General features: G+C 38.2%; 2 protein-coding genes across 2 annotated transcripts; both read left to right on the top strand.

Moving 5' to 3' along the window:
- The first annotated feature begins 1,173 nt into the window (after positions 1–1,173).
- On the top strand, positions 1,174–9,104 carry LOC134160999 (transmembrane emp24 domain-containing protein 11-like). The gene is made up of 5 exons (XM_062613496.1): positions 1,174–2,240; positions 3,057–3,157; positions 3,944–4,069; positions 5,804–5,950; positions 8,765–9,104. Exons 1-5 carry the CDS (start codon positions 2,111–2,113, stop codon positions 8,912–8,914), a joined length of 654 nt encoding a protein of 217 aa, XP_062469480.1. The 5' UTR covers positions 1,174–2,110; the 3' UTR covers positions 8,915–9,104.
- Positions 9,105–11,971: 2,867 nt separating this feature from the next.
- On the top strand, positions 11,972–30,837 carry RNF212 (ring finger protein 212). Its single transcript, XM_062613495.1, has 12 exons — positions 11,972–12,315; positions 14,044–14,105; positions 18,120–18,194; positions 20,934–20,990; positions 22,937–22,995; positions 24,096–24,160; positions 24,250–24,319; positions 25,112–25,157; positions 26,328–26,391; positions 28,084–28,156; positions 28,917–29,113; positions 30,519–30,837. The coding sequence occupies exons 1-12, from the start codon at positions 12,204–12,206 to the stop codon at positions 30,533–30,535; spliced, it is 897 nt and encodes a 298-aa protein (XP_062469479.1). The 5' UTR covers positions 11,972–12,203; the 3' UTR covers positions 30,536–30,837.
- The last annotated feature ends 26,500 nt before the right edge of the window (positions 30,838–57,337 follow it).

The raw sequence follows: 57,337 nt of genomic DNA, 5'->3' as shown, positions 1-57,337 counted from the left end.
GACTATCCATGACAATATTTAGCGTGCTCAGAAAATAAACCTAGCACTTGATACAGCAATTCTGAAGTCAGCTGAATCCTGTTTAATGGGATGTTGCATGCAGAAGTTGTGCCTGTCTAGCAAAAGTACATAAGTAATGTGTCTATCCCAAGTGATCTGGGCAGAGTAAAGGGTAAAGTGTTGTCCCCTTGTATATCTTGTGTTCTGCCATTGGAAAATGGAATTTTGGTAACTTCAAGTAGTCAATGAAGAGCTAAAAGGATGATTGCTTAAGTAGCTCACAAACTGCAGATAAATATTTACTTCTTTCAGGTGTAGCAGGGGATGAGAATATATGCAGGTGCATGCCAGTTAAGATCTTCCATGGTGGAGGGTGAGAGTCCAATTATATGACAAGAATCTATGGAATAAAATGATTTCTGATGGTTAAATGCTAAAGCAGTAACAGAATCCTAATATCACCCCTTAGACTCCTGAAGATTCAATGGCCATAAGATACAATTTGTATCCCCTATCCTTAACCATATGGAGTCAAAGAGAAGAAATGCTTAAGGAATCACTTCTCCTTGCCTCATAATCCCTTTATCAGTACAGGGTGTTGCATTTTTCTGCAGGTGAACTAATTCTTGTGCTAGAACTTCTGTGAAGTTACTTCAAGATGTGAAATGAGCTGAACTAATGATGGTTGTAAGCCTGTGCTTACAGAATTGGATAGGAAGCCCAACATAGTTTTATTTATAGGTGTAACCAAATAACACAAAATGCAAATGGGACATTTTAAAAGGCAATTGAAAGAAGGTGTTAGATAATATGAGAAAAGGACTACTCATGATCCTTTGGTGTACGCATTGTATTAAGCGTGCAACTTCTGCAGCTGAGCATTTGACAGCTATATAAAAACATAAAATCCAAATTCTATCTTTTCAAGCAAAATAAATGCTGATAAACTTCCAGAAATGAAGGGTGTTTTCCTTAGCTACATGCATATATAGCATGTGTGTGTGCAGTAGAGGAAGCTTATACACGATAATCTGAAGTCAGGATGACAGAACTCTGAAGTAAACTGAGAGGTTCTTGAAGATACATTCAAGGACATCATCGAACAATTTCATTATCAAATCTCAGATGCTGTTGAGGAACATGGCAGTGCATTCAGCAGGAGTGTAGCAAGATTCTGAAGGGGGAAAATGAGCTTGAAAATGAATTCTTCTTACTGGGAGTGATCCCATAGGTGGATCCTTCCTTGCTGGTAAATGACCGCATATCCTCTCACATTGAAACCACTCTTTCAGACACGTTTATCTCAGTTTATAGGACAAGGAACACCTGAATTGTAAGTTACGTCACCATCTGACATATAGATTGGTCTATATTAGCACAGAGATTAAAAAGAAAGGCCTCAATCATCAATTTACACTATAATTTTCTTTGGAGAATTTATTAAGCAGTGTCTGCAAAAAAGATATTCTTATGTAGGAAAATCTTATTCAGAAAGTGTTAATTTTATTGTTTTCTTCCTGCTGTATCCTATTCATTAGTGTTTCAGATTCTTTCATTGCTTGAGTTTGTTTGACTTTCTTCTTCATATTTCTTTCAGCCCTTTTATGTATTCCCTGGTGGTTTTGTACAGATGTACATGTATGCTCAATGGTTTAGGCTGCAAATTACAAGACTTAATAAAAGAAGAGTGAAGCCCTGGAATAGTCATCCAGAATAAACAGGAAAGATAAATTAACAAGTTCATTTTAGTTGAAAATTGAGTAGTTTATAGGAAGAGATAGCCAATGTGGTTGCTTACAATAACCAAGGGAACTGATCTCAAGTACCTGAAAGGTCCTTTCCACTTTCATGTTCTTCTATGTGTATAATAGAAAGTTTTAATCTAGATGCTGGGAAAGGAGAGAGACTTTGCAAATTATCTTTTTCATGTTATCTCATTCTGCAGAACATACTGTAGTTATTTATAAATGTGTAACCACCAGCTGCCTTTTCTCACAGGTTTTTTTTCCTCTCAAAAATACACTGATAAGCAGCAAACAGAGGACAACCACAAAACTGCATTTGTAAATAGTTGCTTTCAAAAGCAGTACAACTGGGATATATAAAAAACATGAAAAGCCACTTAATAGGATTTCTTATGAACTTCTGGATTTCATTTTCACTTGCTTTTTATTTTCACAGTGGAGAAAGAGAAGAGAAATGTATAATTGAAGATATTCCCAGGGACACATTGGTAATTGGTAGGTATCTGCCAGTGCTATATGATGTTCTAACCTATGCAATAATAAAGATAGCTTGTAATTTAACAGGAAATTCTGTGATTGATGAATATGATAAAGCTATGGGGATAAAAAAAAGGCACACTGAAAATAATTCCCCACAGCAGACGCTAGTCATAATAACTTCACATATCTTGTGTGTCTATCACACAAACAAATGCAGGTTTCTAGAGTGCTTTACTGACTAGACAAAGAAAAAGAATGTCTTCTAACTCTACAGCAGTGGAATTGATGCTTCAGTGTCTGCTTTTATACAGTCTGACTGATTTCCTCGTTTATACTAGAATTTCTGTATGTTTTTCCACATATGAGTGGGAGATTTACTTTTTTGATTAATGCTGGTGTGGAAAAAAGCAGTTCATGATGTACAAAAGTTCCATTTCACATGGGATAGAACAAGCGCATTAAATTACTGATAAATACGTAAGACCATCTTAAAAATGGAATTTGAATACAGCATACTTATGCTTTTAGAGGTCTTACAGTGCCTTCTGTATACTCTCTTGCCAGAGCATCAGTAGAAGTAATCAGAAAGTATTACTTGTTAATCGACCATTTTTGTAATATTGTAGAACATTTCCTTGTGTAGTAAAAATTTATTGCCTTTCACACGGCTGCAAAGTGCCCCCTGAGTGTTTTTAATCAAAAGCATATGATATATATCTACTACTTTATTGTTAATCATTTATCTTTATATTTTTGCTGAAAAAGCAATAAATATGTTTAATATTAAACTCTGTTTTTATTTAACAGACTTTTGCCTCTGTTTTTATTCAGGGAATTACAAAGTGCAACGTTGGGATGTACAGATCCAAGATTTTCTTGAATCTGCTCCTGGTTTAGGAATGATTGTGACTGTTAAATCTCCTTCTGCTGAGGTAAATATGCTTTATGAATGTTTCTGTATGATTTATGAGTTCACTTTTGGAACTAGCAGGCAACACTATATAAAAATAATAGACAATAGACACTTTTGAGGGAATAGTAGATCTTCAGTCTACCAGCTATTTTGGTATTTTGATGCTGAAAGTTATAAACACCTCTTGATTTCTATCAAGGTAAATAGAAGTAGAAATGTTTGATAATGATGTGGGTGGACAATTTTTGCATTAAGACTGGCTTTGGGAAACCGTCATTAAATATGTGACAACTGAGAAAACAGGGTAAATTACAAAACCCTGAAAATTCATTAATGAAGTAAGGTGGTACAGAATGTACTTAAACAGCAGAAAGGAAAGCTGATAATAAACCACACTGCAAAACTCAAGATTAACATGAGGCTGCATGTAGTTATCCTGCATAGCAACTGCCTGCATTGCTATGAGTTCCCAAGCTTTTTCAACAATGGACAACTTAGATCTGTGTCTAGAGTAAGTCTTAGTTTTCAAATGTTAAGTGCTTTAGGGAGTCTTGGCTTTTGTACCTTGTAGAAATCTATAACATATCGATGTTCATTGTGAGCTGAAATTGTTGATTTTTCTCTAAATCTATTCTGAAATTCATTCTAAATTCTATTCTAAATTTATTCTGAAATTAAAATAAATTTAATGATGTCAGGAGGTTTAATTGAAAACATTTTGCATCCAATTCACAGTACTGGTTTTTGATTGTTTTCTTGACATTTATTATGTACATACCCAACATATATAACATCTAAATTACAGGTACAATTGTCAAAACTGTACGGGCCTCAAGGAACATTTTCTTTTACATCCTACCTTTCTGGGGAGCATTTTATCTGTTTACAGTCTAACTCCACAAGATTTGTGGCACTCGCAGGAAGTAAACTGGTAGGTGATTCCTAAGATATTGATTAGAAACTAAATTAGAAGTTGGTCTAACTTCTAGCAGATAATTTAATGTTTCCTAGTAATTAAAAGACAAACCTAGAATCATGAAGATGTAGAGATAAAAAGACTCTGTTCTGCTATTTAAGAAGTGAAGATGAATGAGGAAAGGCTAATAACTGTAAAGTGGTTTAATGTTTGTACAGTACTTTGAATGTGAAAGATTCTGATTAATAAGAACTATTTGGTTCAAAATATAAGTATGTAAGATTGAGGCAGGCCAAATTTCATCCTAGATGCATGCTTTAGGAATGTGTAGATGACACAAAACCAAGAAGAGTTAACAGTACTGAAGTGGGACTATTACACTGGAATTAGCAGGTGTTCTTATAGGCTGATTTACGGAAATGAATGGAAATTTAATCCTACGCATTGAAAAAGCATTTAGGTTCTAATAATAAAAGAATTTGCAAAGCTCATCAACTAGAGAGACTAAGGGGGATGAAGCATTGGTTGGTCATAGTTAACTACAAGCCATGCATGTTATTCTGAGGATACACAAGATTTTTATCTTGTATAGGTGGAGCTGTATTAAAATAATTGTACATGATTCATGCCTCATGTACAGTTCTGGTCGTTTATTTAAAAGAAGTGAACAGATGTAAGGGAGGAGAACATTAACAGCACAGATATCAAATGGTTTGTTCAGCATAAGGGCATAGAAGTAAAAAAGAAGAACCAGATGCAGTGGTGCTTATCAGAACTGCTTCAAGGTTAAACAAAGGCTACTGTGAGGTTGTGAGATGGATTTCTGGATATTATCATAGAATAGTTAGGGTTGGAAAGGACCTTAAGATCATCAAGTTCCAACCCATATCGAGTTGGCTAACTCTAAGAGAGCTGAGTTCTTCATTTGCAGTTGATTTGTGAGTAGATCAAAATTCTATCGTGGCAATACCAAGCTCTAAGATTTCTGCAGATCATCTGTTTTGCTAAAATGTTTTTATTTTGTCTTAGGTACAAATTGGCTTCTAGGAGAAATTTCTCCTATTTTAGTAAAATTTTTCATTCATGCCAAGCTAAATTGCATAATATTGTGAGCTCCGTTCTCCTCTTTTCTTTCTGTGGGTCTGTTGCTTGGCAGGTTTGGGGCATTTTTCTATAAATTGTAAAATAGTTAACAGGTTATTGGAACGTTTTTCATACCAGATAAACTGTGTGTGAGAAAGAAAAAAAAAAAAAAACTTTATGGATGGTTCTGCTTTAACACCAATGCTACATGCAAATAATGATTCGGCTGGTCTCCAGTCTTATATTCCTGTTAGTGCAGAAAATCTAGAATTGTATCTATAAAAAACTTCCTGCACTACTCCTGAAGAATGTAATTTCTGTATTAGGATGGAATGTGAAACACAAAGAGCACTCCTAATGCTGCTTATTTATTTAACTAGATTGACAAAGAAGAGAAAACATTTTCTTGGTTGTTGAATCAATACTAGCATAAAATAATGCCTTAAAATTAGTGATGACTGTAAATTTATATAATTAATTTAAAAATAAAATTAAGAAACACTTTAAATACCACACCTGATTCTAATTTTAGGAAGGATTTCTGTAAGCAGTTAAAACTGGTTTCCTGTCATGAGCTTAAAGGGAAATTATCCATTGTTTCTTTTTTTCTAAGGAATTTTGAAAGTACACAAGACACAGTAATGAGAACATCTTTTCTGTTCACAGCGTATCCATTTGGACATTAGAGTTGGAGAACATTTTTTGGATGAATCTGTTGTTCAAGCAAAAGACAAAGTGAATGAACTTAACATTATACTAGAACATCTAATTGAGGAAATTAATCACGTATCCAAAGAGCAAAACTATGAAAGAGTATGTATGTTCCCTATTGGAAATGTTAAAAATATTGTACATAGTCTTATTGATTTACAAAGTATTATGAAGTTTATTATTTAATTACAGTGTTATTTTTAACTAACTCATAAAAATCTAGAGGTGTTTAACCAAAATAGCCTACATCGCCTTGCAAAGTATTTCTAAGCTGTAACATAAAAACTAGTCACTGTGAACTCATGCTTATAGCAGCAGGTGTTATTTTCAAGCAGGAATTGCCAAATATGTTTTTCTTAGTGAGAGTCAGTAACAGGATCTGAACAGGTGGCAGGTATTGTTGCTGGTGATGTTGCCAGCTGTTGTTTCCATGCTGGTCCATGTGCATAAGCTTTATTGGAGTGGGCACAAATGACTGAGTGTATACATTTATACATCTCCATGCAGTTAGAAATAAAGCTTTACTTGAAACAAGTGTACATTTATTAGAATCATAGAATCATAGAATAGTTAGGGTTGGAAAGGACCTTAAGATCATCAAGTTCCAACCCCCTCTGCTGCCATGGGCAGGGACACCTCACACTAAACCATCTCACCCAAGGCTTCCTCCAACCTGGCCTTGAACACTGCCAGGGATGGAGCATTCATAACCTCCCTGGGCAACCCATTCCAGTGTGTCGCCACCCTAACAGGAAAGAATTTCCTCCTCTCCAATCTAAACTTCCCCTGTTGAAGTTTGGACCCGTTACCCCTTGTCCTATCACCACAGTCCTAATGAAGAGTCCCTCCCCAGCATCCCTATAGGCCCCCTTCAGATACTGGAATGCTGCTATGAGGTCTCCAAGCAAGGCTCTGTCCAACCTGGCCTTGAACACTGCCAGGGATGGAGAATTCACAACCTCCCTGGACAACCTATTCCAGTGCCTCACCACCCTAACAGGAAAGAATTTCCTTCTTATATCCAAACTAAACTTCCCCTGTTTAAGTTTTAACCTGTTACCCCTTGTCCTGTCACTACAGTCTCTAATGAAGAGTCCCTCCCCAGCATCTCTATAGGACCCCTTCAGATACTGGAAGGCTGCTATGAGGTCTCCAAGCAGCCTTCTCTTCTCCAGCTGAACAGCCCCAACTTCCTCAGCCTGTCTTCATATGGGAGGTGCTCCAGGCCCCTGATCATCCTTGTGGCATCCTCTGGACTTGTTCCAACAGTTCCATGTCCTTTTTTATGCTGAGGACACCAGAACTGCACACAATACTCCAGGTGAGGTCTCACAAGAGCAGAGTAGAGGGGCAGAATCACCTCCTTCGACCTGCTGGTCACAATCCTTTTGATGCAGCCCAGGATATGGGTGGCTTTCTGAGCTGCAAGCGCACACTGCTGGCTCATGTTCATTTTCACTTTCCTATAGGTATGCAGGCTGTCAGACTGTGTTTGAAGTACATCAACTAATTACCTAAAGAAAGAAATTTGGCTGCAAAAAGGTTCTTGACTGCAATATGGAAGTGTCAGTAAATCTAAAAAGGCTTAAACTGCGCTAACGGAACACATTTAGCACAGTGTGTCTTCTGTGAAGAAGGGAAAGCTCTGTTTGCCTTTCTGCTTCAGGATACAATGTCTGCTTCTCATTTTTTTTTATTTCAAAGATATGGCCGCACGCAAAGAGTTGTGGTCAATGGCTCAATGTCCGGCTGGAGACCAGTAACGAGTGGCGTCCCTCAGGGATCGGTGTTGGGACCGGTCTTGTTCAACATATTTGTCGCTGACATGGACAGTGGGATTGAGTGCACCCTCAGCAAGTTTGCCGATGACACCAAGCTGTGTGGTTCGGTTGATACCCTGGAGGGAAGGAATGCCATCCAGAGGGACCTTGACACACTTGTGAGGTGGGCTGATGCCAACCTCATGAAGTTTAACCATGCCAAGTGCAAGGTCCTACAGCTGGGTCGGAGCAATCCCAGGCACAGCTACAGGTTGGGCAGAGAAGAGATTCAGAGCAGCCCTGCAGAGAAGGACTTGGAGGTGTTGGTTGATGAGAAAATGAACATGAGCCGGCTTCGGTGTGCGCTTGCAGCCCAGAAAGCCAACCGTATCCTGGGCTGCATCAAAAGGAGCGTGACCAGCAGGTCGAAGGAGGTGATCCTGCGCTCTACTCTGCTTTCGTGATACCTCACCTGGAGTATTGTGTGCAGTTCTGGTGTCCCCAACATAAAAAGGACATATAACTGTTGGAACAAATCCAGAGAAGGGCCACGAGGATGATCAGGGGACTGGAGCACCTCCCGTATGAAGACAGGCTGGGGAAGTTGGGGCTGTTCAGCTGGAGAAGAGAAGGCTGCTTGGAGACCTCATAGCAGCCTTCCAGTATCTGAAGGGGGCCTATAGAGACGCTGGGGAGGGACTCTTCATTAGAGACTGTAGTGAGAGGACAAGGGGTAACAGGTTAAAACTTAAACAGGGGAAGTTTAGGTTGGATATAAGAAGGAAATTCTTTCCTGTTAGGGTGGTGAGGCACTGGAATAGGTTGTCCAGGGAGGTTGTGAATTCTCCACCCCTGGCAGTGTTCAAGGCCAGGTTGTACAGAGCCTTGGGTGATATGATTTAGCATAAGTTGTCCCTGCCCATGGCAGGGGGTTTGGAACTGGATGATCTTAAGGTCCTTTCCAACCCTAACTATTCTATGATTCTATGATTCTATACCCACCCTCTGGATAAGAACAAACTTTCATTTTTATCAACATGAAAAAAGTGTTTGTTCACTACTGTGCAGAAGAGGGTTGCCTGTCTAGTTACCTGCACAGCAGCATGAAACATACAGATGCCAAAAGGTAACTATTATGCTTTTCTTTTTTTTTTAGGAGCGTGAAGAAAAATTTCGGAAGACAAGTGAAGGAACCAACAGTAATATTGTTTGGTGGGCTATTGTACAAACACTGATCCTCATCTCCATTGGAATCTGGCAAATCAAATCACTCAGAGATTTCTTTATCTCTAAGAAGCTTGTTTAAGTCTTATAAAGTAAATGCCCAGGTTCAAAAACTGCACGCCATGTAACACAATGTATAAAAAAACCTCCTATGAGAAAATTGGTTGTATATAACTTTCAAGCTTCTCTAACTCTGCTTTCTCCATTTATATTACAACCACTGACATCCCCTTACATTTTATTCCTTGAATCCCATGCTTTATCACTTCCCCCCCCCCCCCCCCGAGGTAAAGTTAAATGTAAAAGAACTCAGTGACTAAGGCAGTGACTTAAGTTCAAAGCAGGATTGTTATATCTAAAACAAAAATAAATAAAAGAAACCCAAACTTAATATTTTGAGTTTTTCTACTTGCTAAGTAATCTTATGCGATACTACCATAAACAGTTCAGCATTTCAGACTGACTGAGGTTCAGACAGTAGGCAGAGAAACAACTGTGTTCCCTGCTGTGCTTAATTTGCTGTCAGTGTCTTGAAGTCCACCTAGCTGTAACACCTACCTTTTCCTCAAATATAATTGTGAATGTTTTCTTCTAAAATATTCAAAGTTTTCAGTGACAGGGGAGCCCACCCTTAAGATTATGACCAGCAGCTGCAGCAATTACCACGGAAGAGAGAGACCCACACAAACACTTCGGAATTTCACTTCCTTTTTACTTTCAGATAAACCCTAAACATTAGGCTATAGAGTTGAGATCAGACCTTGCCCACAGTTGTTTATGTAAGTTATGGTATTTATGAAGTAAAGTCAAATCATAGATTTCTTAATAAACACTGAATTTGTGACTATATTTTTTATTTTATTACTATACTGAATTCCTCAGTCTGTTTCTGTGTTGGAGAATTATTTCTATTTTAATTATTCAGCAATCATATGATGACTGTCTAAGGAGCTTTCCAGTTTTTGACTTAATCATGTATTTACATTTCACTTACTGCAACTTTGTTGACTATTTCTTTAGGCCTTAATTTAGATAGTTTATGTACAACTAGCAGAACAAGCTACAGTATCATGTAATTAAAAGTCAAAAGCTATGGTTAATAACTCAGATAAAACACCAGAAGTGTAAGAAGGAGCTAGAGGTGGTTATAACATCACCCACCTCAGCACTTGATTAAAATATAATTAACTTGAAAAAGTTTCTTGATAGCGCTGTGATAGTAGAATATTGTGGTTTGGCATCCTACTTCTCTTTCCAGACCCTTCACTAATTTAAAAGGTAGTAAAAGCTGAGATATCTCTAGACCAATTATTGTTTCAAAGGCACTGCTTTTTTTTTCTGTTTTCTACCTTCTCACCTTTTGTTTTCATTAGCAAGGAAATGACATTGCCCTTTAAGTTCACTTACATTTCCATCATGAGAATTAAAGTGCATCTGTGTGTATGTGAGAATCCATAAAGCTGATAAGAAGTAGAGACAAAAGACAATGCTCTACGGACCGCATCAATCAAAATTAAATCTCATAAAGCTACTCACTGAGGTGTGTCCTAGATTTAAGAATTCTAAGACTTTAGAGTTGTCACTTGAAATGCCCTTGAAATAAGTGTTATTAAATTGAAATAAGTGTTATTAAATTCACTTTTGTAGAGCACTCACACAGAATATGTCTTGTAATAACATCTTTGCTGCTGGGAAAGATGGAAAGATGTGTTAAAACTATATGGTATATGAAGACAATAAAGAAAGCTTAATAAAGGTTTGCTACAAGGTTGTGGTTCAGAATTTAGCTGATATTTAGTATAACTACATAGAATCATAGTATAGTTAGGGTTGGAAAGGACCTTAAGATCATCCAGTTCCAACCCCCTGCCATGGGCAGGGACACCTCACACTAAACCATGTCACCCAAGGCTCTGTCCAACCTGGCCTTGAACACCGCCAGGGATGAAACATTCACAATTTCCCTGGGCAGCCCATTCCAGTGCATCGCCACCCTTACAGTAAAGAACATCTAACTACATCCCAATGACAAACTTTTCTCACTTAAAATGCACTTAAGCTTTAAATCAAAAGGACAGGCACCATGTCAGAATCTATAAAGGAGCTGATTATGTTCCTCTATATTAATTAAGTCTATACTCAAACAAGACTGAGACTTGGAGCCTCGACTATAGCTTGAAAGCACTGCATTTTTTATCTACAATAATAATTAAATATCTTTGCTTTGATGAAATGCTTTCAGTCTCCTTCAAGATTTTTAATTAACTCTATAAAGTAGGAGCTGATTCATAGCTGTTTTGGGAAGCACTTTGGGGTCAGTATTCTTTATGCACTTAAAAGCCGAAGGTTGCTCCTGTGCAGTCTGTGTCTGTTGTACCCAGAGCTACAGCCTGCACTGCAAGTAGATCTGTAAGGGAATTTTCCCATAAAATTTTCATCAAGGGAAATTAGCAAGCCCTGGGGTTTTTTACAGTCTAAGAAATTAATCTCAAACCTCCTTGTTTTGCTCTTTTTCCTCACTCAAAGAAGCAACAAGAAACCTGTGACAGTAGATTAATAATAGTCACAGTGCCCGGAGAAGGCTGTGTGGAGACCCCAGAGCAGCTTCCAGTATCTGAAGGGGGCCTACAAAGGATGCTGAAGAGGGACTCTTCATCAGGGACTGTAGCAATAGGACAAGAGGTGATGGGTTCAAGCTTAAAACAGATTTAGGTTACATAAAAGAAAGAAGTTCTTTACTGTGAGGGTGCTGAGGCGCTGGCACAGGGTGCCCAGAGAAGCTGTGGCTGCCCCATCCCTGGCAGTGTTCAAGGCCAGGTTGGACACAGGGGCTTGGAGCAAGCTGCTCTAGTGGAAGGTGTCCCTGCCCGTGGCATGTGGGTGGAACTGGATGAGTTTAAGGTTGTTTCCAACCCCAGCCTGTGCTCCTATGATTCCTGTGTTTAAGAGAGTGAAAAAGCACTGCTGTTTTCCACACACCTGCTGTCCTGTCAGCAGCCCCTGCTGCATAGGTGCCCCTGTGAGGAGGACAGAGCTCATGGGGAAGCCCCTGCCCAGAGCCCTGAATGCTGGTTGACCTCAGGTGCTCACGTTTGGGGAAGAGAAGGGGAAATCTCTCAGAGAGGATTCCCTGCATGGGCACTCTCTCTGGTTTGGTAGTGAAGGGCCAGAGAGCCTCATTTATGGGGGTGTGAGGGTCAAACCCTGCTGACAGCAGGCACCTGTGCGGTGGGAGGGGCACCACCACCCCTCACTTCAGTGCCTGGAGGAGCCTCGGGAGGAGGAACATGGTGGCCGGAGGCCTGTAGGCCTTACCCCAGCACCTGCCTCAGCTGCCGGCTCCCTGCCGTGCCCTCCTGCCCCTGCACCCCATGTCTGTCGCCGTGTTCTGCAATGTCTGCTTCTGTGAGCCCCGCAAGCCCACCCCACAGTTCAGCCTCACGAGCTGTGGGCATGTTATCTGTGAGATCTGCCTCCAGAAAGGTAATGGCTACTGCAGGCAGGGCGGCTTGGCCCTCTGCTTCAGCTGCTGGTGTGTACACGTTTACTTTGACCATTAGCATTCCTGAATCACTGTGGAAAACAGACAGGCCTGGGCATTTCTGTTTGTCAATTGAATGTTACTGATAAACATTTGCAGTTCTTGTCACTGATTTTCTTTCAAAGGTAAAAACCAGCTGTGTCTGCTCTAGAGGGATTTGACTGGAGCGATGAAGCTTTTAGACACAGAAAACTGGAGGCTTTAATAAAAGTTGAGTCTGAGTGCTAATGATGCATGATTGTACTGTAAAAAAAAAACAAAATATGGCATTCTGTTCAGTCTCATTTTGGAAAGAAAATGATTTTTCATTACTGAAAGAGCAATTTGCAAAGCAGGATTTGTTTAGGGCAGGTTTTGTTAAGGGTCTCAAGTCATTGTATATCTCAGCATTGTCACTGATACAGTTTCAGTGTTTCAGTGACACAAACAGAACATTTTCAGCAGTGTTAAGAGGATTAGAAATGATGTTTTGAAACTCTTGTGTGCTGTACGCAATTCCTGGGCCATATTCTGGGACTCCTGTGATGTGTTTAGATGAAGAGCTATGGAAAAGATAGCAGAATAAAGGAGTTGCTTTTCAAAACAAAAAAGTAGCAGACAAATAGCAATATTCTTCCCTTGTGGCCATGCTAAACACTCTGGGGTTTATTTTTAATAGCACACAGGATAAAATCACTCTGTATTTCAGAAAACTTTCAGACTGAAAATTTTCATAGGGTTACTGTTAAGGAGAGAAAATCATAGAATCATAGAATAGTTAGGGTTGGAAAGTACATAAGATCATCTAGTTCCAATCCCCCTGCCATGGGCATGGACACCTCATACTAAAATGCATATCATATCATAAAATATGCATATCATAAAATGCACTCTCTAAATGCAACTTTCAGGATCCTAGAACGTGAACACCAGCTTTTCTTTCTGCTTTTTATATTGTTTAACAGGAAAAGATCCCTGAGATATATTTTCTTTTGCTCTGAATTCAATAATATTGATAATATCACATTTTAAATGTATTTACTCTTTAAAGATGCTTATAAACATTGATCCTTAGAATTCTTAGAAAAGAAGCAGCTGGTATAATTATCAATTATAATTATTGTAGTAATATGCATTTGCTAGGAATATCTGTTAATATGTTTGCAAATAATCAAAGAGGCATTTTAAAAAATTATAAAGTTTTAAAAAGTTATTTGATGATTTTTTTTTGCTGGAAAATTTCACCATGTAAAATTATTAATTCTTAGAAATTAAGTTTTCGTGTAGTTTGTTGAGAGAGCCAGACTGGGTCCCAATCTAAAGCCACATATCTGGTTGCATTATTAGTGCATTTAAGCATGCATTTAATTAGGAGACAAGTAGTCCTTTTTAAATCAACAAAACTGAAAGTCACCTGCATTCACTGATACTAATTATATTCATAAAAGCATTTACATGAATGCTTCTTTGCAAGAGTAAGACCTGGTGACATTCACGCACACTGTTCAGATGCAACAGTGTGTAGTGGTTATGGAGGTAAATTCTTTATTCAGGCTTATTTGTATTTTTTGTATAACTTCCAGATTCCTTCCACAGTCTCCAAAGGAAAGTTTAGGCATCACATTCTATTAAAAATGTATTCAATATCGATTCAGTTTGATGTATATTTTAAATTTGCCTTTACCTTGCAGGCAAAAAAGATGAATGTTTGATCTGTAGAACTCCTTGTCGTACATTAGTCCTTTCAAAACAGGTAAATGAAGCTTTAGTAGTCTGTTACATTAATGCGTAGTTTGCTTAACAGCTAAATTATTTGCGTTACAAAATACTTCCCTTTTTTTGCCCACTGTGACACAAATGTTTACTGATAATAGATTGGTAGAGTTAAGATACTTATGCACTATAAAGCTTTTAGTTTTATGGATTTCTTCAAATAAAAGCCTACAGAGACTTTTCAGGTTTTCAGATTTTGCTGCATAGTAAATCACTCCAACCTTTTTCAGAAATATGACTAGCTACAGTGTAACAATGGTGACTACTTTAAAAATTAGGAAAAATATTTATTGACCCTGGCATTTGTGCATCAGAGGAAGTGGACTGTAATGAATTATTTCTAGTAATAGGCTGAATTGAAAATCTGTATGGTGGTGCTTCAATGTTCTCAAGTGTATTGGGATTTTTTTCTTGTTTTCTCTTAATCTTAACTTTTTTCCTCATGGCCATGTGATTAAGAGAGGATCTGAAATATTGTTGGGAATTCTTGTTATTCACTAGAGAATGAATATCTTTTAATTCCTTTTCGTGAGTATCATCAGAAAGATTGAATTTTCCTATTTCTCTCAGGAACTATCTTCTCTTTGCTAATTTCATAAATGGATTGGGAAAAAAAAAAATCTATTTTCCTAGACTAATGCCTACCTAAGAGACAGGCTTGCCTTACAGTGATAGAAGAAAAATACCAAGAGTATTCAATATAGCTAGCACATAATGTTCTACAAGGCAGTCGTATATAAAATTGAGGAAAATTTGGGCATGATTTCTCTAGATATGTTTAAAACTGAGCTGTTGTATATCTAAACATTGCAATCTTTAACTCCACATACTATAATTTAACTATACAAAGTGTATATACAAAGTAAAAAGCTGTTACACTGTATTTCATTGTTATAGACACAGAATCTTGCAGAACTGAAACAGGATGAAGAAGACAGTGCTAACAAACATAAAAAATTACAGCAAACCAGCAGAATGCAAACATAATACAAAGGAACAATGCACATTAATCAAATTTAAAAAAAGAAGCCCCTCATAAAACTCCTAAAGGAGGTATTTTATTAAGCTTTCAAAATCAGCCTAACTGGGCTGCAAGTTTTGTTATGAATTTCAGTCACAATAATTTAGGTTGTCAGGGACGTTGTCCAACACCTTGCTCAAAACAAAGCTAGTTTTCAAGTTGGATCAGGCTTAAGTTGCAGCATTTTAACAGATCTTGATAATTTACTTCAAAATTACTGAAGAAATTAAAAAATGTAATGATTGGGAAACTAACAAAAATATTAGATGTTTCATTAGAACCTGCTACTGCTCTGGAGGACTGGAAGGAAGCAAATTACCATATTCTTTAAAAAAGACATTAATGATGATTACTTAGCCTTGATTAAGAACAGATAAAATGATTGGAATGATAATTAAAGGTGCATATAAAAAAGTCATGACTCTATAATTCGTCAGCCCAAGTGGAAATATACCTGGTAAGGTTTATGAGCTTGATGCAATGGAAGAATTCCTAATGAGTAGGAGGTCCTATAAATGTATTAAAACTCCTCATTAAATTGTATATTGGGCCAATCAACATCTACACATTAAATATTCTCATCTTTATCGTAATGCATGCTTGTCACCTTTACATCTTCCTTCTATGTCTCATGATCCACACTTGCTTTTTCCCAGAGGATGGTTAAGTGTTGTGATAAATCAGAATCTCACTGTTCATTACTTCAGAATATCATATTAACATCTGCTACTCCTCTGTGCAACAGATAAAATATAAATAACGTTCAACAAACCTTTATCTTAAAGATCTTTTTTTACATCAGCAATGAAGCTCCTTCACTTTTATAATTTTTTTAAGACAGGAAAGGTACTTAAACTAAGGTCATTGCTTTGTTAGGACCCTGAATAGGTTTCTAGAGTTTGCCTCCTCATGAAGGTATTTTAAAGGTGCGAAATGTATTTTTATGAATATGATGAACTTGTATTGTCTTGTTGGTATTTTCTTCACTGAAATACTGTAGATAAATTAGACTCTACTGTGGGTCTATCTGCTTTTCTCTTTCTCTGTCTGCCAATACACCCTGTGGAAATTTTTGAATGCTTTGGCTAATGTCAACCAAATTCAAAAGGGCAGAGGAAGTCTCAAATGCAATTAATTTCCTCCTGTGAGTTCTATAAAAATTAGTAGCTGGGGAAAGCAAGGAAAAGCAGTTTAATTCCCCCAGTGAGAGCAATGCAAGTACAGCTCATCGATAACCAGAACTGCATTTGACAGCCACACGCACAGTTCTACATTAACCAAAGTGCATGCTATCTTTACTGAGATGAATTGTTACACAGGACATCAAGGTGGCTGATGTCAGAATATAAAGAACAAATGATATAAATCTGTTGCCAATGCAGCTTATTAATGTAGTTCCTCACACAATTATTTTTCATACATATGAGAAACAGTTTCTTCTTATCATTGTAAACATGTAAGTATAAAATTTAGGCACTCATTAAAAATCGGTGTGGGAAATGCAGCTGTTATTTAGTCTTTCATGCTTGACTTTTTTCTATACTATTTTTGGAGTAGGTAAAAAAACTGTCTCTCTATATGTTTGTGTATTTCCAAGTGGAGCAAAGCCTAATTCTTTTTTATTTCAATGGGATATTTTTAATTTGATTGCACTGCTCTATTTTCTTAGTACCACAGGAAACTGTTGCTTCATTCACAGGTGGCTCACTTCTTATTTCTTTCAAAAATTGACCTTTCTTTAAATTTTTTCAGTTTTCAAAAGTTTTGGAGATTCTTTAGTACTTCTGGGATTAATTTACATTTTGCCTGCAAAGATTTCAGGTTTTTATTACCGGATTTTGAAAGGTTGTTTCTCATATGAAGGATGTCTTTTTTTTCTGGGAAAATCTTCTTTTATCATCTAAGTATGCTGGGACTTTTCTTTTTTTGCTTTTTATTCAAATAGATTAGTTGTAAACCTACCTTCTATCATACAGTCACAATATGTCAAAAAGGACCTTTAGATGTAGGGATTTTTTTGTTTTTTTTTGTTTTTTTGCTAGATTCCTTGTTTTTAAAAGCTGTTCACTGTTACTGTAGAAGATAACTGAAATGGGAGCACTGTTAGTTCTTACTAATGTACTATTTTAATTTAGTACTATAACTAGTGTAAACATTTTGAGATTGTATTTTGTTTATTTTTCTTATGAGTAAATTAAGAATACATGTATTCTGGACTGAAGCAACACTTCACTAGGTTACCTATGTTGGTTTGTAGATTTGGATAGCTGTCCAAATGTCACTATCATTCTGAAATTTACTTAATATTTTGTAGCATTTATTTCTCACCATGAATAATGAATATATCACTATTACAAAGATAGCTTATGTACAGAGCACTTACTCTGCATTTTCTAAAAACACAAATGGCCATTTGTGAGGCCCCATCATGAACTCTGATTGAAAGACTCAGTCATAAAATACTTGGAAAATTCAGCTGTCGTTTTAGGGCTTTTCTCTTATATTAGGATGGACAGGCAGGAGAGAGAAAGAGCCTCCAGTCAGTATGGGAACTATTCTGAGCAAGGACTTTGAAACAAAACTGATTGTAAAGTACATCCATGTGGCTGGGGATGGTGAGAGCCAAAAAGCCCAGAAAGGGACTCGCAGAAACCTGTCTGTCTGAAGGCAATGTGTCTTCCAGGGGACCACAACATCTGGCCTGAATGTCCTCTGGAAATTGTTATTGTCTTAGTTACAATAAATACATATGCGTGTAATATATTCAAACAAAGGCAGAAAACCTTCCAGATGGTTAGTAAGAGTATTAAATAAAACTTGGCTTTTTTTTCAGTTTCTGTATCAGCTTACTCTTGATCTGTCTTTTTTTATTTATATACATCTATCAATTTAAGGAACACTTCTCAAAATGATTTATTTAATATAAATTGCAAATATAGGTGCTAACCTTAATATACTTTCTTTTCTTGATAGACAAGTCCTGATATTCAATCACTGTTCATGGGAATAGATACGTTATGCAAGAAATATTCAAAAGAAATAACACAGGTGAATATGCCTTAAAACTTTTTAACTCTATAAAATAATGAGCAACCTCTAATGATTTTTATATCAATGGGAAAAAGATACAAGTGAATGCTTGAAAGTGAATATATGTCCATTATTATCTTTATTTTCTTAATTCCACAGCTTCAAAGCTCTTAAGAAATCATAAATTATTCATCATGGTTACTGCTTATGTTTTCAAGCTCTCTCTGAGGACCACTAGTCTGGTTATTTTAATGGTGTAAAATCACTTTCAATGCCATGCAATGACAAATTAGATCTGCCAGAACCTTAAACATGCCTAGATAGTGTGTCCTAATTGTAGCAATAAAAAGTTACACAGAAAAAAACCTGAGCTAGCTAAAGTCCTGAGCTGAATGCTCCCTCTCTCTCTCATCAAACCAGGTCTGCTTTTTCAAAGAGAAGCAATAAATGATTCCAAGGTAACTTTCCTTCCTTCTTTTCGTGAACTCCAGGCAAGATCCCTTCCTTCAAGCTGAGTATCCAGTCCAGAACTTTAGCAGCTGTCTGGGTTAAACGAATACATATAAACTCCCATTGACTACTTGTTTTCTTCATCTCTTCATCTTGGCTTTTGGGCTTGCCTTTGTCCCTCATTACTGAGCATTTCAGTGTCAGTTTCAAGTACTCCAGGTTGAATTGCAGAACATTCTCCCTGAACTCCCCTGCAACCTTCATTGTGTATTCTTATCTCCCTTGGGCTGGTACTTGTTTGATCTTGTGGCGAGCTTCCTGATCCAGCAGAAAAGTAACCCAGGGAACATCACCGGCTTTCTTTGGTGGTGATTATGGGTTCACGTTTGCTCTGCTCCGTGCTTCAGAAACTTCTCCAAAGCTGAGCATGGTTCCTTTCCTCAGCACTTCTCCTCCTAAGATGCATAGGTGAATAACGAAAAGAGGAAGCCTTTCTCTGTCCTTCCATATACACTTTTTAACAGCATATATGATGATCAGCAGTTATTCTGAACAAATCCAGACAGCTATACCACCAATCCGTCACAGGTGAATGCAAACTTCTGTAATGTGTCAAAGACAGAAAAAGAGGACACAATCACAAAAGACTAAGGTGGGTTTTCTGTAGCCTGAGATAACCTGTCGGAAACATACTGAAGCATAATTAAGGCCTTAAGGTATGTTTAGAACTTCTACCAGCATAAAAAGACATGAGAGCAGCTTATAGTCTGTGAGGGCAAAGGTTTATCTAATCTAATATCTAATTTCATATGTAGTCAGAGCAGCAGGTGCTTAGGAAAGCATGTGAGAGCAAGACTGGCGTGTATGTCTTCAGAACAGCCTCCTAGCTTTCAGTGGTTTGTGGCACAGGGATTTCTCAAGGTGGGCTTAGTGCCTTTGCATTCAAAAGCTTTTGGTGAATAATTTTCCTCATTTAATTGTCAGGTTGTTTTTCTGAATATTTAGCATCTATCACATACTGTAGAATGGAAGTCCACAGTTTATACACTGTCTGGTGAAGATTTCTTTTTTCAGGTTTTAACCTGCTACATGGTAGTTTAATTTGATACTCTGAAATCCCATTTTAGAAGAAAAAGTAGCTGTTTCCCTGCACTTCATCTGTGCTAGTCATTGGTTTTGATCTGCTAATGCAGCCCTTCTTTGACTGTCTTTTTACAGCCATGAAGACTTTTATTCTATGTGGTCATTCTTTTAATGCAGATCTTACATACCTTTGGCTAATCTGAACTGTTTCTAGACCTACTATATCCTTCCTGGTGTTAAGAAGACTCAGGATAGAATAACAAACATTTTTCTTATTTAAGGGGAATAATGATGCTCCCTATTCTATTCCTTTTGTAACCACTTCTAATTTGCTTTTTTGATAGATACTGAGCACCAAATTGAAGTTTTCACAGATTTCTCCTTTGTAGACCCAAGACTTCCTTTCTGAGTGGTGGGAGGCAGCTCAGGGCTATTACTTTTTGAGTAGCCATTTCTTCCATCAGTTCTTCTGAAGAAATTTCTGATCCTTTGTTGAGTATCCAGTTGGAACCTCTCAGGCTTTTCTGCAGTGAAATAAAAATAGATACCATTTCAATTAGGTACTCCACTATGGGTTTATCTTCTCAGAGTGTGTCTTCTTGGTTGTCTCTATCCTACACATTTTCTGTCAGATTTCTTACATGTGAGAAGAAAGATTTACTAGTAAGTTACTACCTATTGTAATTTCCTCAAGCTCTTGTCTTGCCTACCTTGTATTTTTTCACTTTTAATCTGTTGTGGTTTATGATCCTCATTTGGACCCAAGAAGTGCTTACACACCACCAGACAGTGTGCCTAACAATTATTTTTTAATTAACAAGGTACTTTTACAAGGCAAGTTATAATTGTCAGTAAGACACATTACTTTTTATGTTGCCATTAATTTTATGAGTTTGCTTAACACTAATGAATAAGAAACACCACAGCTTAACAGGCTTTCCAATGTCTTTACCTTGTTATTGAACATAGTGCTAAAATATTAAAGTCAGTGAAATAAATCTACCAACTCTGGGGTAGGTCATACTAGTTTAAATAAACTTTATGAGACTTTTGTGGTGATAACAACTTAGAATGTTTTGTTGGAGAGGATTTAAATAGATGTTAAATACTTATTCAAATATAGAAATCTGTGAATACCGTGAAATAGTTCTTCTCCATAACTTTTTTGCTGAGTCTGCATGAATGTCGTTAGGTGAAGCTTGATATAACTGTATTTATATTTAGATTTCAGAGTTTCAAGAGAAACATCGTAAACATTTATTAGCATACCACAGACAAAAGGTAACTGTTAACTGCTATTTTTTTTTGTTTGTTTGTTTGTTTCTTGTGTTTGCCTTGTTGTTATGGTTTATTTTTAGAAAATAAAATTCACCTTTTATTGGAATGCTTAGAATAATTTATGATTTGTAAGTGTTTTAAAGCTGCATTGTGTCAGGGTCAGAAGAGGCTGGTTGTCTTAAACACCCTATGTGAGCTATGGCTCGTACCAGTGAGGTTGTTTTGGTGGAGAAATATTTTGACAGTGGAGCTGAGGTGAACGAGGAAAAGAAGAGTTCCCCTGTGCAATGATATACCTGCCTGTGGGTTTCAGCTAGCAATGCTACCTCTTTCAGGGCTACTGGGAGGGAATCTGAAGGAGCTGGGGAAGGCTAGATCACAGCTGGCAGAGTCACACAGGATGAGAGAGTGGGAGTAGATGCTCACACTCAGGGCTATAATCTCCTTCTGAGTCTTCCTGCCACTGTTTTTGAGATGAAGGGGGGAAGAGGATGGAACAAGAATGATTTACAATATAAATAGTTTGGTGAATGGCAATGACCCCTGGAGAGCTGAAGATGCACAAATCTACCCTTTTGACACAGGTGCTTCATCCTGTCAGTCTCCGCTCTGCAGGTCTTGGCCTTTGAGAGAGATGGAGTACTGCCTAAGGAAATTCACAACTGGGTTCTCATGCTAGGCTAACTTCTTTCTGGTCCCCTTTTTTATTTCTAGTATGCCATTGTTGTCACTGTCAACCATCAGCTGTCATGACCTTGATAAAAACTTCCTTGTTGCTGTTTCTGTGAGTTGTACAGATACTGGGGTGCAGAGGATGGTGTGTGATGTGGGTGTTGATGCCCATAGTCCTGGCAAGTCTAGGCTGTATGTTATGATAGGACTCAAAGATACTGGTAACCAAGTAGTTATTCACCTTCTTTAAAGCATTTTGGCCTTAAAATGATCCGGTAACAGGGTAAAGTACATTCTTCCTGATATCCATACTGTTCACTTTCTTAATCAAACCTAGCTTTCATTAGGAAACAGAAGAAAGAATACCAAAGATCAGATCTTACATAAATTAGATTTTGTCTTTAATCTGTTCTGCAGAGTTTCACATCTACAAAAAGAAACGCGTAATATCTCCCACCAAAAATATTATTTTATAAAGGTATAGCAGGTGATGCTATTAAAGAATTCTAATAATACTGAAAGGAGAAGCCTGAAAAGTTAACAAGAAAATTCATAATTTGTCTTCAAATCAAAATATGAGACGTGTGAAGTAATGAAGGACTAAGGTCACACAGTGGCAATTGATGATAAAATACGGATGCAGTATTGAGGCTATTGAGTAAAGTTTTACATCCTTCATAAAATATAATCTATGATCATGTAATGAAAGACTGTAAAAAATACACATACTAGGGAGATGACCTAATGTTCTTGACCTTAATATTCTTCAATTTTGCAAGCTCATAACATTCTTTAATAGAGATATTTTTGGTGGTGTCTGTAACGTAATAGGAAATACTCTTCTCATAAGCTTATTTCAAAGAGATATTGAAAAGAACTGAATAAGTTTTGAGTACGAAATGAGAAATACAGGATTTAGTACTTTGTACAGTTATTGGTATCTTTTATATCGGATATGAAAAAGAGGAAGGAAAAAAAAAAGCAAACTATTTTTAAGCACTTTTCCTAGTATTTATTTACCCAATATTACCAGCACATTTAACAAAAGGTAATCAAACTAAGTCAGTAACTGCCCCAAAGAAACATATCTTTTTCACACTGTTTAATGGATCATTATAACAGCTGTAGTCTTGCCCTCAATAAATCTGCAATAGCAATGGAGTCTAAGATTAAAACCAATAGAAAACAGCCTTTCAACACTTTCGAATACTAATTGTATAAAAATGAAGTTTGTATCACATAAACAGATTTTGTTTAAATCTATGATTATCTCACAGACAGTAAAGTTGGAAGAATCTCTCCAGAAAGTAACACAACAAATTCAGCAGCTACAACGGTAAGGGGTTTAATGCAGCAAAAGTAAATGAAGAACAGTCTTTGTAATCAGAAATCAGGAAGTTTGATTGATAAAGCCATATAAAAGTTAAGCTTGCTTTGACTTTCTCATATATTCTGTTGTATAAATAGAAGATGCGTATTTTGACAGAAATAAATGGATACTAATTTCAGTCATCACCTCCATTTCCTTCTCAGTAATCAATCCTGTCAGGAAAGAATCCCTTTATTTTAAAACTTAGGAGTTACTCTAAAGGTGAAATTTTAGCAAGAGACAGCCAAGAGCCCCCTCTTCACTGACTGATACAACCTAATCTTTTTATCATATTTATTTCCAACTTACAGATCTTGTTGATCCCTAAATACACTCTATGCTATTGCTTTTCATTTAATTACATCTTATTTCAGTTATTGTTGGGAAAAGTCACATTTTTAAACACATTCTGAGTTCTCAATATTGATGCAACTTTCTATCTTCAGAACTTTCATGTTCAGATTTCGCAGCCTGCAGGCTGTTCCTGACTCATCATGGAGTATTTCAAACAGGATCAGCTGCAAGACTAAACTGAAGGGGGCATCACTACTAACATTTCTGCACTCTCTTAACCCCTTTTTTGTCGTTGTTTCCCTTTTAACATTATTTATGTTATACTTACCTGAATATACCGCTCTTACCAGTTTCACATAGCTGTTAGTAAGTAGCATAAGTATGCCAACATTTCTTTTGATAACTGTATTTTTTAAAGTTTGGGAAACATATATATTGAAAAGAAGATTTTTGGCTCAACTGTAGTTAATAGCTGTATTTTAACATCTATTATTCCATAAAGTATTTTGCCATAATTTTATCCTAAGTTGATCTCATTGGGCAGGTAATGACGGATACAGACATTAAAATATGAAGAAGTTAATAGCTTTATTACGTTTTTTACATTATATATAATACATTATTATTTTGCTTCATGGCAAATGGTATAGTGTTAAAACCAGCTATTGATGGATAAAATGCATTGATTTTATACCTTATTGACCAGCTGGACAAGTGAACTAACCAAACTAGCTTGTAATTCATATCTGTTGTTTCTTCTTTCTCCCCCTTAGTATGAAAACTCCTGAGCAACCTGCACAACTACCATTTTCCAGTACAAGTAGAAATCCATTTTCCAGTAAGAAGTGTTGGTTTAAGATACTAAATATGGAATACATATCACTGGATATATCTATGTTCTAATTGAAAATGTATCAATGGCTTTAGATCCTTCAAGAAAACAGAATGGATACCCTTCATGTTCTCTTCATTCTAGTCATGCCTCCACCTCTGACATGTAGGTATAAATTGACTTTCAATATAAAGTGTAACAGTGACTATATACTGATACTTTATACACAAAGCCATTTTTTAAGTGAGTTTAAAATGAGTATATTTTCTGATTTTGTGTTTTGCTTCTGCAAATTTGGTAAGTATGAAAGAACTGGGAAGGGTCTTACCTATCCAAGTTTACATAATAACTAATGGCATAGATAGCCTTTGTACTCACTGGAAAAATATCTAAGGCATGATGCACCTTCATCTAAAGACTTTTTGGATGGATAGGCTGATGAGCTAGTTAAGACCTCTTCCCACTGATTGTAGGGAAAACCTAAATGACTCGTACAGACATCTATATGTATATTGTAGTAGTCTAAAGTTATATGGAATGAACTCCAGTAAGGCTCATTAACTTTTAAAGAAATTGAACATACAGCTTGCTCAGGCTTAAAGATTTTTGTAACTGTGGCCGTGACTTTACTTTTAATAAAAGGTAAAATTACAGAATGCCCTTGTTGTGAAGACAAGTGACATATATATAAACATGCATATTTATTCTGACTTAAATACAAGAATAACAATGCTAATCATAAAAAGAATTTCTCTGTAAATGTCTAAACCAAAGCTCAGAGTCAATTAATAGATTTTTCTTAATACAAGTCCTAAATACTCTTCGCGTTATGCATTATATATTATGCTTTTCCATTAGCAGTCAAATTGAACATGAGAATGTCACATAATTTAAATCATTACAATGAATGTATCAGTTTTATTACAATGTCATACATTTTTTGACTTTTGCTGTAAGATTTGAGCCAATGGAGATTGATCCTATACCGTCACCAATGAGGAAAGTAAGTGGTTTTTTTTGTATATATGTTTATATATATATATGCTTTTGATTTCTCTTACTGTTAATACTCTCCCCCTCCTTCAAAGCAATTCTTATGTACATGCTGATTTCAGCTATGCTCAATGCTTAATAGAAGTCAGATGCTCCCCCAAAAGGAACCAAAAAGAAATAAATCACAACATTGATTTCTAGAATTCTAGAATTCTAGAATCTAAAATTCTCCATATGCCATATATGGGCTTTTAAACCTCCTATGTTGAGATCACAATATGCTTATGTTATAAAAATATTGTCACTGTTTCAAAAGTAAATGTTGCTAATGTATGAAACTGAGAGTTGCAGTTAAATTTAACTTCAAATATATTAAGGAATGGAGATACATGTAAGATCTCCACCTTCACCAGACCTTGTGCAGATATCTGAAGTGCAGATTCAAGCTAATGTCTCAGGGTTTCCTTTAGAACCTATGAATTGGTTATGTCCATTGATGGACCAATATGCATAGGTTATATCTATGGATTAGTATTTGCAATTAATCTCATTCTAAAGGAAACTTATTTGTCTCATCCCTGTTTCTCTTCCCTCGCCATAAAGGTAATTTCAGCGCATCAGTCTGTATGTAAATGATGTCATTGCAGATGTCTTGTTACAAGAGATGAATCACTTAGTGAACTTCACATCACACCAATTCTCAAAACATTCCTGAGATTTCATTTATGATGAATAGAAGTTTTTTTTTTTAATGCACAAAGCAAACAAGTCATTATCTTTCACAAACATTTTTGTTTGCTGCTTGCTTCTGTCTATGCTCCGTGACAAGAAGTGTATAGTATCTTCACATGTTTAGTAAAAATTAAGTGTAGAAGTCAGTGATCTGAAATCAGTGCTAGAAAATTATATTTGAGTGGCAAATTTCAAGCCTTGAATGACATTTTTAAGATGAAAATGAAGGAAGCAGCTTTTCACTTTGTTAGTATTCTGATGAGAATGTCTGAGAAGCAGTACCTTATTTCTGAGGTTTTGCATTTTTGTGCTATGAACAAAACTCTCAGTGGAGAGCACCAGAAATTTGCAGGTTTTAAACACCTCAAGAATGTAACACTATTTCTTAAAATACCTTAATAATTAACAAACTTATAACACTGTAATTAATAACTTTCCGTTCCTTTAGCTTGAGACACCAACTGGTCCAACAAGATTATCATTAATCACTCCACCACAAGATGGACGTATGGGTGAGTAAAAATAAAGTTTGCAACTGGATAACGTTTGTATTATGTTTGGAGGATTAATAAAATAAACCCCATATATTTACAATTTACTGAGCAAACTTGAATTGTGTCAAAGTATAAGGAACTTATTATGTAGACATCATTCCAGCAGATGGGAAACAGTTGAAAATGTGGAATGAAATAAGTCTTTCTAGTACTGACCTACTCTATTCTGTAAATAATAACTTGAAACCAAAATAATTTTTGCTGAGCAATATTGTCAAAAATTATAAAGAAAATAGTGTAATGATGGTTGAAGAGAACAGGCATACTTGCAATTTATGTTGTTGACCTTCTATTAAACTTCATAATTATATTTGTTTATAGTTACCAGAGATTAACATTGTCCATAATGTCATACTAGAATCACATGAAGAAAGTTGGCAAACTAAATGGAAATTACCAAAGTATTTCATACTAAAAGTGAGGTAATTAAGTTGAGGTAAAAAATTTCTTCAGAAAAGTGTTGTTTTTTTCACCATCTTACTCTCATGGGGAATAAAACTTTTTACCTGTACATCCTTTCATTCCTGGGCTGTTACAGAACTTGGATAACACTCTGATATAATTAAGACATGAATAACCTGTTGAAATTAGTGTAGTCTTCATGAGTACTGTTTCTTTGTGAGGAGTCTGTTCTCAGGCAGTCTCTCACCTGGCTTCAGTAGTTAATAGAATCCATTTCCAGCCACATAAAGGAGCTTTTAACACTCGTGTTTTCACACGGTGCAAACATCCTGAAACAAAGACAAATGCAATTGCAATGCAATTTTAATGAAGGAGCAAAACCTGCTTTTTCAATGCTACGTCTGATTTATATATTCAGATCCTTCTGCATGCTTGTCTATGAATTTACAGATGAGATAGTAAGTGAGGCTATTGTATTTTTTTGTGTCTAAATATAAATAGATATTTAATTAGATAGTAAAAGTATATGTAGAACGGTTGTGTGTTCAGCACATTTCAGAATCAACCCATAAATTTTTGCAGTGGATAAAGCTGAACAAAACAAAATATACTTGCAATAGGGCAAATAGAAACAATAGTTAATGGTGTTTCCTTCTCAGATATGGACAGGGTAAAAAATAATTGCTGAAGAACTGAAGGACCTCAGCAGAGCTATCTTGGTAATCTAATAATTGTTAACAAATGAGAGGAGGTTGAAGACAGTAACTTGTTTAACTAGAAAAAGATTTTCAGGAAAGACACAATGTAATGTCTTTTTGTGATGGCTAAGCTCTATGTAGGTATTAGCTATTTAGGCTGAAGACAATTTTTCGCCTCCATGCTCCACGTACTGTGGAGGACTTTTGATAGCTTTTACTTTTGCTGGATCTTCTTCCAGGAAGAGATACTACTGGAAGACAGCTCATGTTTCAGCAAATGCCTTGCTCTGTTAAATTGTAAAAATACATTTCTAATTTTTAGGGCTATCTTAATCCTTTCTTAAGTGACATGGTGACTTTATTTCATCAGCCAAGTCCTTATCTTTCATTGTCTATTGTAATTGTGCACCATTTTTAATTCTTGAATAAACTGATCATGAATTTGTCCCAAATGATGCAATTGAAATACTAATCTTTCTTTTCAAAGTTATGCCTTTAGTAAAATGGGTAATTCATGTTGGTCCTGTTTTCAAAAATTCAATTCTTACAGGTAGTGTATCCTACAGAAGTTCTCAGTCATCTGGAATAACGTCAAGTCAATATAGTGGAGCAGGATCTACAAGGTAATTAAACAGCTTTTTAAGATGTTACAGTCTCCTACGAGAGACAGAATTTCCTTGTCTATCCTGTATTAATCTATATATTTAAAGGTTATATTCTATAACTGTAGAAATGTTATAGTGCAGACTAGCCATCATATATAGGAACGTGCTATTGTTGGAAGGTTTTATTTTGAAATCGCTTTCTTCAAAAGTCTGAGTTCCTGTAGCTGTGAAGATCTACAGTTACAGTAATTTTATAGAAAAGGGTAGTAATTTTATAATAAGAAGGTGCAACAATGTGTCTGCTTTATAATTCTTCTAAAAATCAGAGATGACAGACCAGTATCTGCACAAAAGCTATTTTCTGAATAACCTGAACAACTTCATGCAGCGTGCAGCAGGTGTTTCAGGTTTTTCATCTAAACATTGAAAACAAAGTGTGAAAATTATTAGCATCAAGAGCAAACTTATAAAGGTTACAGAAAAAGTAAACTTTTATTCCCTATAATCATTAAGTAAATTACATCCTCCTAGCACACATTTAAAATATACGTAACAAAACGTTTTATTCTATCTCTGATTATTACATAATTTGTTTTGTCTTTCTGCTTTTGAAAATATGTAAGCATTCTAAAGTAAAAATCCAATAAAGAATATGTAGAATACAGTAATTTGTAACATTTATTTTAAAATATTAACGGTATAAATTTAAGGTGGTTTGAAATCTCTTGTACTTTGAAAGTAGCCTGAAACCATACCCATGAATTATTTACATTAACAGGTCCACACCTATAAGGCTACCACATAGTGGATTTTCACTTACATCATCATCTGGATCACAAAGTAGTAGAATGGGGACATGGGGTATTTCAGATCTCAGAACCCCTCAGCTGTATTCATTCACATCACCTTCCCCACAGCCATCTGCAACAAGACATCCAATCACCATCTCTGGACTTCTGCAAAGACAAAATTTAGGTAAGTGAATTTTATAAAGTAGTAACATTTAACAGTTACTGAAAAATATTCAGCATAACATATGCTTATGACTTGTCTACTGAAGAAATAAATTAAGAAACACAAAAATTATATTTCGTAATTGGAAGTGGGCTATTGGCCAAATACGAAAAATGTTTATGATCAGTATTTTTCCTTAGTCTTATGGGTAATGGAATATCTGCTGTGAAAACATATTCTTGCTTCACATCAGGATGATATTTTACTAGAGATTTAAAGCTGATAATGCCCGTAATTGTTTCCTAGAAAAAAATACCATTTCTAAATACTGCAAAGCATATAATAATTTGGCAAAAAATAGTCTTTCAACAAATCTCAAGTAAGGAGTAGATAAAATAAAAACATGAGTGGAGGAAGTGCAATGAACTCTGTGGGATTTATAATAAGACTGAGATGGTCAATATGAGTCCTTTCATAAAGCAGAATACTTGAGATGACACATGGAAAAGGACAAAAAAATGTCTGTAATGAAAAGAATGAATGGGAGACAGTTCCTGTATGACTGAATGATGTGCTGAGAAAGCAGGTGACAGGTGGCATCTCGGTATGTCCAGAAGAGAAAAAATGAACATAGAAGGGAACTGCAGTATTCTAAGATTAAGAAGTGAACTATTAGTCACTTGGTTATTAGGAACTAAGGAATATTAATGGATATGAAAGAATGAATTAAGTCATTCAGGAAATTAAAGGATAGAGTATGGGCATAGGATGAGGGAGAGAACAGGAAGGTAAATGTGTTAAGGAATATTAAAAAAAGATGAGGATACTAAAAGGGTTGTGATCAGAAAAGGAGCCCAGAACAATGCATGGGACAGAATAAACGCTATTGAGGAAACAGATTAAAGAGTTTATGAAGAAAGAAGATAAGAATGCAGAAAATCAATATAAAAGTTGAAGCAGGATGGACCAAAGGAAAAAAGATGGGAGGACAATAAAGGCTATTTTTCCTGCAAAGCAAGAAAAGCAGAAAAAAGGTCTCTAGGTAGTTAAAACAAGCAGACCAAAAAAAAAGCGAGGAATAAGAAAATGATAGGAAGAAAAAAATGTTTTGAGCTATATGTTTGCAACTTAATCGCAGTTCCTATGCAGAACAATGGTTTGGATATTCACCTGTGTAGCTGAAATTGGAATATGGCAAAAGTGCTTTTTTTATAGAAAGTGAAACATAATTCTTTTATAGAAACAAAAAGAGGCATGTTCAGATTCTTAAAAAGAACTATGCAGTAGGTGTCATCAAAATGTATTTTTAATTTTTGATAGTTTAACTTTCTTCCTTGAAAAAGTTCCCAAAATAATTTACATGAATAAAGTTTTCCTTTAGTCTTATGAAGTTTTTTTTCCATTTGTACTCATATTCTTATTCTAGGATCAAGTAATTTTTGAGGACATTCAACAGAAAGATGATAAGCAAACATCTGTGAATTGTTTTGGTCAAGAAGCATCTGGAGAAGCCCTAAACAGTCTCTGTGTATCAAAGTGGTTACTATAAAATGTCAAATTGGCATAAACCAGCTGCCTATTCAGCATGCATAATATATTTAAAACATCACTGATCTTCCTGATTAACATCTACAGCAGTTTTAAACAGGAGTACAAAATCCTTTCACTGTTTTTTTTGTAGAAATTTTTGCTTAATATACGTTGTATAAATGATCAACCTTTATTAAATAAGTGTTAAGACAAAACAGTCAATGAGCATTTTTTGCTGTGAATGTATTGAGCCCTAGCAGAACTCTATTCTAAATGGTTGTGCCCAATTAGAGTATTAGAGGATAGGATTTTTAAGTTAACTTCCTTTCAAGCAAACTTCCATTTGAAACATTTAGTTTTACAATACCACAGATATCGACAAGGGAAGGACTGTGGTGTAACTTTTTAATACTCTCCTTTAGTACCATATGAGCTACAATAGCTTGAAAAATGAGGGTAGTAAAATATGATTGCCAGCTTCCACATTAATTGTGCCCCAGTGGTTGCCTGTTGGTTCAGGTCACAAAATGGTGTTCTTTCTAATTTCCATTTTATCATACTGCAGAATCATCATTGAAGTCTGTAATGTCATACCATAAGTTTATAATTGCTGAAAGTTGCATTCCACTATCACATGAAATATCTGGGGCTTATTAGCTTTGTTTCCCCCCCTCACCCTCATCAATTGCACGGTTGTAAAGGAAGACAAAATTTTAGGTTGATAAAGCTCCAAAGTTGTGTCTATAAATGGGACTTGTCTAAAGTTTCCCTGGTAGGAATCGTATGGGAAGGATTCACATATGGTAGTTCTGCAGAAATAATAAGGAATGCACCCTGTCATTCAAAGATATGGATAAGTAGACCCAGAGAGATGGATGATTTCTGCTTTGCTGCTCCCCATGGTGGTTTCCACACAAATTCAGTAACGATCTTCATGGCTCTGGTAATCTTTCCCAGTTAACCTTTTCTGTGGTAAATCCTTGCCACAGGCAGAATGTGTTTTGTGGCTGTAGATTGAGAAGAGAGCCTGGAAGAGCACCTCAATAAACAAAAGAAGTATAACATAAAAATGGTATTTATAGAATTTACATCTGTTTTTAGTTAATTAGTACTATCTAGTAGTATCTTCTATTTAACAGGTAATCTACTGATTAATTTGAGTCCACAGCCCAATCCTAAAGGGAAAACACCTGCTCATCCTCAGAGATGTTACAGCTTTGAAATGCATTTAAAGGAGAAAATAGAATGTAATTTGAGTAAAAAGAAAAGGCACAGGAACTATACATGCTAAATAGAAACACCCTTGAAGAGCATCATCTTCTTCCCAGTTCAGAACAAATGGAGAAATAGTTTCCTCTATCTGCCAATAAGCGCTAAAGTTTCCATATTCATTTCTCAGGCACTGATCTTCACAGCATTTTTCTTACTGTTATTAGGCATCAATCCTTTAATCTACGGAATTTTGCAGTACACTAATGATACACCAGAGGGTGCTAACTTACCTCTAAACAAATTTATTTAGTCATAGCCCTCTTGGTTAAGTAGAGTAAAATCTGTACTATTCTGGCCTTTTCAATTTGGAATTTGTATAGAAAAGGTACAAATAATAAAAAGAAGGGCAACAAAGTGATGCAGAGTCTGAAGATAAAACATCAGAAAGGCACCTGAAGATGAGCGACAAATGTGAGTGACTGAATGAACTAAACTGGATGTTAAAACAGTAATTCAGATAGAGGTGTCCACAAATATGTGAAGGGTAAAAATGGTAGCAGGGATTAGTCATGCTGGTGGGGTAAGCAGTAATGGTCTGAAGGAAGAAATTATTTGGCTTGATATTGGGAAACTTTATTAACAGGGTACTTCAGCAAGGTGCTGATCTCAGGGATAGGGTCAATGCACCATCACAGAGAGTGTTCAGGATTTCAGCATTAAGATGCCGGTGCTAAAGCCGTGGTGTATAGCTTTATATACAGAGCCTGAACTGAAGTTCTTTCCAGTGTTTCTGTCTGCAGCTTTGCGGTTTGAAGTCATAAGAAGGCAGTAACTAATCTTTTGCAGTTTTCTGGGAGAGAACACGAGTATATATTTCACTACAAGGGTGTTTTATGCACATATAAACAACAGCATGAGATTTTATTACAAGTCAGAATCATGCTATTCATGCAATGGGTCACCACTAACACTGAAGGCATCCTCTTGTTTGCATTGTCGTTACCAGCTTCGGCTTCATTTCACAGTCATCACTTCTCTTTTTCACAAGGTGACACTTATACTATATAAGGTAACATTATGTCTATATATTGCTTTGTAACACAAAGGAAGTCTATTGCAGACAAATGCTATATTATGTTGGACATAATACCTGATACTTGCCAAGTAGCATTTTCTACAATTGTGCCAATTAAAATGCGAAATTGCTACCACTTATTTTTGAGCTCTCATGTTCTGGCAGTCAGGAAAGAATGCCATAACTCATCAAGATGCAGCACTGCTGGCTTATCTAGGATAGTCTTATTTTTCCTCTCAAATTTAACCTGCTCATGACCTAAGGAAATGCAATTTGATAATTCCATCTTCCTGTGGTTTCTGTGTCAAATGTGCCAACATGCTTCAGTCTGTACATCAGCTTTGTGTGCCTCTGGAGCTGTCTGATGGTCAGATGTGCTGTTGTGCTACACAGCCTACAAATCTCTTCTATGCAGATAGAACCATGTGTGAGGACAGGAGGACACTGCTCATGTCCGTGCTGTGAGCATCTGAGGATCTTTCATATTGCACCTTTAGTATCCCATCAGCTCCATCAAGCTTTACAGTCACTAAATCATCTGGTATCACTAAAACCCCTGACTGCTACAGCACTTTGCAGGGAAAACTGCCCAATTCGTGCCAATATGCACCAGTGTCCTTTGTAAAGAAGGGGCAAGCTTGTTGAATGTCTTCATGAAGAGGTTTAGTGACGTCCTGCAACAGGGATCCTTTGGCTGATGTGCCCCATGAGTTCTGGTCAGCTTTTCCCTCTACAGCCCTGATACTTTGTCCCTTGAAAAGACACTAAACATTTATCCTGGACTCATGAGAGTGCAGTAGTACCAGGGACTGCAGTGCCAGCTGTCTGGAGGTGATAGGGGAAGAACTTTCTTGGGAGAAAGTGATAATTGTTTGGTGATGAGGTGGGGAAGGACATGACTGTGTGTGTTAAAAGCTTTTCAGTGTCAGGATTCAGTGGACAAGCTGTATTATCAAGTTACAATTTACCACCAGCAAAGGAAGAAATCTCTTTCTATTCTGCAGATGAAAAGAGTTGCTTTCCTTTTCAAAGCAGGACATGGGAAAGATCCCTCACAGCACTGACCATAGCAAGCAGCAGTCCCTGACATTGCTACCATAGAGCTATTCAGAAGCCACCAAAGCTTGAAAAGAGCTGTTCTACATCCTGGTCCACCTTGCAATACTCTGAAACCAGGCACTCACCCCAGCTGTGCTGCCAAGGCCCACATGCAAAAAAAAACCTCTGTAGAAGATCAGCAATGCTGAGAGAATCTCCTTTATTTCTGGCACTCTAGAGAATCACCCCATGCAGGCGGTATTTTGTCCTAACCAACACAGGGCCTCTCAAATAAAGACATATAGCACATTTGCTCTCAGGGCAGCCTCCATAACAAGATCAAGGTCTGTCTATCCTTGTGTTAAGGCATCTGGAGGAAAAATACAAAAGAGAAGGGGAAATCAGTCCCACTAGACATTCCTAAAGGCTTTTTCTGGCCCCTGCCTTAACCAAGCACACATTTTAGCCATGCTCAACATCCTCACCCAGCTCAGTGTTGAGCCAAACAGAAGCTGACTTTGGAGATGGTCTAAATACGTCTGTGTCTTTATGCATTTGGCTGTGCAGAGTATGGTGAAAAAAATGTTTCAGTCATCTCCAGCACCTTTGAACTCAGCTGATTTGAAGCAGGCAGATCAGAGCTCTGAGTCGCAGTGGGTGATGCCAGGCAAGGCTTCTCTTGATGGGATCAAGGATCAGATGGGCCATTTGGGACTACCCAGTCCAGCCTTCAGCTATGGTTTTGACCTATGTTTGCCAAGAGGACCAAGCCTGGGAGGGGTATAGTTCTCTGTTATGCTAGCAGTTTCTTGTAACATGGAAGCATTATAAACTGGGGACATTGCTAGGGAGGGGCAGAAAAGCCTAGTTGGGAGATAGAGGGAAGCATAAAGACAGGAAGAACAAAAGCAGTCAGGAGCATCAGAAATGCTTTCAGTGTTAACACTCATTCCAGTACTGCTCAGCTTTCTCCTTGTGTGTACTCATGTGTCCATTCGTGTTCTACTTTCTACTGTTGCTCATGCAACATTAGTAGTAGACTGATCCTGGACAGCCTTAAAAGCAAGGAGAGATTATAGAGACTGAAATACCTAAAGGAGAGCTGGTTGAATGCCCCTGGTCAAGACTTCTGCTCTTTTGTGCTTCATTATCATTCTTCTTGGAATAGATATGCAGACCTAGATTGTCTTATTTATTTCTTTCATTGTAAGCTCTGAAACAGGCATTTACAGCTTTCTAAGTATTTCCCCTTCTATTACAATCTCTGCAGTTCCTAGTAATGGCTAGCAAATTTACAACTTAGGCAGCTTTTCTCAGGAATAAATAGATGAAGGGATAAGAAGCAAGGCCATAAACTTCATAATACAGAGGAGTTGCACTTTTTCTTAAGAATAGTGCAGTTACTGTTATTTCTCACTGCCTTTCACAGCTTACCAGTAGAGTCTATGGGGTGTGTGGGTAAAAGTAACATAGCCTAGTAACATTACAGCACATACATTAAATCTGTGCTGAAACATATAAAGAGAGTTCTAGCCTGTGCGTATGTGAAATTACCGAGTTTGCAGATTATTAGCATGAATATAAAAAGCCTCTAGCACAGCATACGGTAAACACATTAGTGTTATATTCCAGAAAGCATCATTTTCAGGAGCTATAGGTCTTGCTGACATATGTGGTGGAAAGGCTAGCTCTGCCAATTGTCTGCTTCCTTCATATCCTCTGATTCTGGTGCTAGTTTAAAGCAATATGCTTAATAGCCCTAGTCTAGGACTTTGAAAAATTGCAATACTATCTGTCTGCATGGAAAGTCACATATCAGTGACATTTGGTTGGCACAGTGGGTTTTGAGAAAAATGGCAAGGGAAATAGCTGGCACTGAGTTTCGGGAAAAAAATATATCAGAAAGTGTGAGTCTGGTTGCAGTAAACTCGCATTTTATTTGCTCATATATCATTTTGTCAGGGTTTTCAATAGTTCTTGTGGAAAATGTGCAAATGAAATATAAAGCAGCTTTCATATATAATAAGGGTTTTTCCTTCAACCTAACTGGTGTTCTCACAGCCCTTGCCATATGCAATATGCTGGGTAGTACAATCTTGCCCTCCTAAAAATAATTATACAACCCCCTGAAGTGACTTCTTTGTTAAAGAGCCCATCCAGTCACATTTTACAGGACACTTATGAGGCAGTGATGGGTGTGTGCATGCATAAGTTGCTACCCTGCCATGGATGCACATGGACATGGAAGATCTGTATCTTCACTTGCTCATGTAAATGTTGATGTTGTGGTTGCAGATTTAGAGGAAAGCAGCTGTATATTTCCAGTTCAGCTCCAATTGGAAAATAGCAAACCACTTCCCAGCCACAGTCCCTCTCCTTCACACCATAAATCACAGCCAGCTAATAATAATAATGGTAAGGTGTCAGAGTGCTGAAGCCTTTTTGCACACTGGATGAAACAGCAGTCTTTTGGGGTTCAGGAATAAGGAGTTCAGAGTCTCACTGCTGAGCTGGAATTGGCAGCTTTTCACAGTCTTTGTAGGAACTGTGTGGATGGGGCAGAGTCATCTCTGTGCTGGTTATGGAAACCTCTTTGGAGTCCTTGCATAGTGGTGCCCCTGCACTTTTCCTCCCATAACTCTCAAGAGTGACTTTTCTACAGCCTATGATTAATTGTTGTAACACGTCGTCAATGAAATGTGCTCCACGCATTCTGGCTCTGTAACACAGACCAAGGGGTGACTTCATGGGTATTTTTCATATGTGCAAACATTTTAATGCATCGCAACTTGAGCCCTCTTTCTTTAGGACAATCTTAGTTTTGAGCTACTATTCCCTTAAAACTCTTACTCAGACTATTGATGATGGAGCTATAAATATTACCACTAAAGGTGCAAGCTATGCGATGTCACATATACACTGTATATAAAAGACATGCACCTTGAAAGCCTCCCCATTGTTTGCAATGGTTAATTCAGACACTGTTCCTTGAGAATCAGTTGAGATAGTTATAAATCACAAAAATCGGCTCAATACAATGTGCTGTTGAGGTAATTGCAAATTTTCTACAGTGATTGTTAATATGGCAACAGAGTGTTTGAGGGGACAAAAAAAATGGGTTGGAGAGAAGGGAATAGCTCTTGTAAGACTCAGCTGTGCCTGTCAGAGCAGTTAGAAGAGTAATAGTTTTTGTTAGGCAATAAACTGGAATCCCTGCCGTGCTTCGTTTAGTTTCCAAAATTCGTCAGTGCAGCCTGTTTCAAAAAAAATAATTAATTAGTTCATGAGTAAAAAATCAAAGCACACAAGTTTATATAGAGTGGTTTAGGGCTTTCTTCTGATATGCTAATGGATGCTTTCTTTTATCTGAATTGCCATTCAACAGTATTGAACTTTTTGGATACACCATATGTAATGTCTAGATCACACTTAATGAGATACTATTGTATTAGTTCTATATTTTCCCCAACTTTACATAGTGTTTAATCCACAATCGTTATGCCCCAAGGCGGTGAAAATTGTGATTATTCAGGGAATACAACCCCTTATGTTTTTTTTTTAAGCAGTAATAAGCAGATCCTGAAAGAGTATATTAACACAGCAAGGCTAAAGCCAGGGCAGTGGGCACAGGCCAGACTTTGCCCTTGAAGAGCCCAGCAGAGACTTTCAGCAAACAGCTTGTGAGCCAGTGGTCTCCCACTCAGCCCGAAAATACAACCAAGCAGAGCAGAAGTGATACGTTAGCCTGACCATCTGAGCAAGAGGGAATTGTGTTCTTTGTGAAGCTTTTTGGGCAGAGGTGCCTGGAATATAACTATTTGCTGCCAACAATTACTTTTAAAATAGAGAAGCAATTCTCTTTTATACTAAAGGGAAAGAAACAATTTCCATAAAAGTCAAGCAAGGGTGAAACACCACCAGCCATGGTCATAGTTCCTACCCACATCCCGGGTTTGGTGCTTTAAAAAGGGATACATGAATGTGTTTTGCCACATGGTTTCTTAAATAACCAAACTTCTGGCAATCACGTTGTTATAATTGGGAAGGTAACAAGTTTGCTTCACAACTGGGGGGGGTATGTTTGAATTCTTTTCTGTAAACCCTGTATTATTGCTTTGGCAGTACCAAATATAGCTTTAACTTCTGATTATTTAGCCTAAAAATAAGTTTTTTAAAAAAGAACACAAATACCCACTCACTTTAAAATTTATTTAGAGAAGTCAGACAAAAAGTTCTACTCAAGGGTTGTAGCTACATACATCCTTTCTTGGGGTCCCAGCTATGCCCCGTTATGTTCTGTCATAAACAGTATGTGAACTAGATGGTCTTCAGGTCCTTTCCAACCCTAACTATCCTATGATTCTATGACATATACCTCTCATTTTTAACAGACTTCTCAGTGTTTTCCAATAACATTGCATGCAAACTGGGAGGGGACAGCACTTGTTAGCTCACCATTGAGGGAAAGCAACCAGCTGGATGCAACAGTGCTCAGGCACCTGAGAAGCCCCATGGGCTGGTGACAGTAAAGCCTGGGCAGCTTCACCATCCAGATTGCTTCTGGGTGAGGAGCCTGGGATGTCTAATTAGCTGTGAACTCTGTCTGAACTTTTCCTTGAGCTTAGTGCTACATTGTGTAGCCTTTCTAGTGGCTAATAAGGGTGAAATCACACTGCAGCACTAATCTAATTCAGGTAAAAACAAACAAAGCATGAGATACCAGTCTGTGGGAGGCCAGCCTTTTATTAGTTCCTGTACTCAAAGAGGTGCTTGCTCATTTAACCCAAAATAGCCCTTTTTGTCTAGCACTTAGTTTAAAAGAAAACAGCAAATCATTTGCAGTAGTGACCTGCAAAACAGCCTAGTGAAGTTAGGTGTGCAGGCCCTACACCTGGAACTAGCGCTGGTCTTTCTGTGATTTTCAGCAACAGAACTGGTTTTTAGGGGAAAAAAAGTGTGTTTTCCAAGATAGGTGATTTTAAAAAAAAATCATGTTCAGTGAAAAACATGTAAGCTTTTCATATTCATAGAATCATAGAATGGTTTGGGTTGGAAAGGACCTTAAGATCATCCAGTTCCAACCCCCTGCCATGGGCAGGGACGCCTCACATTAGCCCATGTCACCCAAGGCTCTGTCCAACCTGGCCACTTGTCAACCCAAAAAAGATGATAAACCCAAAATGTTTTACCTGAAATAGTACATTGATATTCAGAGAACAGGTAAACAGGTATCCTAGCAGCCTCCTTTCCCTCTCCCATCTTTTTCTTCCCAGGAGAGCAAGTGGAGCTAAGAAAGCCAGGGTGTTATGTAGCAAAGCTTGTCCAAAGAACTACTCATGTCACCTAAACAGGATCAATACAAGAACAGTTGTTACTTACTAGAGGCTGAGGTGACATCTTTTCACTCAGTAGCACTGGATTTTCCTTCCAAGGATCTCCATATAGCATAAATAGTGAAATGAATTCAACCTTTTGTTTTCAGAAGCAAAGAAAAACTTTCTCTTGTTGTTTCTACATCCATGAAAACACAGTGGGATCAAACTGAAGAAACATATATGAAAAGCAAAAATACCTTTTGCTATTAACATAAATGGGATTTCTGGACTAATTTTCAGATCTAAACTTGTCCAATCCGTGTTCCTATGCATCACAAAGTGAGATCTTACAATCTGAACAGGAATAACCAAGGAATTTACCTCATTTTCATTGCTGTGAGTTTCATTCCAAATGAAATTTAAAATACTCAGTTCCAGCAGAAAGGAACTAACATGAAACCAGCTGAAACTTCCCCAAAACCCTTTACACAACACAAAATACAGATCTGCAGCCTGGTGCAAATCTGAATACAGCTTGCAACACCCTGCAGTAAGTGGGAACAGCATTTTCTTGTGGCAGTGGTGGAGATAACAGGGTTGAGCGGATGTTAAAGGCACTCGAAATAATGAACTGCTGAGTAAGAGCGAAGCCCGGATTACAGTACATACCTTATGGCTATCAGCAGGCAATACAGTGAATGGAAATGGTCCCTGAAAAATGCATTCAATCAGGGAAATTGCCCCACCTGTAGTTCATTAACAGGATTAAGCCCTGATACAAAGTGACAGTCAGTATTATTTGTTTAGGCAAAAAGCTCTCTCTTTTTGTAGTTTTTGGCATACCCAGCTGGCTTTAACAATATGGATCTCAGACAGCTAGTGTAGCTTTAATGTTAAATTAGCCAGGGTAAAAAGCTTGCCAAAGCCAGGCAGGAACAAAGTGTTCTTTTTTGTGTAGTTGGCACATGGGGCCAGTTTCATTTCAGTAGCACCCATGTGGTAGGTACTCCATTTCCCTCATCCACAGCAGCATTGTTCCAGGTAAGAGGGGTCACTCTGTCACCAGAGCTGCACGCTATGGGCAGTGTGAGGGACATTGTGCTCTCAGTGAACCATGTAAACACCCCATCACTTGTGGGGAAAGGGTTCTGCGGGCTTTCGGGTACTTGGGACAGCCGAGCACAAGATGAAAACCCAACGATCAGCCCTTTGTTTAGAGGAGACCCACGCTGCAGGAAGCTGAGGTCTGCTCTGAAGTCTAAACAAGAGATAAAGGCTCAAGCCCTCAGCTGGTAAAAATTAGTGCCGCTACTGTGAACTTCTGGAGCTGCTGCAGTTCAGTTTATTGTGAGACAGCTGGAGTGTGGTCTGCAGCATGTAACTGATTCATTGCTGCATCGTTCCAGCTCTGTGCGGAGGAACCGGCGCTGGAGAGGCGGCTCATGCTCCAGTGCTTGCTAAATATGGCTGGTGGTCTGGATTTAGCTTCGGAAAATAAATAACAGAGGCTGTTTTAACAGTTGTTAAATTGCTATTTTAAAATCAAGCGGATCGTAGTTTATCTCCCTGTTTGCATTTGGAGGCTAAAGTCTGGTTTTATGGGTGTTAGACAGAAGAGGTTGTGTCAATGTATTTAGAGGAATTATTTATGTGTTCCTGTACAACAGTGTAGTGTCCAAAGCGCAGAAATATGTTATCAGTCATCACTACTTTCCTTTCTAAATGTAACTACTGCATGATGTTCCCTTGCCTCTGCTGCTGCCACCCCATTGCCATGTTGCCCAAGGCCAGCACAAACCTCTTCTTGCACTAAGAAAATAATATGGAACTAAAACAACAAAAAATACATTTCTCATTCTCCATAGCTATTTGCTATGCATCTTCTTCAGAGCTTAATCTAATGCCTAGGTCTGGGTGGTTAGGAAGACATTTTCTGTGGAGGTTCCCCTAAATCTGCTTGCTTGCACCTTTTATTCTGCAGTAGCTGGTGTAAGAGTCACGAGTCGGAGCTGGACCAGGCATAGTGGTCCCTGTGCTTCTCTCCAGGAGTGCGACAGTGCTTATGTCTTTGGGGTCGTCCAGCCCAGTGATGCTTAAGGTAATCTGGGTTTGAAAACTGATTTATTGTGTTTAAGAGAAATTGATTTTAAATCCTGGCCTTCTACAATGACAGAATATGATATACTAATATCTTAAATGAAATGTGAAGTAAACACGGTAATTTAAAATCCATAAACCACTGTGAACTTTGGCATGAAAGGGGCAGAAAGTGCTGGAAAATTTGCTTATGTCATAGCTTAATAAATCCTAATGATTAAGAATCAGGCACACAAGTAAAAAAAGCAGTGTTGAAAAAAGAAAAGACCAATATATTCAAAAAGTAGAATATACTGCTTGTCAAAGAGAAGACTGAGGTAGATATGGGAACTAAGCTGTACCAAGTCTCGACAACATAGACTTGTTTACAACTATAGTTCTAGCATTGAACGTAAATGGGCAAACCATATAAGTTACCCAAATCTGTCATCACTTATAGCCAGAACAAGGCCATGGATAATGGACTATAATGCAATCTAAGTAACACTGCCATGAAACCAGAGTAATTTCATTTAGATCAGAGGATTCAGTTTGAGTGGTGTAGACTTATGAATACAATAATTCTTAATCATGACAGATTAGCCTGCCAACGTACTACAGCACTCTGAGCTTTTACAGAAATGCCATCCTCAGTTGCACAGTTTGTGTTAGCCTGTGCCCTGTGATATAGATTAGATTTGTGATATCTATGAGCCACTGAAAACCAAACTGAAATCCCTAAATCCAGTATAACCTCAGACATCATAACATGAGCTGCCCAAAACACCAAAAAAATTGCACCATTATCTCAGAGGGTATAGGTGATCATATGCAGTTTTTGGAACAAGTAAGAGTCATGAAAGGCCTAAGGAACTGGGAAGAATTATTCCTGCTGCAGGAGAATGTTTATACCCAGGCAATGAAACTAACGTCACTTCTAAAAGTGTTGAGAACGGTGTTTTCACACACCTTTATTCTTATGTGTAGGAAGCAAGCAGGAAACCAGGAAAATTTCATTTTCTACCCACTAGAAATTCCTATTCCAGATCCTGCAGGTGTTAAAAAGCTTACAATTTCTCTTCCTTTGCTTTTATTATTCCTGTTTTGTGTTAGAACTTGTTAAAAAAAAAACGTGTAGACATTGTCTGTCCATCTCCTGCTGTGTGTGTACAGGCTCCCAACGTCAAAAATGAAATAAAGAATTTCTCTTTCCGGGCTTAAATCCTCAGCAGCGAGGATGACTGTTGCCAACCAAGGAAGATAATGCTCTGTTCATCACCAGCTCACGTCATCCCTATCTGAAAACTGTCACATTTGCCTTGCATGTTCTTCAGGGGGTTTTGAAACTTTTTAAACTACCTCAGACTGCAGGACAAGTGTGCTTTAAGGCAACCTCCACAATCCTGGTGCTGATCAGAGCAGGGATATTGGTGGATCTTGCTTTGGCTTCCTTTCAATCTGTGTTCTGGGGTCCCAGAGGCTAGAAAATGAGGACAAACTGAGGAAGGGTGGTATAAAGAGTTGGAAAGCAGAGATTTATGCCAGTGGTACTCCATGCATAGGAGCTGAGAAGTAACTAGAGCTCATACTTAGAATTAGAGCCCAAGAGTCACTCTGGGTTCCTGCAATTCACGCTCAATCCTGATTACTCAATTCTTAATATGTAAACAGAGACATCATGAAATGTAAGCTGACATTTCTCTGCAGTCTTCCTTTGGAGTGTCAGATTGATTCATGATTTTAAATTTTGCGCTGAAGTGTAAGGAAGCCACTAATACCCGTATTCATGTTTTATCATTGCAATTATCCAAAGGTTTTATAACTGTGGAAAATATATGGAAAACAAATACCTTCAGGGACCTAGAGAAGAAGCCAGTTGGATTTATTTAGCTACTGCATGTTGGATCATTGGATAGAAACTTGATAGTAGCACAGGAACACAGTAACGTCTTTTTAACTTGTTTTTATTCCACGTATTTTAACTCCACAGAGATTCCAAATACAGTCACTGTGACCCACAAGTGTAGTTCGTTCTCAGCTTGTAATGCATATGTGAAAAAAAGCATCTGCCTGCTTAGCCAAGGTTCACTTGCGTTCATGGCATATGGAGCTGAACTTTTCCTGTTTTCTTTTCTGGCCGAAAAACCGTGGTCAAGCTTCTATCTGGTGTAAGAGTGCTGATTTCTGTTACTTCAGCAATGAATAAGGCATATAGCTTATTTTTAGGCCAGATAATGATACCAGTAAAACAATACTGAGGATTGTAAGTTTGGCTCCCATTAATAGATTAAATGTGGGTAGATGCAAACAGATGGCATTGGGTGCTTTGTCGCTTCCTGGCAGGGCTGGCCTCATTAAAACAGCAATTTTGCTGAAGCTTTTGTGGCTGTGATTGAAGTTGCCAAAACTTTTAAATAGGCAGAGTTTCAAAGTGATAGTTGGGACGGTTTCCAAGTGTATCTGGCATAGTGCAGCACTCCACATTAGACTTGTAAAGCTGGAGGTTTTTAAGAATAAAGGAGATCTTTCACTTACACAATAGGCACTTTTATCATTTCATATGTCATCTGCTGTATTTGCAAGAGTGTTTGTTTCCCTCCAAAGAAAACAGTCCCTGGGATGTGATGAAGGCTTATTTAGTAAACAGTATGCTAGATGGCTGCAATATCACTGATGCTTCTTCTCTGAGCTTTGTCAGAAACAGAATGGGGAGAAAATGTTCTCACAAATGAAAATTCACAAATGAATGTGGTTGAGAGGGAGAGACGAGTATTTGGAAGCTCGAGCGCAACTTCTGCTGCTGCACAATAGCGCAGAGTGCTGACAATTACCAACCTTTATTCAAACTGCCATTTGCTTCTTTTACAGTGAGAGCTGGTGCTGCTGGATGGAAGAGCAACACTGTTCTCTGCTTGAAAACATGGGTATTTGCAAAAGCATTAGTATTTATTACCCCAAAGAAGGGTGGCTTAGTAGTGAGCTGGCACTCCGCAAGTTGCCTTATCCACAGTGCTCCACAGCAGCCATGAGCAGGTCACTTAACTTTTCTGTCCCTTGTTTTTTTCACAGTCAAGGTGGTTTTGATTTTATTTCATGGAGGAGGCAGAGGATATAAAATGCTCTGGAGATTAATCACTGCAGGATGCTAAGAAAATAAAGCTCCTGCTCATGGCTGTAAGATGGATAGATAGAAGGGTAGAGGGCAACAGAAGCGGTCTGGTATTTGTGAGTTGAGACTGAAGCTGGAAGGTGCTACATCAGCAGGAAATTCTCCCAGCAGTTTTGATCAAGTTAAGAATGGAGGGGCTTCTTTTTGCTGGTAATTAGCAGATTGAGGCTTGGATCTGGTGGCGGGAGGTATGGAATAAAAACTCAGTGATGAATCTGTTGAGTGGAAAACTTCTTTGACATTTGGCGGAATGAACCCAATCTTTTATAGGTCTCAGGTATATAGCAAACGTTTTCATTCCCTTGGTTCAGATAATATTACAAACAGGCCGCATAGAAAACCCTGAAGTCTGTTACACAGTATCTGGCTTTAGGAAGGAGATTATGCTTCCACATGTGCTGGGTTTGTTGTAGTTAACGGCATATGAGAAACACAGTTTTAATGGACTCACAGATTATTTATTATGGGAGCAGAGCATCATAAATTTGATAACCAGATCCTACTAATTTGCCAAAATATGTAAGAAACACATTGATGCAATTGTGTTTGCACTGTATGCACTTGTGTGGAAGAGTTTAATTTATATTTATGGGAAATTTCCATTCAAAGACAAGTCATGCAACAATATGTGCTTCTGTGTGTACATATACAAGCTCTTTCACAGACATGCAAAATTCTAATGCAAAATACTGGCACTCCAGGGATAGAAAAAAAAGGACTATTCTACAATTACAGATTACAAATAACTTATGAATTGGCAAATCTCTGAAAAAAGAGTTTTGAACATGGCTGTGTTTCTGCAAATTTATAGTAAAATATTGCCCCACTAATGAAAGCAGAAACTAACAAATAAGGTTCTGTTCACTGATTTATCAACACTGGTCCTGGAGACATGAAGGTCTGATGTAATTGTGTCTTATCATATTGTTTGACCCATCTTCTGAGCAAGAAGTCAAGAGCAGCCCAGCATGAGGGAGCTTGTAAGTACTTTCCTATCTTTTAAAATAAAATCAGAGAGTGATTCTAACTATAATGTGAAAGGGGCCAACAGTGTTGTTGAAAAGTGGTTTGTTACTGAAACGCCGTACTCCCGCAGGGCTGTGTTTTTATAACAAATATGAAATCATTCATGAATGGCAAAACCATCTCCAGTTTTAAATTAAAAGCAAGAACCCCATTCAAATTAGTGCAATGAACTGTCAGTAAAAGTCTCAAGAGATTATTATTTTAGCTCTTTTGGGGAGGATCTGGCAGGAGAGGGGGGTGAAGGAAGGAAACCAACCAAGCTGTGTAAAACCTCGTAATTCCATGCAATGAATGATTATTACACCTGATTCTTTCTGCTTTTGCAACAGAAGTTGCAAATTATTTGATTTGGACACATAATTTCAGGAAATCTGGAAAGGGCCTTTTGACAAAGTCCCTTTGACAAGGGCCTGTAGGGACAGGCCAAGGGGAATGGCTTTAACCTGCCAGAGGGGAGACTGAGATGAGCTCTTAGGCAGAAGCTCTTCCCTGTGAGGGTGCTGAGGCGCTGGCACAGGGTGCCCAGAGAAGCTGTGGCTGCCCCATCCCTGGCAGTGTTCAAGGCCAGGTTGGACACAAGGGCTTGGAGCAAGCTGCTCTAGTGGAAGGTGTCCCTGCCTGTGGCATAGATTGGAACTGGATGAGCTTTACGGTCCTTTCCAGCACAGAGTATTCTATGATTTTATGAAATCCTTAGCCTGAAACTGGTAGGACAGTAGCTGCCTACCCTTCATGTCTTCTGTGTATGCACAAAGATATGGATGTATATTTTTGGATTTCTGAATGCCAGGTTATGTCACAGGTCTTGAACAAATGTTAAGCCTATTCCATGTCAAAATATGAACAGAGAATTTGGAGAAAGAAGGCTTTGGTTCTACAAATAAAAAATAAACTACAAAGGAGAAAAAGAGAAGCTGAAAGACCATTCTAAGTGCTCCTTCAGCCTTTTAAGGCCCCTCAGTTTAGGAACCCTGTGATTCCTTTGGTCTTTGACAGCAAACGTCCCTTGATCTTTGTGGTGTTTTGTTAAGCTGCTATTTTAGACATATAATATTCCAGGAAAAAGAATGGTCCAAAACCCAGACTTTCTTACATCCTCTTTCCTAGAAAATACAATGCTTCATTTGACACATGCTTGTGGTTACCAGCAGCTATTATACACTGGGTTTATTGACTGCATTTTGAAATGATTGACTGAGTTTAGAGAAAGCCTCTGTGTTGTTCCTCTTTGCAGACAGAGAAATTGTAAGTCTGTGCAAATAGACTCAATATTTAAACTTCTTCCTATCTGATTTTGTGCCTCAAAAGCCATATGTCAGCTGATGCTTGGTAGGTTATATTGGTTTATCTCAGTACAGCATGGGAGCAGAAGTGACAGCTGCCCATCAGCAGCATTTCAGTGCTGTTAAAAGAGAGTCAAAGACAGGATGGGATGCATCTCCACCTTCCTTTGACCAGGTATAACCATGGCTTATGACAAAGCACTGTAGTCTGACTGAAATAAAAACATATGCTAATGGGGAAATAGAGCCCTTGGTGGAAAGATGAGACCCAGAAACAGCAGTCAACTGTATAAAAGTTTTAATCCATCACTCTCCTGGTGTGACAGTGTGCCAGGTCAAAGAGACAGGTGGGATATTTGCTGTTCAGAAATGCCATCCTCCAGCAACTTGCTGTTTTCTGCTAAAGAAGAAACAACCTCACTCTATCCAATACCCCCCATTCTGTAATTATATCAATTATATGAAGATTTTCTTTTGGCACTGTGGGCCTCTGAGGAAAAGTGGTCATTAAACAAAATCCTGCTTTTGGAGGGGTACAGTGGTGAAATTTCTCCTCACCCAAGCTTAAAAACATGCAGGAGGTGAGGAGTGACCAATGTAAGGAAGCCACAGATGGTCTAAATTAGCTTCCACAACCAATATAGCACTGCCAGATATATTGGTCTAACCCAGCTGCTTTGCGCTGCTGTTCCAGTGATCCTAAACCTTGTATTTTTAAGCTAGAATAGGTGCTTTGCGTCACCATAGCATTATAAAGCCACTAGTATGCACCAACGAATAGGAAATCCACCTCCAGAGCATCTAGACACTTACTTTATTAAGAGCAATCCCTGCCTTGAGCACTATTCCTCTTTATGAGGACTCATTTCTTGGTGGATTGATTTTCATAGGAAGTAAAAACATTTTTTCCAGGTTCACTTCCATTTATTTCTATGCAGGTGAGAGGGCATCCAAAGCAACTTTGCAGTAACGTGCATACTAAAGTCCTTGTTCGTGCAAAGGTCCTTATACATGTTGGGGGAAGTCTAAAAAGCTAAACATGGATGTAATCCCTCTCTCAATTGCCGGAACAGTGCAAAGGGCCTCAGTGTAAATAAAAACCAGGGGATAGCTAGCAAAGCTGTGTTTCAAGATGTTCGTTCCCAGAAGAAACCCTTGCTCTATTGAAAGCATCAGAAAATGGGAGCTTGGAAGAAAATCAAGAGGGCAAAGGAAGGAGAAGAAACATTTTACAGATCAATATCCCTGTCAAAGGCAAATATTTCCTCCTGTTTTGTCTGGCACAGACAGTTTTGGAGGAGGTATTTTTAGACCATGTTACATGAATTTTTGATTGCCTTAAGAGATTTATTTTCTGCCAAAACAAAGGCATCGTGTTTCTCTAACCAGAATGTGGCATTTATTGTGAAGAGGGCCAAATCTTGCACATAATCATTGAGGTCATATGCAAATAAAAAGCACCATAGTTTGTGCAAATTCCCATTTTAGCTGTTCCTACAACATTTCTCGTTTATAATATTGTTACTATTTTATGGCAAGCTCTCTGGGACTAGTCCATTAAACCATAACCAGCCTATTTTCCTTCAGCTCCTGCTGAGGAATTGCCTTCAAGGAATGTTTTGAGATTAAAAACCCCAACTTTGAAATATTTTTTAGCAATTTAATTTGAACCCATCTTTTAAACACAGTAATATCAACAATATCTTCTTCATCTGCTGCTTTTCATGGTCCAGTGCGGCGGTGACGGTGTTTATGGCGATGGGAGATGCAGGTGGAGGTCCCTGTGCTGGTTCTTCTGTCCTTCAAGTGACCAAACACTACCACATGCTCCAAAAAAGAGGGTGCCACAGCCTGGCCAATCGCTTTGTACAGACAATTGCTTTTCTTTACTCATCATTTTATCACTCCCCATTTCCTCTCCTTCCTCTCATCAGTCCTGCTTCAGCCTTCATCAGATCTCCTTTTTTTTTTATCTTCTTTTCTGGAAAAAAACATTTTTCTGGCATGTTGAAAGACTCATGGGAACTGTATTGTCTCATTTATTTGTGCGCGAGGAGGCCAAGTCATGCACTGTTGCATTACAATTGTTTCTTGTATGCAAGTACTGTAATTAGGGTATGGCACATAATGCTTACTAATGGTATATTCCATTTCCACTTCTAGGCTAAAAGGAATTAATATTAGGTCTAAAGACATTCAGGTTACTGTCTCTGCTAACTCCTTTCTGCAATCGTATAGCACAAAGCTTTCTACTGTTCTTTTGAGCTGTCTTGTTCTGGCCACTTACTGACATCAAGCAGAATTAAGTACTTCAGCAGGGAAATTAAAACCAGCTTTCTTCTATAATCTCAAGCAAATGATTGCTTGTTTTAAAGCTGTACCCAAGGTGCCTCCATGTTTTTTCTGTGCAACAACAGGATTAGATGAGAGCAGTGGGAAGATTTTGCACACTTGGTCTTCTAATATGGATTATCTGTCTCTTCCTTTCCGCACAAAACCTTGTAAATATTTTTTAGCTACCTCTGCTTCATCATTTAGATGCCTTTCCCACAATATGTAATTCAGAACTATCTCCCCACCCGTGCCCCTCAGCTGCTTTGGCTCTTGCCAAATTGCAGACCTTCATTTAAGGCACGCTCTTTCCCAGAGCTGGACCTGGTCCTTCATCCTTATCTGAACAGCAGGGCTCAGCAAATTATTTTTCACATCAGCTTGCACAGGCTGCCAGCTCTTCCAGTCATCGCTGGCCTCCTGTTTCAACAGAACTGACAGTAAAGAAGTTCTGTCTATTCAACTGTAACTGATAAAAATCTTTATTTCATGGGTAACAGTAAGAAAACTGCCAGGTAAAGTCAAACACTTCCAGGAGAGTGAAAAGAAGCCCCATCTGGATGAATTGAATGACAGATCCCCTTTCTTCATGAGGCAGATAAAACACATTGCTCCAGTGCCATCTGGAAGGTGCTGAAGATCACCTGTCCCAGTGCAAGCCCATCCGCTGCCTTTTTCCCCTTCTCCCATCCCTCCTTGCACACACAGTGGTGACAGAACATGACAGAAAAGATTTTATATAGCCAGTTGTTGCTGCCATGCTTTGTGAGCAATTTGTGGCTTTTTTCCCTGGAAAAATCTGAAGGCAAAGGCAACCGACCCGTCTTCTTGGAATACACCCTCTACACCTTAGCGTAGAATAGAATAGAATAGAATAGAATAGAATAGAATAGAATAGAACAGAACAGAACAGAACAGAACAGAACAGAACAGAACAGAACATTCCAGTTGAAAGGGACCTACAATGATCATATTGTCCAACTGCCTGACCACGTCAGGGCTGACCAAAAGTTAAAGCACCCTTTTGAGGGCATTGTCCAAATGCTTTTTAAATCCTGACAGGTTTGAGGCATGCCCTGTCATATTCCATGTCACACCCTCTGTTTTCCTTGCTCTCCAGCCATAGACAGTGTAGTAAAGGATTTAGGGTATCTGAGAATGTCCTTATTACCTTCCCCTAAGTGCAGTTGCTCTGCTCAAGGGATAAAAAATTAAAGGACAAAGGTTTTCCTTGTGTGCAGCAGCAGACAGACACATCTTACTGATGTGAGATAACAAACCCTTTCCACAATGATAATAAATGCTCAGAGTCAATGGGATGGAGAGAACACCTAAACATGATAGTAGCACATGGTGCTAGCAGAGAGTCCTGAGAGTCTTGTGCAGGATATGTCCAGTGTGTTTCCAGTCATCAGATCCCATATTTATGCGACTTTCTTACTTTCTAAATGCTAATGAAGAAAAAGGACTCTTTCACTGTATGAGGTTCCCTTTCATTACCTCCCCACATTCGCATGCAGACTCTTGTCTGACTTCAGCTTGTAACAGATGCCAAATTGTCTAAATGCATCTTCACTACAAAGCTGCTGTTTCTCAAGCATCCCCTTCCTTTATCGACCACGATCAGAAGTGCTCTTTGACCAGAAAGAAAGAAAGAAGCAGTAATTTCACTGAAGTCAGACACAAGCATTGGCATTGCCCCAGAGCGTTATTTACTAACCCAAGTAACGTAAACTGCTTACATTTGAACCAGTGATTAAATTCTTCTGAAGACTACAAAATTTATCAGTTTCATGTTGAAAGGCTTTTACTCTCTGTGATATTTTGTTTTGCAGACTAGTGTCTATGGAACATTTTCCTTCTTTAGCCCTATTCAGTTCCAAAAGTCTTTGCCATAGATATTAGGACTCCTAAGTGATTCAAAGACTGCTGCTGATTCTCTTTGAGGATGTGTCAGTATAACTGTCTGAAGAAGCAGGTTGTGACTGCCCTACCTCAAAAAAGACTGGAGCATCACAGTTTGGGCTCATCTGTGGCTGCTCTTGGGGTGTTTCTGAGCACCTGCACATAGCTTTTGTTTTCTCTAGGCCTGCATGGTATTACCACCAAAGGAAGATGGCTCTAAATATTAGACATGTACTTCAAGGAAGACTATGTTTTTCCATTACCTTATTGTGATGTTTCAGTGCTGTTTCTTCCTCAAACAGGATGGCTCAAGGGGCTTGTTGAAGGATACAGTTTTCATTTCCAAGCCCAGCTAAAATTTAATCCAGCCTGATAATAAATGCAAATGGTATTTGGGCTGGTGGCCCATGCAAAATGAGATGATTAGCCTCCATTCCGTCCTCAGGTTCCAGGTGTTCACATTACATAGTTGCACTGCAGTGGTCTCAGCAGAGTTATTAAAATCAGACAATCTCCTCTTTCCTTAGCAATGATCTACAGGTCAGTGCAGTGGCATGGGACTGGAGGATGTGGGGACTGATGAAGCTTTCTGTCCAGTTGCTTAGCTATATCTTCTCTTCTTTACATCTCCAGCTGCTGTATGGAGAGTGGAATTCTTTGGCTTCAAACTCAGTTTTTGGCTGAGCAACTTCCAGTTTTCAGAATTACAAGCCACTCCAATATTGCTCTGGAGGATCAAACTCACATGAGCTGAAATAATTAAGACTCCACATTTTACCAGCCCTTCCTGAGGAGCACTGGGAGGAAGAGACTCACGGGAAGGTACTGACTCCTCTGTCTCTTTCACAGGGTCTGTGTCCATTGTCCACGATGACTTCTTCAGCCTCATACAGTTGGCACAGGCATTTTCAAAAACTTTGACTAATAACTGAATGATTCCCTGAATTTATTCCTTGTGGAAGGTTTTCTTCTAGGACTAGGTGAATTTTGGCTAATCTGGTTTCAGGTAGTCTCTAAAAGGTCCCTTTGACTGGGCATTGGAGACCTCATATTCAGTGTACTATTCTGTCTAGGTGCTTGGGATTTTGGGGTGGTTGTATGGGTGTATATGTATTTTATTTCCTTTTAGTTTGGTGTATAAAATGGCACCTAAACTCCAAAGATTTCTTCTTTTTTAATAAATTAATCTTTTACACAGGAGAACATCTCTCCTTTTCTAAGGATGAAGAGACTATTTGTCCCAGTCACAATCTCATTTTATTTCTGTTTTGGAACAGTTTTCTGGTTTAGAATTAGTGTGTCTGACATGTGTGCTATTTGCAATTCATTTATTGCCCTGTGAAAGCTATTCCTCCAGTTTATTTTTGTTGTTTCCCTCCCAGTTGCTCACAGACACCCCTTTGTAGAGCACATGTAATAGGTTTTGGCAAAACTTTAACTTCTTTTTCAAAGTTCATTCTGTTATTATAGTCTTTTTCAAAGACACTCCGCTATTCTACTGCCATTTCAGCTGTATGAGGTGATGTTGATTAGCAGTGATAGGTGTAATGTTCATGCTGTTCAGTTATTCAGCTCTTCCATTTCTGCATATTTGGTGAGTGACATGACCTTTCCATCTAGTTCCCTTGCAAAAGGCCTGTTGTTCTCCAAACTTCTTCCTTTGGGTAGGAAAACAGAATATTCCTTCCCATGAGCTCTTCAGCAGATGCCATTTCATAGAAGTTCTCATTTAAGATGGGAAAATCATCTTTGTAATATCTTATATTTGTGGTTACATCCAGGTTTAGGTACTCATGTAATTCTCGAGATGTTAAGGAGCTCATGCTTTCTGCTTATGTAAAACAAACATGGGATCTCCGAGGTCGGTCTGGTGTGCTGGCTTGCTGGTACCTGCGTGTCTACATGCATTGTGCACAGTTATATCTCTTCAGGAGCATGAAGTGTGATAAAACTTCCTCGTGAAACAGAAGCTCAAGAATTCATTTACAAAAAACTCTGGAAAGACCTAAAAAAATCGCCTTTCAAATATTTAACATTTTCCAAAAGATTTGGGTGAAATTTTTTAATAGAATAGCTCATTTATTAAAAAATGCAATCTAGTTGGCCCAAAATCATTTAAATATTTCAAATAAATTCACCAAAGAATCGCAATCAGTTAAATTTTGGGAGTGTTTTCAACATGTAAACATTCCGACAGAGCAATTCGTTTCATTCCAAAGTCAAAGCCTACTTTTGCTTAGGTAAATCTGAACCTAAACCTGCCTATTGTTCCACTCTGACTGTCTAGGGAACTTCAGCAAATAACTCAGATGTCAATATTCACAGTATAGATGCCTGTGGTTACAGGGGATAAGTCCCAGCTGAGCCAGCCAGTGGGAAAATAGGTCCCTTTTGTTCAAGCGGCTTTAACAGCACATTACATGATCCCAGGAGCTTACATGTTTTGTTGGGAAAAGTCACAGGATGAGACAGATTGGGACAGACGAGGTTACACGAGTTATTCAAGGTCATTTAGCAGCTTAATGGCAGGGCTGAGAACAGAGCAAGGTCAGTGCCTCATTCTCCAAACCAAACTGCATCCCCTAATTGTTGATGAAGTTTCTTGGCACTGGGCAGGACTGAGAGAGGGGAAAGGCAGCCCCCACACTGGGGAGGACTGAACACGAGGAGACAGAACACATGACAGTGTCAAAGGGGTGAATGACTTCATGGTGTTCTTTTGGCCCATTATTAGTTTCTCTTTGTGGGCATTTTGAAATTAACTTGTTAAAAGAGTTACTGATGTAGAGACATTGGCGGAGAGCTTTAGATATAAAAGCGATGGGGAAGGGAGACATAAGAAGGGAAAGGGAGCAGCAAACTGGACCGTGAAGAAAGGAGTGGAAGAAGAGGATGGTGGTATATTTAGAAGGGAATGGTAACAGGTGAAGTGTCCAAATACACATAGAAAGGACAGGGAGAGAATTAAAACAAAAAAAGCAATTGAGTAGTTTCTGTGTTAAGAAGAGTTGAGATCCTGGAAATTAGGGAAAACTACAACTTTAAATGGTCCTTTCGATCGTCTTCCGAAGGTACAGCCCCTGCAGGCGATTCCTGCAGGTTCAGAACTGACTTTGCCACCTGAGCAAGGACATGAAGCCAATACTGTTCTTTGAACGCCCTTCAGCTTCAGACTGGCTAGCATCTCTGCATGGCCTGACTAGGTCAGGCTTTCTTAAGTGTTTAGGTTGAGTACTTCATGTATTTTACATATAGTGCAACAAACATACTTTCTGCAGGATAGTTGGAAAAAATGCATCTGCAAAGGAGGGCTCTGCACATTCCTACTATGAGGAGCACTACTGGGGAAGGAAGGTACAGAGTGGGAGCCTGTGATGGGATTTTGAAACTGAAATGTAGGAATCCAAAACAATCTCCAGTAGGATATACTGAAGAATTCTGGATTGATACCCAGAAGCCACAATTGCATGCATACAAAATGATTAATTCCTGCTCCCTCCACACCAGGCTGGCACTTGTCTTTCCTGTGTGATTTCTGAACACCTTCACATCCAGCAACACAGGACTGGACCACGTTTAGCACTAGGGAATTTCTCCATAGAGAAGCAATTAACTTCAGCATGAGCTCAGAAGGAAATCCAGTTAAAAATACATTCAAAGTTGTTAAACAGGAAGAGAAAGAAAAACCCCTTTACATTAGTGAAATGTGTTTTTCAAATGATTTCATAGGCATCAAAATATTTTTCTAACCTCTTCCTGGCTTCACTTGATCAGTGGAAACTTCTCAGCCTGTCATTCTCTTTTGTTAGTCGTAGTCACAATTGCAGGGAGTTGTACTCGCAGGGAGAAAAATGTGGGTTTGAATTTATTTCCCAAGAACCTGACTGCCTGCACACACATAGTGATCCATTTATAAGACTAAAGGGGTTATTTCCTTATGTGCAAGGAGATGCAGAACAGGTGAGGCACAGCCTGTCCTTCCTGCTCTAGGATCGGTTAAGTAGACAAGCAGAAGGGAAGAGGAGCAGGTCTAATAGTGCAGGACAGCACCTGAACAGCTTGTCTCCTCTTTCCCTCAAGCTTTGGCCTTCTCCAAAGCAATAACTATGACTGGGCTTCCATCCCTCTTCAAGCTAAAAGATGGCTGGAAATGCCGGAGAGGCACTTCACAGTCCTCAAAATCTCTGCACACAAAATTTCTGGGTGGAAAAAGCAGAAGTATGTGTGGAAATGCAGATGCTTGGTGGCCCCATGGCTTCTTGCAGCACAGGGAATCATACATCATTAGTGCACAAACTGAAATCTGTTTAATAACTTTTGTCCATGATATCATTTCTGAGCCTAGCATCCAAAACAGGTTAGCTGTTGTACACATATATTGATGTGCTCAGTTCTTGTCCCTGAGGAAGTATAACTTGAATAGGAAAGAGAAAGGAGCAGGATTCAGGTTAAATGTTGTGGGGATGGGATAGTAACAGGTGAAAAAAACTCTGCAAGAATGTGATATTAACACTAAAGGATTGGCTGGCATGAAGACCATTCTGGCTGAGGGTAATCCCAGTGCTGGTACCTTGCTTGGATTCAGTTTTCATTCTATTTTACCCTGTGTGAGCTGAAAGGATAATGAGGAGGGAGAACGCAGTGTAGACCAAAATCTTGGTGAAGGAATGAACAACCCCAAACTGCATTGGTTCTGAGCCATGAGTCCTGTCTTAATCAAGGCTTTTTTGGGAGATAATGTTGGAAGAGATTTCAAAGAATTGTTTTATCCTCAGTTCATTTCTCTAAGGCGGGATCAGTTGTTCTCATGGACACTTAAAGCACTCCTGCCTCAGCTGTTTATGAGACCCTCCAGTGGCGCAGGTTTCACAGATTCTTGGACAAGATTTTCTGCCACAAAATTAATCACATCAGGAGAAATCAGAAATCACACCAGGCTCTACCCCGATAGCCAAGCTGAAGCTCTCTCAGTACTGTTGAAACCAATTAATCCCTGTCCTACCATCAGTAGACAAGAAGAGCTGTGTTTTTCTCCTCTGCAGCTACTTTGTAAGTGTACAGTGCTTCATTTCATTTCAATCCTCTTGTGTGAAGACTAAACAAACTGTATTTCTTCACATCTTGTTTCTACAGCTCTGACTGTGCTTTTTGTTCTCATTTTGACATCCACAACTGCTCCAGTTGGTAAAGATGATTTAGGGAAGGGGAGAAAGCAGATGATATCTTGATATACACTTAGGACCAGAATGCAGTAAGACAAGAAAATATATTAAAGAAGACTACATCAAAACCCCTCCCTGTCCACCTATTCACCTGCCCAGACATGCTGCATAGATCCATGCAGCTCCTTCTCCTTTTACTGCAGCAGATGTGAGGTTTGTCAGCCCTTTTGTGGCAATTACTTGAATTCCCTGAAATCAAAGCACCTGCCAGAGAAGTGGCTTGTTTTACAAAATCAAGGCCTATTGAAACATTTTAAGGAAAACAGTTGTTTTATTCTGTAAAGATACAGATCTTCTCTCGAGTCAAGGAGAGAAGATAAAGGGGGAAAGCTTGACATTTGACTTCATCCTGGAATGCAGGTAAAGGCTTAGAAATATAAGCTCTGAGATGAACAGATTTGATTAAGATATCATTTAAACTACTGTTCTTCCTTTCCTGATTTATTTGTGACTGTGAAAGAAAGACAAATAGCCTTATCATTGCCACTGGACAAAAAAAAACCAAGCTAGCAGCTTTCACTGAGGAAGTCTGAGTGACTTTGATGGCTACCATGAAAGTGTGTTGGTCCGTTTGATCTTTTGTTGACTAACTGCAGGGTTGGGGATGTTACAATACATGTTTACATAATGCAGGCTGGCTGCAAAGCCTCACCTCAGGTGAAAAGACACAGCTGGTTTCAAGAGCAAGCTAGGTCAGGTTAAAAAGAAAAAGAAGTTACGCAACAAGTTATGGAGTTTCAATGGTAACACATGGGTGTACAGCCAGCATTAAAACAGACAAAAAGACTCTGCACCATCAGAATAGAGTACAAATAGACTGGGATTTGATGGGATCCCTTGTAGTTTGAAGCCAACAGAGTGTTCACTAGAGAGCAAAAAAAACCTTTGAGGGTTATTTGTTAAAGAAGAAAGCTAATTCAAATATAATCACCTAAGTCCTAGGTTAATCCTTCTCCTCAGGAAAGTTTGCTTTTAAAGTTTCTTCATCATTGCACTGTCCCAGACCCATCCTGCTCCCACCAGCTACATTTCCTAAAGTTGATGCTGGGACTGAACCCATGAG

This window comes from Pezoporus occidentalis, unplaced genomic scaffold, assembly GCF_034315485.1.
Source record: "Pezoporus occidentalis ecotype Australia unplaced genomic scaffold, CSIRO_AGI_Poc_V1 ctg168, whole genome shotgun sequence".
NCBI lineage: Eukaryota > Metazoa > Chordata > Aves > Psittaciformes > Psittacidae > Pezoporus > Pezoporus occidentalis.
The sequence above is the reverse complement of the archived record's forward strand: the minus strand, read 5'-3'. Positions and strand labels throughout refer to the sequence as shown.

Bases quoted from the DNA above. Each gene is read 5' to 3' on its own strand.
- LOC134160999 (XM_062613496.1), top strand. From the start codon at position 2,111: ATGAAAAGCCACTTAATAGGATTTCTTATGAACTTCTGGATTTCATTT. The intron at 3,158-3,943 runs GTAAATATGCTT...TCTAAATTACAG, and splicing joins TTAAATCTCCTTCTGCTGAG to GTACAATTGTCAAAACTGTA. The intron at 4,070-5,803 runs GTAGGTGATTCC...TTCTGTTCACAG, and splicing joins CACTCGCAGGAAGTAAACTG to CGTATCCATTTGGACATTAG.
- RNF212 (XM_062613495.1), top strand. From the start codon at position 12,204: ATGTCTGTCGCCGTGTTCTGCAATGTCTGCTTCTGTGAGCCCCGCAAG. The intron at 14,106-18,119 runs GTAAATGAAGCT...TTTTCTTGATAG, and splicing joins CATTAGTCCTTTCAAAACAG to ACAAGTCCTGATATTCAATC. The intron at 24,161-24,249 runs GTAAGAAGTGTT...CAATGGCTTTAG, and splicing joins AAGTAGAAATCCATTTTCCA to ATCCTTCAAGAAAACAGAAT.